The 72,089-nt window shown below is 44.7% G+C and overlaps 1 protein-coding gene across 1 annotated transcript; it reads right to left on the bottom strand.

Annotated features, from left to right (window-relative positions):
* Positions 1-16,189: 16,189 nt before the first annotated feature.
* Positions 16,190-51,304, bottom strand: LOC124798868 (trypsin alpha-like). The gene is made up of 3 exons (XM_047262401.1): positions 50,943-51,304; positions 25,057-25,360; positions 16,190-16,606 (listed from the first exon to the last, which is right to left on the bottom strand). Exons 1-3 carry the CDS (start codon positions 51,302-51,304, stop codon positions 16,190-16,192), a joined length of 1,083 nt encoding a protein of 360 aa, XP_047118357.1.
* Between the last annotated feature and the right edge of the window lie 20,785 nt (positions 51,305-72,089).

Genomic DNA, 72,089 nt, shown 5'->3' on the forward strand with positions numbered 1-72,089 from the left:
TGGGGCCGACGACGACCGAAAGGAATCGTTCAATGTAACAGAAGTGCAACCCTTCCGCAAACTGATGCAGATTTCAATGCTGGGCCATCAACACATATCAGCGTGCGAACCATTCAACGAAAGATCATCGATATAGGTTTTGGCAGCCGAAGACCCACTCGTGTATCTTTGCACGACACAAAGCTTTACGCCTCTCTGGACCGTCAAAACCGACATTGGACTGTTGACGACTGGAAACATGTCGCCTGGTCGGACGAGTCTCGTTTTAGATTGTATCGAGAGGAAGGACGTGTATGGGTATGGAGACAACCTCATGAATCCATTGAGCCTGCATGTCAGCAGGGGAAAGTTCGGGCTGGCGAAGGTACTGTAATGGTGTGGGTCATGTGCAGTTAGAGTGGTATGTGATCCTAGATATGTCTAGATACGCCTCTGACAGATGACATGTACGTAAGCATCCCGTCCATCACCTGTATCCATTCATGTCCATTCCGAGTTTAAGCACTTCCGCTGGCCACCAAACTTCCCATACATGAACATTATTGAGCATATCTGGGTTGCCTTGCAACGTGCTGTTCAGAATAGATCTCCACCCAATCATACTCTTACTGATTTATGGACAGCCCTGCAAAAATCATGGTGTCAGTTCCCTCCAGCACTTTTTCACACATTAGTCGAGTCCATGCCATGTCGTATAGCGGCACTTCTGCGTGCCCGCGGGTTCCTACACGATTTTAGGCAGGTGGACCAGTTTGTTTGGCTCTTCAGTGTATAATGGGTCTCGCCATATCACACGGCTCTGTCCTTGTTGATTTCAGCGACGACACACGGTCATATACTTCGGTTTCACTCTGAAGACCTCAGCATAGTGTTTTATCTAACATTCTCAGCGAATGCCTGGGTATCCTTTTCTCTGCTCCCCTACATCTCTACTTCATGGTGGTGATTTTCCTGACGTGTATCTCCATAGTACGATCCATTGCATGAAGGCCTCCTCTCTTACATTTAGAACTGTAATCTCTCAGGTGACCGGGTTTGCCAAACTTCTCCTCAATAGAGGGGCCTGAGGCCTCTTCTGCCATTGCAAGATACACTGCTTGCGCTAACGTTAAACCCTGTCCTCTTGCCCTCTTTATTGTTTTAGTCCTCTCATCTTCGATTCCGCGTGAGAATTCTACTTACGCCAGTTTCCCAGTTAGAGCTTGGCTCTCCAGATTATTTGATTTTCTTATTACTTCCTGGATGGCTTCCCTGCGTTGGTGCTGTGATCTGTCAATATGAGTTGCTCATTCGGTCGTACTTTCGGCACTCTTTTGTCTACTAGAGAATAATACATACAGTTGGTAATACAAAGTCCTTTATGAGTCATAGTCATCGAATCGAACATATATGCCAAAGCCGTGGTAGGATCGAGTACGACTACCCCTACTTCATACTGCTCCCATAATACAAGTTTCTGTAGCACACTATGTCTTTGGCTTGGCGATAGTAACAATGCTAAGTTATAATAGTCAATTATCTCTTTAATTTCATCTTTATTTGCACCAAAAGTTGAAGGAAGCCAGATTCATTTCCCCATTTTCCAGAGCTTTGGACTGAGTTTCCATGCTATGTTGTCGAGATGGGAAGAAACCAGAGATCGGATCCGAACTGCCCACTCGCTGGAACGATGTGATTTGGTCCTGATTTCAAATGTCATAGAAAGGGAAGTAGTAAGTTTACGTTCAGTCCCTAGTAGTTTTGAGATTGAAATCATTCACATTTCCTCTACCGTAAAAATTTAAAATATTACAACAAAATCCTAAACATTTTTCATCAAGTAGAAAAATTTTTATACTAAGAGCAATTTTTCTTGTGTTTTCATACCTTATTGGAGAGTAAATGCAGTATAAGAAACACATAGTAACTGTAATTAATTTAAGTATCTACAGTCTTCATTTGCTATCACTATGACAATATATGTACCCAAAAAGGAAATATTCATCAGTGCTATGATTTATAAATTAAGTTTAATCTATTTCACTTGAAGTGAGTCGGTTTCATTTCTCAGAGCACAACTGTCCTGCTTTTGGAGAGATACACTCACAGGGCACTGATGTAGCTGGGATATATAATATTTTCGGATTAAATTGGTATAGCGTTGGGTGCAGCGATTTTTTGGTTTTCGATCGGTTTGAGGGATCGCTGTTCCCAGGCATATGTCTCAGATATATATTTGTCTCGTTCAAGTCATAGCTTTCAAGTGCTGGAAGTCAATTTCCAGAAAAATAGTAATGATCAGAAAATAGGAAGCATAAATTCTTTCAATCTCTTAATAAATGTTATCTCATTCGCAACAGAAATGGACATAAAAAGAAACACGACAGATTTAATTACGTTGACAGAAAATGTGTAGAATATTCTAAAATAAAGTGGGAGGGAAACTCTACCTAAGCTTTACAAAAGGATGTCAAACGAACTATGACATTTGAAAATGAATTGTTGACTGTAAGAAGAAGAAGAAGAAAAAGGGAATGGATAAGGAATATAGGCGTATAGGAATACAAGCGTATATGAATACAAGCGAATATACTCGCTGTACTCGCTGACAGGAGAATGAATACTGATATCATAGAAGACCACGTAGCCGCTCATTGGTCCCCTCCCCAAATAAACCAACCAACCAACCTAGGGAAAAATACGAAAGTGACATTCAAACGCATCACCATACTCATCTCCCACTAGTCCGGGGGTAGAACAGAGACGAGGCTTAAAGCCTTACACTGTTGTTAGATGCTCCAATCCATTACTGAAAACAACAGCTACCCTAGCCAAACGCTCTACTAAGACCACGGTGCCCTCAATGACGTAAGATATTTCAGACCACGAATGATGAAATGAACCAGGTAATAGTGCCCCCTTGCGTTTAGATATACACTGCAGTCGGTTTGGCGGCCAGGTATAGGTACATATAGGCAGATCTACTAAGGAAAGCATTTACTACAGCCTAAAGGTAGAGGTAGACAAATGTTACAAGGCATTGTTAGTGTACAAGTTCAACCAAGTATAATTCTTCTCACTCACATATTTCCTGCTGTCGGCTGGTAATCATCTGAGGTGCTGGTTTCGATGTCTTCCTGGGTACTTTTCCGCTGGGTGGAATTCTGCAAAATATTTCTCCTGGTGTCATCTAAGTACTGTATTTGGGACTGTTTGTTTAAGGATGGTGCGTGACTGCGTTGCCTTTTGTTTACATTCGCTACCAGCAACCGTGACATCAGCGGTTTCTTAATGTTTATGACCACATACCCAACCGGTGAAAGTGACTGGTGTTGCATGTATCCATCTATGTTACGCAACTTAGACAATTTTTTTATTTTTCTGGAAACCCTTCTTGACTTGGTATTTATAGAGCGATTACAGAGCGTATAAGTTTGAGCAAGAACTTTCTCCCAGATATTTAAAATTACTGTTACTATCACGTACAAGGTAACTGACACATGGTATACCATGACATACTTGGTATCGTACAGTGACAGAGTAAACTTTGGAATCGAGCTTCAGTGTATAGGCATGTGGATCAGCTAGGGCAAAACTCAACAGATTATCAAAGTTATCGTAAATTAGAGGATTGGACTGGGCATAACAGCCCAAGTGCCCATCTCTATATTCATGTAATGCTTCGAGACTGGCAGCCACAGACAAGCTATCTCTCGCCAGTCGCATAAGTAGTGATAGGCTGACTCGTTCTTGTCTGTTCTGGCCGTCTCCTCAGTCTCACATACAACAAATCAATTAGAATAATTTACCTGAATAACAACACATTACTTGAATGAGTTCGCTATCATCGCCAAATTTTATGAATGATGTCTTGCAGACTATAAAGGTACACTATGTGGTCGAAAGTATCTCGAAACTCTCAAAAAACATACGTTTTCCACATTAGGTCCATTATGTTGCCACCTACTACTAGGTACTCCGTATCAGCGACCTCAGTAGTCATTAGACTTCGTGAGAGAGCAGAATGGGGAGCTCTGCGGAACTCACGGACTTCACGTGGTCAGGTGATTTAGTGTCACTTGTATCATACGTCTGTACGCGAGATTTCCACACCCCTTAACATCCCTAGGTCCACTGTTTCCGATGTTATAGTGAAGTGGAAACGCGAAGGGACACGTACAGCACAAAAGCATACAAGCCGATCTTGTCTGTTGACTGACAGCGACCGCCGACAGCTGAAGGGGTCCGTAATGTGTAAAAGGCAAACATTTATCCAGACCATCAAGCAGGAATTCCAGACTCTATAAGAATCCACTGCAAATACTACGACAGTTAGGTGGGAGGTGAGAAAACTTGGATTTCATTGTCAAGCGGCTGCCCATGAGCCACACCTCCCACCGGTAAATGTCAAACGACACCTCGTTTGGTGTAAGGAGCGGAAACAATTGGACAATTGAACAGTGCAAAAACGTTGTGTGGAGTGACGAATCACGGTACACAATGTGGCGATGCGATGGCAGGATGCGGGTATGGCAAACACCCTGTGAACGTCATCTGCCAGCGTGTGTAGTGCCAACAGTAAAATTAGGAGGTGTTGGTCTTATGGTGTGGTCGTGTTCTTCATGGAGGGTGCTTGCACCCCCTGTTGTTTTGCGTGCAACTATCAGAGCACATGCATACATTGATGTTTTAAGCACTTTCTTGCTTTTCACTGTTGAAAAGTATTTCGGGGATGGCGACTGCATCTTTAAACACGATCGAGCACCTCTTCACAATGCACGGTCTGTGGCGGAGTGGTTACCCGACAGTCCATTCCTGTAACGGACTGGCCCTCACAGAGTCCTGTCCTGAATCCTTTAAGAATCATTTGGGATGTTTTGGAACGCCAACTTCGTGCTAGGCCTCACCTACCGACATAGATACCTCTCCTCAGTGAAGAATGGGCTACCATTCCCCAAGAAATCTTCCAGCGTATGATTGAACGTATGCCTGCGAGAATGGTAGCTGTCATCAGGGCAAAGGGTGGGCCACCACCATATTGAATTCCAGCATTACCGATGGAGGGAGCCACGAACTTTTGAGTCATTTTCAGCCAGGTGTTGAAATGGTTCAGAGCACTATGGGACTTAACTTTTGAGGTCATCAGTCCCCTAGAACTTAGAACTACTGAAACCTAAGTAACCTAAGGACATCACACACATCCATGCCCGAGGCAGGATTCGAATTTGCGACCTTAGCGGTCGTGCGGTTCTAGACTGTAGCGCCTAGAACGGCTCGGCCACCCCGGCCGGCGTCAGCCAGCTGTCCGGATACCTTTGATCACATAGTGTACTAACATTCGTTTCGAATGCTGCCAGTACCAGACCAATAATTAGCATGGTGTGAAAGACTACAAAACGAATGTGACCTTTTTCTATGAAACTTGGACCACACATAAACAAATTCTATAGTATCAAACAGAAAGTAACTCAAGGAAATACTCAATGATACGAATAGAAATGACACTTCTATTCATAGACCATACTTAGACAGCAGTACCACGATTCGTGTTGGCACCCTGGACACTACAAAATGCGTGACTTGCTTCTGAGTCAAGTGTACCATAGACGGCAATGCATGCCGTGTAACGTGCTCCCATTCCGCCCTAAGGTTGGTAGCTGCACCACCATACTGGAGCACCGCCATATGGCGAGACGATTGGACAGATCCAGCAGCAGCGTACGGTAGGAGACCAGGCTGCGTCTGCTGTCACACTGGGTCCTTCACGAAACTTAGTACCACAGTCCCGCTGGCCTGCAGTCCGTGCCTGCTGCCACTGACGCTGAGATCCAAGGAAGGACTCGGCATCACAACGCCAACCACAGTTGGCCGCCTGTCCGAGCGGTGCGGATTGAGACCCACGCACAGCCGCCTACGAAACCATGGCGCGAGGAGCAGCAGGGCCACCGTCTGGTGTGTCGCTCCGCTGGGAAGCGTTGTGTGACAACTCACCATGGCCTTGTCTTTACCGCAAGACCAGAGTCCTGATGCTGTATTCCCCAACACTGCCTTAGTAGCGGACGCTAGCGGCCCCGTCCAGAGCTCATGAGAAGAGGGTTCCTGTCTCACGTAGAACTGAAGATATAATAAAGTTATAGTCTTGAAAGGAGGATATAGGATGAACATCAACAAAAGCAAAACGAGGATAATGGAATGTAGTCGAACTGAATCGGGTGATGCTGCCGGAATTAGATTAGGAAATGAGACACTTTAAGTAGTTAACCAGTTTTGCCATTTGAGGAGCAAAATAAGTGATGATGGTCGAAGTACAGAGGATATAAAATGTAGACTGGCAATGGCAAGGAAAGCGTTTCTGAATAAGAGAAATTTGTTAACATAGATTTAAGTGTCAGGGAGTCGTTTCTGAAAGTATTTGTATGGAGTGTGGCCATGTATGGAAGTGAGACGTGGACAATAAACAGTTTAGACAAGAAGAGAATAGAAGCTTTCGAAATGTGGTGCTACAGAAGAATGCTGAAGATTAGATGGGTAGATAACATATCTAATGAGGAGGTATTGAATAGAATTGGAGAGAAGAGAAATTTGTGGCACAACTTGACTAGAAGAAGGGATCGGCTGTTAGAGCATATTCTGAGGCATCAAGGGATCACCAATTTAGTACTGGAGGGCAGCGTGGAGGGTATAAATCGTAGTCGTAGACCAAGAGATGAATACTCTAAACATATACAGAAGGATGCTGGTTGCAGTAGGCACTGGGAGATGAAGATGCTTGCACAGGATAGAGTAGTATGGAGAGCTGCATCAAACCAGTCTCTGGACTGAATACCACAACAACAACAACAATATAGTTATATAGTTAAATTGTACACAGCATTTACGCTGGCTCCTCACCACCTATGGGATCACCACACACTCCAGAGTGATCCATACAGAATGGTGTCAGGAGGGCCGACATTGTAGGAGTCGGCAGTGGAGGGTGTGTGTGCCACCCTCACAGCACATCGTCCGCCCGAAAGCCAGCAGTGTCGTCATTGGGGTGAGAGAGACTATTTTGTTATAATGTGGTGGTAATAATGGGGTCGAACTTTATAGGGCATGATTTTACGAAAGTTACATTTACGAAACCCGGAGAACCTGTCGATTTCTCTCTATTTTGGAGTAATGGTACAGATTAATGGTTAGTTCCTCTACATTGCGCTCAGTGTAATTTACTCGCGCATTCTGTGTATTGTGCTGCATCATTCGAGGAACTACTTCACTTGCAACCACTTTTTGCCACACGGCTAGGCAATGTAGACAGTCCCGGTTGCCTCTGATTAAAGAGAAGAAGTAACTTGATGGAACACTTCGGGACTAACTGTTTCGTTAGCATTCTTTTGCTGTAGAGTAATTTTTATCGTGGATAATGGACAGAGAGGTAAAATCACAAATGCGAGGTGCCACTAGTGAAGAAGCAGTGCCATTATTAGTGGATCATGTGGCTCAGCTGAGAGCGGATAATATGGTAATGTTTAATGAACTAGCAGGAAAGAATCACGAGGTAGAAATTTGACATAAAAAACTCCGGTTATGGCGAATCGTGGTAGATTATCTGTGGGCGTGTCGGCATTTATAGAGGATCTTAAGTCATCAGCTGAATGGGGGGTTCATCAGATAAGCAGTTGTTGCAGATCGCTAGGTTACGTTGGTAGTAGTAGCAAAACTATTCGTAAGGCGCACAAAAGCATTACGAAATGCAGAAACTTTTGACCATTTGAGACAGGGTTGGAAAAACGATACGTGACGCATGATGGTGCACAGATTTTTCGGGAACAATTACGGATGGTATCCAAGAGACATAATGAGGCAGTAGAATACTTCACGGTTAGACTTAGGGGCTGTCATTAAACGAGGAGGTAAATAAAGTGGCACTGCAAGAGGCACAGTAAACTAGCGCTCGATGCTTCCTTTTTAAAAGCTTGGACATGGGAAGTTTCTAGGGGAGTGCAGGCGAGGAAGCCTAAGGATCTTCATGAAGTCGGCCACTGTGGCCGAGCGGTTCTAGGCGCTTCAGTCCAGAACCGGGTTGCTGCTACGGTCGCAGGTTCGAATCCTGCCTCGGGCATGGATGTGTATGATGTCCTTAGGTTAGTTAGTTTTAAGTAGTTCTATGTCTAGCGGACAGATGACCTCAAATGTTAAGTCCCTTAGTGCTTAGAGCCGTTTGAACCATTTTTTTATCTTCATGAAGGGGTTAGGTTAGCTTTGGAATACGAAGAAATCGATATGTCGACAGGGACAAGAAAGCGGAGACAGGTATTTATATGAAATATTAAGTGCTTTAATTTCAGTCGAACGGGATATGTACAAAGACAATGTTATCAATCACGGAACCCACGGCACAACTACAGTAACAAGGCAGTAGTGAAAGTTTTGATCAATGGTCAATGGCGATTCTATAGTGATAATGGTAGCGGTAGTCCAGGGAATAGGAAGGGTCTCTCAAACTTAGAAGAGCCGCCGACTGGAGTTCCGGGTAGGAATAAGTTCATTCAGAACGATTGCAAAGGCGTAATTTGCAATTGTGTGTATTGTGGATGGCCACACACATCACGTGACATGAATCCCATCGAACACCTATGGGACTTAATTGAGATGTCAGTTCGTGGACAAAATCCTGCAGCAGCCGGCTGGTGTGACCGAGCGGTTCCAGACGCTTCAGTCTGAAACCGCGCGACCACTACGGTCGCAGGTTCGTATCCTGCCTCGGGCATGTATGTGTGTGATGTCCTTAAGTTAATTAGGTTTAAGTAGTTCTCAGATCTAGGGGACTGATTACCTTAGCTGTTAAGTCCCCTAGTGCTCAAAGCCATTGTAACAATTGGAAATCCTGCACCAGCAACACTTTCACAATAATGGATGGCTATAGAGGCAAATAGGCTCAATATTTCTGCAAAGGACTTCCAACGATTTGTCGAGTCCATGCCATGTCGAGTTTCTGCACTACGTCGGGCAAAAGGAGGTCCGGCACAGTGTCATGGGGCATCCCACGACTTCGTCACCTCTGTGTATTTGGCATATTCAACGTTTACAGTTATTATACTCTTAATGTACACACAAATTCCACACCGATGTAAGGAACTTACAGTACCGTAAGACAAGTTATACCATTAAAGACGATTTAACGAAGAGTGCTGAAAGTATTTTAACATTCGTGACGACGACTAATTTCAAAAATGTAACATGCTTTCTGTTTTCCATTTACTTCGATTATTTGTTAATATTTTGCCTACGTTATTGATGGGTAGGTGGGATAATAGTCAGGTGAAGGAGAACAACTTAAATGTAATCACCATTGACGGTGGCTGTCATGACTGCAGTCATAAACACGGAAAGTATGCCATGATTTTTCGGGAATGAGAGTGGCCTGGTTTTCTGCCATGGACGAATTTTCATTGAGATACCTAGCAGATATCTTCAGGCGAGCTGTAGAAGACTGATGTCGGTTGCTCACGTCAAACAATGTTGTAGAGGTGAGAACGAAATGGGCACTTGTTTTAGAACTTAATTGTGATCCTTGAATATACCAGTATACAAGTTTAATTAATTTAATGGGAGTATTTAAATTCTCTGTATTTATCTATGAGAAAATGTGCATCTACATCACCATACGCGTTTTGTTATACTGATAAAAAATATCTCAAGCTGCTTGAATGAGACATATTTAAGAATATGGTTTGCTTTCTAGATCTAAAAGGAACTGGTTATAAATGATGATTAGTTGTGATTTATGTTATGGGATTTTACGTCGCATTAATATTTTGCTTACGTCAGTAAATGTCGTCTGCTTGTTCATTTTCCACGTATTCTGCAGTCTGCCAAATATCACGGTTGTTTGCAGCGTTACCCGGTTCATGATGTTGAGTGCGACAGAACCAAACCCAGAAATTGAGTTGACAACGCTACATAAACAAAAACAAAAAGAGACACAGAGGTAATTTTAGCCTCGATTATGTAAAATAACTGTGGCGGTGTTCTGTGTGAGACGGACATACTCGTATCTTGGCCTTCCTCTTGGTATTCTGGTGACAGTGTTTCACCGTAACAGGCCTGGCAGTCAGTGAACTCCTGACGACGATGGCGGAGATGGCCATCGAAAGCTCGAGGATTATATTCGAATTGACGCGGCTGGAGTACCGAGAACGTTTTATTCATGTATGCTGTCGCGAAAGACTCCGAGGACACTACACAAGCGAATATTCCAACAATGCCAAACAGCCACAGACTGCACACAACACAGTCAGTGATTTTCATAAAGAGCGCTACGTGGCGTTATCAACATAAAAACCTAAACAGCCTACTTACACTTTAATTGCCTTCAGTTATGATTAATGCGTCCTAACATGGAAATTGATGATAGTATTTTGTGTTGCAATATTGCTCACAAAGTATCTGTGTGTGTTGTTTATGCATTTGTGGAAGCGCATCCCCCGTAGAAAAGTTTTTCGAACGAAGAGGAGAGAACCGAAAAGCAGGTTGGTTCAGGCATGGGAAGCAGGTGTGTAAGACGGGAAGTCGCGATTGTGGAGTTAATCTGAGACAAGTTTGTTGCCTTGTGAAACGTAGACTTGTTTCAGTAGTGTGGAAGTCAGGAACAATTTGTACAATACTATTTCATCATCACTTATACTGAGCACCTAGTCAAATTTTTCGTGATGTTTATGACGAGCTAGGGACTGTGAATTTTGTCGCTCGCATTACTGACGCGTGGAAATTTAGTTGCACTTATTCTGTACACTGAACTGTCGTCGTTTACTTAGTACAATACCACGCCTAGAATTGCGTGGGCCAAGCTTCCACCCTTTCACTTGAGTGGAATAATAAATTGACGGCTATATGTCTGAGTACGCAAATAGGCTGCCGTCACTATTTTAGTGCAATATCTGTGAGTCAATTGCAACCTGATACAATCCAGTCACTTATATAGCCTGAAAACATTTAAAGTTTAATTACTGTTGTGCTTTCTGCCGCTATTCGAAGCGACGGGGCAGCCGTAAATTATATTTCAAGCATGGTAATTATTTAATAATTATCAAGATGGCACTGCCACCTTGCAGCAGATCAGCGGTTTTCGAGAACAGCAGGGAGTCTGGTTCAGAGTACATCCTTCACAACAGAGGCGACACAGGTTAGACAAGTGACAACAACTGTGACTTCAAACCCGATTCCCTCTTTGTTTATATCACGTGGAAACAGAGTCAATATGCTAATAACCGATCGATTAAGACGAACTGCATAGACAATGATAACGGCTATTTTAAGAAATAAATAATAGCGTCAATATTAATGTCAGTAGTATTAGTGACATATAATTTTCCCTCTCAGTGGAAACTTCACAGTCAGCTCACACAACAGGAATTGTGTAACGACTTTCGTTTTAGACAATCCTTACGACAATTATTTATTTAAATACGTTTTGGGAGTGCTACAGATGAGTTAAAACGTTATATTCACTTACTCGGGTACAACAAGATGAAATCTAGAGCTTGTAGTAAAGTACAACAGAAGATTTTCATTTCGTTATTTGCTACTTTAAGTTGAGACTACATACAGAGCTGCCATAAAATTTCCCTACTGCCAAATACTAATAAACATCACGATTGATTACAGTTACGATATAGACCGTCGTGCGCTGCTACTCCACACAATAGTTGATAATTTGTTGTTACGACTGCTCTGAACTGTAGTTTCATTGATTTTCCAACACAAATCAGCAAATGTATTCTGTTCACTTATTCTGTGTACTATCACCCCGAAAACATACCCTAGAAGCCAAACCACACATTCGGCTTCGCACCAACTGGTAACTGACAGCTGACAACGCTTCAGCAGCAACTATAATACTTAGTGTATTTTATCTGTTGTATGTGTCATTATATTCTTTTTCCTGTAAATGTGGCTGAATCTGTATGTCGCGTTAATCACATCAGTCATTTGTAAGGCTTTAAGCTAACTGCCCGATATTTGAATTAATATATCCGCTCATTTTCCGTATTGAGTGGAACGCTCATGTTACGTATTGAGTGGAAGTAGACACAAGAGACGTGCCATCTCGAGTAGTAGTCAGTCAGTGCGGTGTTATAGTGTCAACGTGTTATAGAGAATCATAAGGTGTCTACGACAGCATAGTGTACTCCTGCTAACGGAGTTAAAATACACAGCATGAGGAGAGCATATTGATTTAGATCGTACTTCTTTCGTTCGGAACTAGCGTAGATCAAGCTAGGTGGTGACAAGTTTCACAAACTTTTGTGAAACTGTACGAACTAATCCGGAAGCAGACGTGGTGATTAATCAGTTTTACAATCAGAGAGAGAAGAGAGTTTAGACTGTAGTCGTATTTCACATCAAGAAATCTTTAGTGCGCCAAATCAACTGAGATTAGGCAGAAAGCATCAGTGCTACAGGAACCAATACCTCAAAAATTTTATAAGCATACGACATTTCTCGATGTAAGTAAAAGCAGTGATTAATTTTCGGTAGGTAAGAACTTACACTGCTTTTAAAAGTGACGATGTAAGTTAAGCTTGCAATCGTAACGGTGCGGGATAATTATTCGTATTTTCTGCTACCAGTCACATTCGTTTACTTTACGCTTATTGTAACTTATTGTAACATACATACAAGGTTAATATGTCTTTAAATTAACATAGAATACTGTTTACAGGTGTAGTGTCTGTTCTGTCGAACGTGTCCGAAGAAACAGACACCACACATATAAATATATGCGCCTTGACGACAAATGATAATAACTTCAGTGTGGATGTCACCGTCGTTCGACCTCTTGCGGGAGGCTGTAAGGCATGAGAATAATGTTAAAAAAAAATTTCTAATGTGTGTGAAATCTTATGGGACTTAACTGCTAAGGTCATCAGTCCCTATGCTTACACTATACTTAACCTAAATGATCCTAAGGACAAACACACACAGGCATGCCCGAGGGAGGACTCGAACCTCCGCCGGGATCAGCCGCACAGTCTATGGCTGCAGCGCCCCAGACCGTTCGGCTAATCCCGCGCGAGCCGGCCGCGGTGGTCTCGCGGTTCTAGGCGCGCAGTCCGGAACCGCGCGACTGCTACGGTCGCAGGTTAGAATCCTGCCTCGGGCATGGATGTGGGTGATGTCCTTAGGTTAGTTAGGTTTAAGTAGTTCTAAGTTCTAGGGGACTGATGACCACAGCAGTTGAGTCCCATAGTGCTCAGAGCTATTTGAACCATAATTCCGCGCGGCTGAGAATAATGGACGTTGGTCACTATGTACGTAGTGTGCGACATGTGGGACTTTGGGTTGGACGGGAAAATTGCTAGGATAGCCGAAGTGGATTAGGAGACCGCTCGCGATAAGCGGGAAATCCGTGTTCGAGTCCTAAAAAATGGCTCTGAGCACTATGGGACTTAAAATCGGAGGTCATTAGTCCCCTAGAACTTAGAACTACTTAAACCTAACTAACCTAAGGACATCACACACACATCCATTCCCGAGGCAGGATTCGAACCTGCGACCGGAGCGATGGCGTGGTTCCAGACTGAAAGCGCCTAGAACCGCTCGGCCACACCGGCCGGCCTGTTCGAGTCCTGATCTGGCACACATTTCCACTTGACCCTCTAGAATTTATTTCAATTCCGTATGGGAGTTGATAGAAATTTCTCTTTCCTCATAGAGAAATGTAGTTAGTGTTCTGCTGCTTCGTGGCTCTTGGCGTATTTGGGGGAGGGGAACTTTGGCCAGATATCGATGTCCATTGGTGTGGAGCTGCGCCTCTTGGCTGTTTGTTGTAATAAACACCACAGAGATTTAAGCATGCTAAAGCTTCATTTGCGTCGCTAGTACACTGGTGTAACTGTTGGCTAACCTTGAACTATTTGATGAATTAATATGACGTCCGCCACTGTGTCAGTGTAGATAGCTGCAATGCAGAGAACACAGTTTCGACGCCCAGTACAGCCAACAGTTTTTACTTGGTGGGAGGACTGGGCAGGCATGCCCCCAGCCCCTTGATATCAACTGAGGAGCTACCGGATTAAGAGGTAGCGGCTCCAAGGTCTAAACGTTGCCGACAGCCGGGAGAGCGGTGTACTGACCCAAGAACCCTCCATGCTGCTTCGGCATTAAGAACGCATGGCAGAGTATGAAACTGCAGCCGGTAGACATTACGTCATGTTCAGGTCCTGCTTGGGGAGATTCATACTTTCGTTTCCATTAACACTGAACCGGAGATGTTTCACTGCACAAAACGTCTCTACATACGCAGAGCTGCGCTCATAAATGGCCTGGTAATAGGTAGGCTTAGCAATAGTTCAGAAATGGTTCAAATGACTCTGAGTAATGTGGGACTTAACATCGGAGGCCATCAGGCCCCTACAACTTAGAACTACTTAAACCTAAGCTATCTAAGGACATCACACACATCCATACCCGAGACAGGATTAGAACCTGCGACCGTAGCGTTTGTGCGGTTCCAGACTGAAGCGCCTAGAACCGCTCGGCCACAACGGCCGGCCTTAACAGTAGTTATGGCAGCTTTGGTAGTGAAAGAAACGTAATTGAACGTGTGAGATAAACTGGAAGCCGAGGCCCCTTTTTTTTATTTATCTGTTCGTTCATTGTGCATTTTATGTCCTTAGAAAATAAAGATTGCATATTATGAGTAATAAAAATTAGTTGATCGCTTAACTTCCTAGTCTATATGCATTTAAAGGAATTACTTTTGATGCAAGTGCAGTTTACATGCACAAATATAAAAAATATCTGTAATTATAGTTGCTGTGTTGTACTCAGTAGGTCGTTCTTCATCATTATCAGAGGCAAGTACTTTCTATTGTTATTGGTGAATGTGAATGTTGCTTATGAAAACAGTAGCATGCTTTATATAAGATCAAAGAAAAATTCAAGCAGTGATTGATATGTTTCTGCTTTGAGGTATTTTTTGCTTTACTTTTTTTTAAGAAATTGTGTTTTCTAGCGCTACGTCATAAATCTGCATTGTTATTTTATTTTTACTACAACATTCGTCTGCTTCACGTTGAAAATCTACGATTTTCGCACAAATTCCGGAATTAAACGTTGAAAATTACAGTTTGGCTATCAATACTGTTTATTTGGAATATACAGCAGGATAACTATGTAGAACTAAAATGTTCCGATAGCTACACGACCCTTTATATACCTTCGTCAGTTTCTATATGGTTCAACACTTGCAGTTCTTAGGGGAATTTACTAACTCACTGATCGAGTATGTAAACAAGTCTGTCGTAATGAAGTGACGGCCGATAGATACGCAACACACTTAACGCACATGTAATGCGGTTACGATCTCACGTGATCAGTTCTGCGAGGAACACTTCCGTAGTCTACGCTTGCTTAGGTCAGTGTACGGTAGCTTATGGCAGTTTTGCCACTCTATACACGGACACAAACAGTATACACGTAACACAGTTACTGAAAAAGTGCTAACTACTGCCCATATGCTAATTTGAATAAATAAATGCGACATGTAACAGAAAATACAAATAATCAAACGGATATTAGATCGTCAAAGCAAACCGAAAATGGAAATCTATTCAATTTCAGACAATTGAGGGTTTTTTATGTCAATAAAACGAAACACTTACAGTGATATAAATTTGTTTGGTAGTTGGACAGATGTTTCCAGAATGAGATTTTCACTATGCAGCGGAGTGTGCGCTGATATGAAACTTCCTGGCAGAAGTACGGCTGTGAGGACGGGGCGTGAGTCGTGCTTGGGTAGCTCAGTTGGTAGAGCACTTGCCCACGAAAGGCAAAGATCCCGAGTTCGAGTCTCGGTCCGGCACACAGTTTTAATCTGCCAGGAAGTTTCATAGACAGATGTTATTTAAGTACCTACAATAGTAACTGAAAAGTACCTACGGACACTATGAGCACATAAAAGAAGAAATTAATGAAGCTCACTATCATATATACTTTTTTAATAGATTCGTTGTGTTTTGTGGTTTGTATTGGCAAGTGTTTCTTTCAGAATCAACAGACGCTTCCATTTTTGTTTTCTGATTTCTTTAAGCTGTAGCATGTTCTCTCTCGATCGTTCAAGGCACCACTTAGCAGCATCAGTAGAACGAATCTTATGATTTCGAAAACAGAGTGAGTAACACAGCCGAGTTGTAAATGTGTTTCAGTATTTGATATTAGACAGCTAAACGTTGGCCTTGCTAGTAATCCAGGTCCGCAGATTGCCGACGTTGGCGAATACTGTGCCGGAGCTCTCGCAGGCGGCGTACATGCCGAACGAGACGACGCCGATCTGCGTCCCGGCGCTGACAAGTGGTCCCCCAGAGTCGCCCTGGCACGCAGCCCGCCCCGCCTCGCCGGCGCACACCATGCGCTGCGTCACCTCGAGCGGCGGCAACGGCGTCGAGTCCATGTAGCTCTGGCACGCCTGCCGGTCCATGACGCTGAGGTCCACCTTCTGGAGGGTGTCCACCACGCCGCCGTTGAACTCCACCGAGCCCCAGCCGGTCAGCGTGGCAGCGAGGCCGCCAGGTGGGTCGTAATTCGCGGCGGCGAGACTCACAACCTGCACGTTAGCTCCCAGGGGGAAGGAGTCAGAGATCTGAAACCGGATACGAAATATTCATCTCACTATCGAATTCATTCTCTCAATCATGCAAATTCCTGGGTGTAGCACGTTGTAAGGATATTAAATGGAACCATGACATTGACATAATTATCGGTAAAATAGATCGGCAAAGTACAGTTTCTTGGTAACGAACTAGGAGAATACATCCATCTAATATGGAGACAAAACAAGCGTACCACCCATCCTAGAATTACACTACTGGCCATTAAAATTGCTACACTACGAAGATTATGTGCTACAGACGCGCAATTTAACCGACAGGAAGAAGATGGTGTGATATGCAAATGATTAGCTTTTCAGAGCATTCACACGAGGTTGGCTCCGGTGGCGACAACTACAACGTGCTGACATGAGGAAAGTTTCCAACCGATTTCTCATACACAAACAGCAGTTGACCGGCGTTGCCTTGTGAAACGTTGTTGTGATGCCTTTTGTAAGGAGGAGAAATGCGTACCATCACGTTTCCGACTTTGATAAAGGTCGGATTGTAGCCTATCGCAATTGCGGTTTATCGTATCGTGGAATTGCTGCTCGCGTTCGTCGAGTTCCAATGACTGTTAGCAGAATATGAAATAGGTGGGATCAGGATGGTAATACGGAACGCCTTGCTGGATCCCGACGGCCTCGTATCACTAGCAGTCGAGATAACAGGCATCTTATTCGCATGGCTGTAACGGATCGTGCAGCCACGTCTCTATCCCTGAGTCAACAGATGGGGACGTTTGCAAGACAACAACCGTCTGCACGAACAGTTCGACGACGTTTGCAGCAGCATGGACTATCAGCTCGGAGAACATGGCTGTGGTTACCCTCGACGATGCATCACAGACAGGAGCGCCTACGATGGTGTACTCAACGACGAACCTCGGTGCACGAATGGCAAAACGTCATTTTTTTCGGGTGAATCCAGGTTCTGTTTATAGCATCTCGATGTTCGCATCCGTGTTTGGCGCAATCGCGGTGAACGCACATTGGAAGCGTGTATTCGTTATCGCCATACTGGAGCATCACCCGGCGTGATGGTATGGGGTGCCATTGCTTACACACCTCGGTCACCTCTTGTTCGCATTGACGGCACTTTGAACAGTGGACGTTACATTTCAGATGTGTTACGACCCGTGGCTCTACCCTTCGTTCGATCCCTGCAAAACCCTACATTTCAGCAGGATAATGCACGACCGTATGTTGCAGGTCCTGTACGGGCCTTTCTGGATACAGAAAATGTTCGACTGCTGCCCTGGCCAGCACATTCTCCACATTTCTCACCAATTGAAAACGTCTGGTCAATGGTGGCCGAGCAACTGGTCGTCACAATACGCCAGTCACTACTCTTGATGAACTGTGGTATCGTGTTGAAGCTGCATGGGCAGCTATACCAGTACACTCCATCCAAGCTCTGTTTGACTCAATGCCCAGGCGTATCAAGACCGTTATTTCGGCCAGAGCTGATTGTTCTGGGTATTGATTTCTCAGGATCTATGCACCCAAATTGCGAAAATGTAATCACATGTCAGTTCTAGTATAATATATTTGTCCAATGAATACCCGTTTATCATATGCATTTCTTCTTGGTGTAGCAATTTTAATGGCCAGTAGTGTATATGAGTGACTTCCCCAAAAGAACATACATCACTCATTTGTCTAATTGTTACACCTCGATGGGCTATGAATCCAAAACCGTCAGAGCGGCCGCACATTTACGTTCGACCTCCAGTGGGATTCTAAAATTATCGAGCATGGGCGACATGGACAGGGACTGCGGGTAAGTCGTGGTGGTAGGTGGGAAGAAGGTAGCGCCAAGGAGTGTGATTAACAGCCGTCCGCTGTGGCCGAGCGGTTCTAGGCGCTTCAGTCCGGAACCCCGTGACTACTACGGTTGCAGGTTCGAATCCTGCCTCTGGCGTGGATGGGTGTGAGGTTCTTAAGTTTGTAAGGTTCAAGTATTTCTAAGCTCTAGGGGACTGACGACCTCAGATGTTAAGTCCCTTAGTGCTCAGAGCCATTTGAACCATTTTGTATTTAACAGTGTTCTGGCACGTGATGACGACCACCTACTTCTTGTATGGTAACAAATTTTATGAAATGATGGACGGTATGGCGATGGGCTCTCCGTTGTCTCCTTCACTGGCTAACTTTTTTAATGGACAATTTTGAGGAACGTGCATTAAATTCGGCTCCCCTCCATCCATCCTTATTTTATCGTTACGTTGACGATGATTTGTCCACACGGCGCAGAAGCTCTGGAACAATTCATAGAACACATGAACAGCATACATTCGAACATCCAGTTCAGTGTCGAGATGGAGAAGGAAGGGAGACTGCCTCTCTTAGACGTTTTAGTACAATGACAGGCGGACGGGCGTCTTGGCCACTCTGTATACCGTAAGCCGACGCACACCGATTTATACCTGAGTGCACAGAGTTTCCATCATCCTGCTCAGAAGAGAGCCGTTTTGAACACGTTGGTATATAGAGCAAGAACTGTTTCTGACGACGACCACTTTAGGGTTGAGATTAACCATCTGAAGTACGTGTTCCGAAATACTGGCTATGGTGCACGCGATATAAAGACAGCATTCTCCAAAAAAAGGAAACTTGTAAATGCTGCACAATGTCAGACGATTCGTACCGTTTCCGACCGCTGTGCAGAAAACCAACGCCATATTAAAAATAGAGAACTGGAGAAATCGGCTATTGCGGAGCACAGCCTCACGAATAAACACAAAATATTGTTTGAGGAAACAAAAATTCTGTCCCATGCCTCCACGTACTAGGATTCTGTCATTAAGGAGGCTGTTGAAATAAGAATGAGCCAAAAGAACTTTAACCGCGATAGCGAATACCATCTGAGCTGTGCATGGAAACGAGCGCTTGATGAAGAGAGAAGAAGAGACCTTCCTTCCAAGGTTTGCGTTCCAACGGAAGCGGTGGCACCACCGGCGCACACAGTGACATCGTCTGCGACAGCAGTATGTAATCGCCGACCAATCACAAGCCGACCAATCAGAAGCTGTCCACGGGCTATAAAAAAGGCTACCACAGCAGCAGTGAAGGCAGTCAGCTCCTGACGATGACGATGGAGGTAATCGTCGAAAGTTCGAGATTTTATCCAGAACTGACGCGGCAAGAATACCGAGAATGTTTTACATATAACAGTGTATCCGGTGGCGCAGTGTTTAACAGAGTTGCCTAGTAAACAATAAGTCCTAGGTTCAAGTCTAGGTCTGGCACACATTTTCAATCGTCACTGCTTATTTCGCATAATGTCACCTTCAGTACACATGCTATCTTAAAATCTTGGTCAAGGCTGTAGAACAAGTACAAAACAGAACTAACATGCAATAATAAATGTATACAAAGAAAAGCAGCTCGAGTGGTCACTGGTAAGTTCGATCCATGGGTGAGCGTTGCGGTGATGCTGAAAAAATGAACTGGAAGATACTTGAAGTTAGTGTCCAACTATCCCTTACAAAGATCTATGTGAGGAATCTAGTACTATACTACTGCCTCCCATTAAGGATCACGAAGGCAAGATAAGGCCAGATAGCCTCTTATTTTAAGCAATCAGTCTTCCCACTCTCCATACGTGAACGAAATTTCCAGAAGCCCCAATGCGCTAGTAACTGACACTCTGGAAAGTACTGTGATGCACTTCACAGTGGTTTGCTGAGTATAAATGTAAACGTGGATGTAGGTACGATCGATTCCGTGGTCAGTGTCAGTTCCCCTTAAATTTTTCTACTTTAGGAACATCTCTCGTAAATATCAGGGCCGGTAATGAAAGTGGCGTTCATCAATGTGCTTAAATTTTGCTGCCACACGCACTGAGTAAGTTAATAGTACTCCGTATGAAACGTTTCTTGCTGGTACATAGCATCAGCATCTAAAACTTCGCAATGTGGAACTTCTTTACTTGAACAACAGTTCGTCTAAGATCCCGCGTAGGAATTTTCTTTAGGGGTGTACTGGAGCCACGGTATTCCTGCTCTGAGTAGCATCGAGAGTAATGTCTGCTACATGCTGTCGACTGTGAGTCATATAGTAGTAGAAATTCTAGCATTCCCAAGTGAGTCACTACTTATCTCTCGTAATACTTTAGTGAATAAATTGAGTAAAGTAACGAAATGAAAGAATTTCATTTAGAACAGATTTTACCGTCCACACAGATTCGCTGCATTTTTGGAAACGACCGATTTCGGTTTACCATCATCATATATTGTTGTACCAGTGAAAAGAGACCCGCTAATCAGCACGATTTATGTGCTACGTAAGAAGATAATACCTTGTCATCCATACGATCAGATCTGAGGATGGTTTATGGGCAACAGAAATTGGTAATTCTATGAAATGAAAAATCCGTAACGAGAGAAATGTGTGGAAAAACGTGTATGTTAACAGGACACATCTAGAAGGATTCAGTGTACGAATGGAGACAGATGTGGGGAGGGGGCACGCAGTAGAATTTATAAAGAGACTTTAACATTTGATAATAGTAAGCAGGATGTAATACATTTAGGTTTGAGCATTTATACAGATTTGAAAAAACTTGCATAGGATAGACTAACTTGGAGAGTAGCTTCACCCAATCTTCGGCATGGGTTCAATAACATCTGATGCGATTCCGGAGATAAGTGCTATCAGATGACCATGCACAGTCACATAAAACCCTCTGGAGATTTGTGGGCGTAGGGATAGTGCTCAGTAGTGTATCAGATGTGTTCCTTCGGGTTCAGCTGAAGAGCACTTGGTCACTAAGTCATGAATGTGAGTTTAGTGTCACGCTCCTCAAACCCCTGGAGCATTGTGACATTGACTGTCCGCCTACTTAGCTGGGTGCTAACGTGCCCACCTCCCATGCAAGCGTGCCCGGGTTCTGTTCCCGGCCGGGGACTGAGTGTTGCGTAGTCCTCATCTTCACTTCCTCCTCATCACCGGCGCACAGTTCGCCCAATGTGGCGTCTAATGAAATCAGATTTGCACTTGGCAGCCGAACGTCACCGAATAGGGGCCTTCTGGCCAAAGATGCCATACGCTCATTTCCTTGTTTTGTGACATGGACTGATATTTTGCTGAGTGATTCCTTCGCTGTTCGGGATGACAACAAACATGAAGGGATGCCGGAAGTCTGCAGTAACACTTATATAGTCAACAGCTGTCAGGTTATTTTCGACTGTTGTCACAGGAGAATACCCACAAGCATATATTGACCCCACCAACCCACAGCCGCAGACACTGTGCGATGCAGGTTTCAAGCATCTGTTCCATACATGACAAGAAACGTGATTCGTCCGACCAGAAGATACATTTACATTCATCCATGGTCCAGTTTCGATAATCCTCGTCCCTCTGCAATCGTAACTCATCTTGTCATTGAATCAATACAAGAACACATAGGCGTCGTCAGCTGCAGGCTCTCATATTGAATGTGTGCTTAACGGTGTGCCGTGAAACATTGTACCTGCACCATCATTAAATTCTGTCGTCAGATATGCTACAGATCGCGGCTTATACTGCACTGGAGCTACAAGCCTCCAACGTCCATGTACCGTGATGAGGCACGGATGCCCCGTGCATTTCTCCTACTCGTGGGTTCATCGTCCTTGAATCATTTTTCATAGATACTCAAGACAGTAGCACAAACAGTCAATAACTTTCACTGCTAGCCGGATACGCTTTTCCAAGCAGCTGGCCACAACAATCTGCCCTTGCCAAAGTAGTTTCTATGAAGGGATTTCCCTACTTGCGGCCTATATTGTTGCTATAATGATTCCCCAATCATGTCTGTTCCACTTTTATACTCTCCGTAACGTGTGACGTACCCGTAAGGCCACCATGCTGCAGTCAATCTCTTGCCGAGCGGTCGTCATAATATCTTTGCTCGTCAGTGTAGTTAACACACTCTCACACAACGAAAGCTGCACACGATGGAGTTATCCGAATGTGCCCGAAATCTATAGATGTGATCAACATGTACAGACAAAAAAATGCGTACAATTTCAGAAAAATTGCATGATTTATTCAAGAGAAAGAGTTTCACAATAATGCATTGGTTTCCTATGGCCCTTACGCGAGCGGTTATTCAGTTTGTGATTGATTTATATTTGTTTGATGTCCTTAGGGTTGTCGTGCCCAAGTCTATCCAATTGGTGCGCTAGATCGTGAAAATCGCGAGCTGTTTGGAGGGCCTGCTCACAGAGTTCCAAAAATTCTCAACTGGGAAGAGATTCGCCGACCTTTCTGGCCAAAGCAGGGTTTGGCAACCGCGAAGACAGGCAGTAGAAACTCTCGCCGCGTACGAGCGGGCATTATTTTGAAGAAAGCAAGCATAGTGTGGCTTACCAGGTAGAGCAGCAAAACGGGGTCCAGAATATCGTCGACGTACCGTTGTGCTGAAGGGGGTTGCAGATGAAACCCAAAGGGCTTCAACAGTGAAAAGAAGTGACACCGCAGACCGTCACTCCTGGTTGTCGGACCGCATGCTAGATGACAGACAGGAGCTCAAGACATTTCCACTCCAGGCAACGACATTCCAGGCCGCAGACTTATGGAGATATCGAAGGTGGCAACGGGATACCAACCTGGCTGTCGCCACTATATACCCGACCATCAGGAGTCATGGTCTCGGATGACCTTTCCATAGGAGAACTCCTTTGGTTGTCATCTGTAGCTCCCTTGTAGTGCAGCGGTATGTCGACAATATTATACGCCCCACCTTTCTACCCTTCATGGTAACATACTCTGCGCTTGGATTTCAGTAAAATTATGCCCACCTACATAAGACGAGAGTTTCTACTGCTTACCTTCGTGCTTGCTGAACCCCATATTGACCAGCAAGGTAGCCGAATCTCTCCCCAAATTAGAACGTTTGCAACGTTATCGTCAAGGATTTTCAAACATCTCGGGATGTTTGACGATCTCTAAAATCAGTATGACAGATTGTGGCACGATATCTCTCAGGAGGGCACCCAAGCCGAATAACTGTCTGCATAAGGCTCAGAGATGGACCAACATGTTATTGATTTGCTCAACTGGTGCAGCTCTTTCCCTCGAATTTTTCTGAAATTGTAATCATTTGTTTTCCTGCGCAGGTGCATCACATTTACCAATTTCCACCGCATTCAGATAATTCCCTCATGGTGCGTCGTTTTTTTGTGTCATGGCCAGGATGTACACTACTGACCATTAAAATTGCTACACCAAGAAGAAATCCAGATGATACACGGGTATTCATTGGACAAATATATTATACTAGAACTGACATGTGATTACACTTTCATGCAGTTTGGGTGCATAGATCCTGAGAAATCAGTATCCAGAACAACCACCTGTGGCCGTAATAACGGCTTTGATACGCCTGGGCAATGATTCAAACAGAGCTTGAATGGCGTGTACAGGTACAGCTGCCCATGCAGCTTCAACACGATACCACAGTTCATCAAGAGTAATAACTGGCGAATTGTGACGAGCCAGTTCCTCGGCCACCATTGACCAGACGTTTTCAATTGGTGAGATATCTGGAGAATGTGCTGGCCAGGGCAGCAGTCGAACGTTTTCTGTATCCAGAAAGGACCTGCAACATGCGGTCTGCATTATCCTGCTGAAATGTAGGGTTTCGCAGGGATCGAATGAAGGGTAGAGCCACGGATCGTAACACATCTGAAATGTAACGTCCACTGTTCAAAGTGCCGCCAATGCGAACAAGAGGTGACCGGAACGTGTGCTGTCTGTGATGCAGCGTCAAGGGTAACCGCAGCCATGGTCTCTGAGCTGATAGTCCATGCTGCTGCAAACGACGTCGAACTGTTCATGCAGACCGTTGTTGTCTTGCAAACGTCCCCATCTGTTGACTCAGGGATCGAGATGTAGCTGCACGATCCGTTACAGCCATGCGGATAAGATGCCTGTCATTTCGACTGCTAGTGATACAAGGCCGTTGGGATCCAGCACGGCGTTCCGTATTACCCTCCTGAACCCACCGATTCCATATTCTGCTAACAGTCATTGGATCTCGACCAACGGGAGCAGCAATGTCGCGATAGGATAAACCGCAATCGCGATACGCTACAATCCGACCCTTATCAAAGTCGGAAACTTGATGGCACCTCCTCACACGAGGCATCGCAACAACGTTTCACCAGGCAACGCCGTTCAGCTGATGTCTGAGTATGATAAATCGGTTGCAAACTTACCTCAAGTCAGCACGTTGTAGGTGTCGCCACCGGCGCCAACCTTGTGTGAATGCTCTGAATAGCTAATCATTTGCATATTACAGCATCTTCTTCCTGTCGGTTAAATTTCGCGTCTGTAGCACGTCCTCTTCGTAGTGTAGCAATTTCAATGGCCGGTAGTGTATAAACCCTTTCCACCAAAATATTCGCGTCGTTAGCAACAGCAAGAGAATAAACGCAACAGAAGAGACTCACCTGCACTACTGCGATGTCGTAGTCATTCGTGTAGAAATTGTAACTCTCGTGCCATGCAACAGAGGACGCGCTGTGAACACTGCCGCCGCTGTCACGCGTCGTCGTGCCTACGCGCATGCCCAGCCTGCTCGCGGACGTACCCAAGACGCAGTGGGCGGCAGTGAGAGTCCAGGTCCCGCTAATGATGGAAGCGCCGCAGAAATGGGAGCCATCTTGCAGCAGCGACGCCTGGTAAGGGTAGTCAGAGATGCTGGCATCACTGCCTCCGATGACCCGACCCCGGCCAAAGAACACGGGCCGCGCCCTGGTGGGCAACGCCAGGCCCTGAGCTAACAGGCACACAGTTACAACGAGCGTACAGAGCATGGTGGACCACAAGCGTGCTACGTACACTCCTGTATTGCTCTTCTTATATTTCACGGCGGGACGGACTCATTAACGCTGATAAAAATCTCTTCCATAAATAGGTGTTCTACATTAAGAGTAGTCACGCGCCTTCCCTTAGATAATTCTGTATGATCACTGCACGACAATACTTCATGATGTTATCGTACTCGATATGAAAACTCCTCAGATGTCAGTCGTCACAACTTAGATAGACAGAAAAATCATTATCAGATGGTAATGACCGCGTGTCAGTAATAGACCTTTGATATTAACTTAATTAAATGAAATTAAAAACAAGGTAATCAACATTAATAGTAAATCGACAATTCTTCTCTTAAGTGCAGAGGAGATATAGGTCGAAGACCTCATTGAAGGCCTCTATGATGGCGAGGAGTTTCTGACGACATGATTGATGGAGAAATGGCAATCGAATTGGAAGACATAGTTTAATAGGCCATTGGAAGAATTGCAATGAAACCAGGCAGAAGAAATGGATAACACTCATTCGGAATTTCCGAAATGGAGGACGAGATCAATGTCCCGTCAACAATGAGTTCCTTAGAGACGGAGCACATGCTCGGACTTAGGAAGTACGGAGAAAGAAAGTGGCGGTGTTCTTCCCAAGGACATTCGGGAGGACGACGGTTCAATCCCGCATCCGGCCGTCCTGATTTAGGTTTTCCGTGATTTCCCTAAATCGCTCCAGGCAAATGCCGAGATGGTTCTTTCGAAAGGGCACGGCTGACTTCCTTCCCAGTCCTTTCCTAAACCGATGAGACCGATGACCTCGCAGTTTGGTCTCTTCCCCCAAACAACCCAAACCTCTTCCCAAGTAACCATCCCGACATTTGCCTTAACAGACTATGGGAAATCACGGAAAACCTAAACATGGATGGCCGAACGCGGGTTTGGACCGTCGTCTTCCGAATGCGAGTGCAGTGTGCTAACTATTGCGCTATCCGGCTCGGTAATTTCTGAAATCATTTGTGGGAAGGGGGAGGAGGGGGAAGGGGCAACCAAACGACTATTCAAGTTCGTTTGTGGCATGTAAAACCCCGGAGAGATACCTTCAGGCTTTTGGACAAATGGCGACCACGTAATGTAGAATACAGAAAGGTAAGTGCGACAATTACTGCATAAAAATTTCTTACAAGAATATTAAAAAGAAGAATGGAACAGAAAATTGAGTTTTCGTTAGGTAACAGTCAGTTTCGCACCAGGGAGGCAGTTCTAAAGTTGTGTTTATTATGGAAGGAAATCTTAAGAAAAATGTAGAAACATTGATAGAGTTTCTCTACCTAAAATAGCGTTCCATAATGTAAAATGATGCAAGATGGTCTAAATTCTGAGGAAAATATAAGTAGACCATGGGCAAAGATGAATACTATACAATATGTACAAGAACCAAGAGATACGAATTAGAATATAACGCCAAAAGCGTAGTGCTCGGATTAAAAAGGGCTTAAAAAGGGATACAGCCCTTCGCCCATACCGTTCAACCAAAACAGGATGTGAAACAGGAAGTGGTCTCCATAGTATCCTTTTTCTAGGAGTAGATCGATTAAACGCATTAACCTTTAATTATCGGCGTCATTGTTATCGAGAACTAGCAAACGTGATGAACTGTGATAATTCCACCATGGTGTTACATTTACAAGCAATGGAGAGGTTCAAAAATCAGGTGTGTGGCTACAGCATGCTTTAAGCTAAACTCACAAAAAATCTGCAGGTGGTCACATGTGTATCTCACCTTGCTCGTCATCTGTTGGCTAGTGCAACACTGACGATTCCTTTACTACGTAGTTACTGGTGATGAGGAATTTGTCTTTATGGGTAATATAACGGAACGAAAGGAATGATTGAGTGCAAACAAATCAGCAACTCCTCGTACAAAGGCATGAGCTTATCCTCAAAAGATAGAGGTATGAAAATGTTAGAACAGAGACTATGTGATTACTATGAATTCCTTCCGTGCGATGCAACCATCACTACTGACATTTACTGACAACAATTGAGACATCTTGCAAACGAAATCCAAGAACAACGACCAGGAGATTTCATGAAGTGATGGCAAAATCACCTGGCAAGGACTGCTAGTCAGACACAGGCGCTGTGCATACAGTATCTGTGAATGTGCTGTCCATGTGTAGAATGGCGATGGAGTGCAATCCGTCTGAGTTTGAGTGAGGGCAGATAGTGATGACCTGGAGAATCGTCACCAACATTTCGGAAACTGAACGACTTGTCGGGCGTCGGTGGAGTGCTGTCGTGAGTATCTTCAATACCCGGCGAAACCAGGATGAAACCACGTCCGGATGTCGTGGGACTGGGCGGCTATCCCTCATTACAGATGTCGGACGGCGTAGGCTCGGCAGACTGGTAAAACAGGGCAGGCGGCGAACTGTGGCGGAACTAACATCAGACTTCAAAGTTGATCGCAGTACAAGTGTGTCTGAACACTCAGTGCCTCGAAACCCCCCTAACGATGGGTCTTTGCATGTGGCGATTTTAACACCACGAAATCGGCAACTACAGCTGAAATGGGCACTTGACCGTCGCCACTGGACGCTGGCGCAGTGACGGAGCATCGCATGGTCTGATGAATCCCGATACCTTCTTCATCATGCTGATAGGAGGACGCGAATCCATCTTCTTCCAGGGAAAAAGCTCCTTGATACTTTTACTGCTAGACGGAGACAAGCTGGCGACGGCTCCATTATGCTCTGGGGAACATTCACTTGGACGTCAGTGAGTCCAGTGGAGCTCGTGCAAGGCACCATGGCGGCCACGGTGTATCGTACACTGGTTTATGACGATAGTTTACAAAAAGATTGAGCAGTGCGTGGCCCGTGATCCTGCCATCATGTATTTTACACCCTGTTTTCAACGTACTTCCACCTCCCTACGTTGGTTTATATTACTACTGTCTCTGAGTTGCTGCTTTGCCTGACCGTGACCGGCGCTAGCAGCGTGTATCGATATATCTCCTCTCGTAGTATCTATGCTCTCCTCTCGTAGTATCTATGCTCGACTGCTATTACTTTCCGGTCATTGTCTGTCGTAAGGGAGTTCGGTTCGCGAGTCAGCTGGAAGGTATCTGGAGCGCAGTCCGGACCTGCCAGTCGGTGAGTTGCATGCGGCACTAGGGCAGTCGGGTTGGAGCAGTGAGGTCTGCGCCGACATGGCTCGCCCGCCCAGTGCCGCCACGCATCACTTGAGCCGGGCCACGGTCTTGGTGAATCATCGGTCGGTCGTCCTACCGCACGACGCGTTTTGGCTCGCCGATCGTTCATGAGTCGGCTGTGCGCGTGTGCATCTACTCCCTATTTGTCTTCGTGCGTGCTTAGTTGCTGTTGTATCGTTCAGGTCTTCGTGCAAGTGTTCGTCAGGTTGTCGTTAGTGCCAATAACGAATATTTTAAATTTTGTCGGCCTACTGGCTCTGAGAGGTCGGTCGTCTCATCGGGCGACGTGTAACTGGTTATCTGAGGGCTTCTGGGCCCCTTCAGTTACCATCTTGTGGAACTTGGGCCAGTCCTTTCCTGGTGCAGGGATGTCGTTTAGCCAGTGGGGGTGTTTCCTCTGCATGGTTGGGTCAGAGCTAGTATTTCGGCCGTGGTGTGTATGGAAGTGAGTGGAAATCGCACCAACAGCGCAGTCGCAACGAAGCAGCAGTCGCAGACGGACCAGCGGGCAGTCGGTCTGTTGGTGCGGACCAGGGAGGATACCTCCGCACGGTGCAGTCGGCTGGGTCCACTGCCGGTCGCTGTGCAGTGTCGGAGCGCGTGTGGAGCTGTTCGATTGCTACGAGCTTCGTGGCTCACCGACCCAGGGCGACGGAGTCGAGTGGTGTTTTAAGTACCCAAGCCACGTCCATTCATGTTGTGTGGTTCGTTTCGGTGGTTCGCTGTTGAGGAGCTTTTCCTGTGAGCAACAGTGAGTGTTTGTATTGCTGAAATTTAGCCAACATGCGGTTCAATTAACTATATTGGTTGACTCAAATTCAAGTGTACCAGCGGAATTTTCTGCCTTGTGCCCGTTAGTGTTCCGGTTACCTGCCGTAGCCACTAACCGTATTTTAGGCTTCGTCCTTTCCTCACCTGTTGTCGCTGTCAACATGGTGTGTAGTTTTGACAGCTAATACATATTTCATTGTGGATAATCACGTTCGTAACCTTTGATGTTTGAGTTCTCATGTACTGATTGGTGTCACGCAAGTCGTAATGTCGGTCAGTCCGTGGCTGTCACCGTGTTGGGTTCCGACGGATCAAGTATAGTTGAGCTCACCAACTGTCTCACGTAAGTGAACGATGGCAGACCGACCTCCCTGTAAGCTTCTGAGTGTCGTTTTCTTTATTGCCCCTCTCACCGGTGTTTAATTGGCTGTTTATAATGTATCATAGCCAATGATTTAAATATTCATGCTTTTAATAGACTTTATGTATTTTGAGTTTTGAAAATCAATTGTGGCCCCTAAGCCATTTAAAACCTTACTCTTGAAATTACGCTTTAAGGAAAAACATTGCGGCCTTCTTCTATGGTAACATATTCTATGGTAATATATTTTCAAACTTTCAAATTTAGTTGTGGCTCTCAACAAAAAAAAAAAGTGTTCAAATGTGTGTGAAATCTTATGGAACTTAAATGCTAAGGTCATCAGTCCTTGCCGAGCGGTGTGGCCGAGCGGTTCTGGGCGCTTCAGTCTGCAACCGCGTTATCGCTACGGTCGCAGGTTCGAATCCTACCTCGTGCATGGGTGTGTGTGATGTCCTTAGGTTAGTTAGGTTTAAGTAGTTCTAAGTTGTAGGGGACTGATGACCACAGATGTTAAGTCCCATAGTGCTCAGAGCCATTTGAACCATTTGAATCATCAGTCCTTAAGCTTACACACTACTTAACCTAAATTATCCTAAGGACCAACACACACACCCATGCCCGAGGGAGGACTCGAACCACCGCCGGGACCAGCCGCACAGTCCGTGACTGCAACGCGCTAGACCGCTCGGCTAAACCCGCGTGGCAGTTGTGGCTCTCAGCCGCTTGTATTGCACCTTGAATATGTTTGTTCTGTCTAATTTTGCCTTCAGGCTTTCCAGCCTAGCTGTGATACCGTACGTATTTTAATTATTTTATTTCCTACTTTAACTGCATCTTTTTTTTTGTTGTTGTTGACTTTTAAGATTTCTTGATTGGAGGCCTTCAGCCGAGGAATAATTGCCTTTTTGAAACTCGTAGTTCTAAAGGTTCTGCTATGTGACGTTTTGGTTTAAAGGTATATTAAATTACAATAAATTACAATTTTGAATGAATCTGACCGACACCTTATTTGGCCCTTTCCACATTCCTAATCACCTGTTCTGCCCTTCGGGTTTAGCGAACGTTTCAGATAATGCACCACGTCACAAAGGCACTAGTGAGATGGAGTGCTTTGAGAAACACAGTGTCGAATTCCAGTTGATTTGCTGGCCCCGCAACTCATCATATCTGAACCGGATGCAACACATCCGCAAAGTGATTGAACGGGATACGCCACAGGTCATCACTCCGTCCCTGGAATTCACGGTAATTAGATGACTTGTGTGTGCAGATGTGGTGCCAGCTCCCTCTAGCATTCTACCAAGGACTCATTGCTTTCAGGCCACCACGTGCCGCCCCTGTTATTTGTGCTTGAGGTGGACATACCGACTATTAGGTACGTGGTCATAATGTTCTGGCTGAAGTCTGTGTTACGTGTATCTATTTTGTCTATTGTTAACCTTATCAAATAACTCAAAGAACTTGATCTATGTTTCAAGCTGTGTATCTCACTGCTCCAACCTGTATGGTTCTCAAATATTTGTCAATTTTCCACTACTGTGTGTATGTGGGAAGAGGCATACATAGGAAAACGTATGCACTTGCTGTTTTTTATTTGATTAAACATTGCCACCCAGATCAGTGACACGCAGAACACACGCCAATCCGGACAGTGTCCCGCACTATTTCGTCCCAAGAGGCCGTGGTTAATCGCCAATAGGCACCACCACATTTCCATCCCATGTCACGTGACTGTCTCTCGCGAGAGTGTACTGGCCAAGCACTGTCTCCTGGCTTCAGTCTCCTACCTCCGCCCAGGCTGTCTCCCTCCCTCCTATGGGTATCCTCTATGGCTTATCGAAAATTATTTCCATGTATTGTTGATACAGCGTAATGAGTAGCGTTACTGTCCTATTATTTGCTGTGGTGGCTGGGATGTGTCAAACCAGCACTCCGAAAGACCTTGATGGCCTAGGGGCGTGACAGATCGAACTGGCATAGGGCAACATCGGAATTTTACTATACAGCGTTGCGTGAGCTGGCGACGCAACCGCCGTCTCCCGAACGTCAGCTGTCCGTACAACGCATCAAAGCTCGTCTACTTCGCATCAGGACAGAGCAGCTAGAAGGTGTCCGCATCCGTGCGCGAGTGCAAGACTATATCCCCAACGAAACGGCGTCAGTGTATCACATTGTGCGCGAGAGGCGCCACCGCAAACGTCAGCTCATTACGGCGGTGAACACGGAGGAGGGCGGCCGCGCACTGACGCAAACGGACATCGCGCACACGTTCGCCAGACACTATGGGACCTTGTACATGGAAGATCCGCGAAACGCACGTGATTATGACGAGCTGTTGCACGATTTTCCCGCCCCTCGGGACGTGGCACCCGATGATAGTCTGCTGTTGCCCATTACACCCGACGAGCTGACATCGGCCTTGGCACGTGGAGCACCGAACAAGTCACCTGGACCGGACGGTTTACCCCTGGAATACTACAGCACTTTTTACGACCTTATGGGCGACAAGTGGCTCCAGATGTTTGAAGACCTGATCCCCCCTGATTTCACTGTCCCCACAGAATTCACAGAAGGCATCTTGATCCCAGTACCGAAACCGAATGGTGGTTGTAGGTGGCAAGACTTTCGCCCACTCACACTCCTCAACAACGACCACAAGATCTTCGCCCGTATTCCCCGCGCACGCCTCTACACCGCTATCGGGAAAGCCATCCACACCGATCAGACATGTTTAGGTGGTGTCAGCAACATTCATACGGCGTTAGGAGCATACCGCGACGTAATTGCTTTGACGGCGGCCTGCAAAATACGAGGCGCCTTTGTCGCTGTGGATTTTGACCACGCATTCGACCGCGTCGACCACGGCTTCTTACGCATAGTTTTGTAACACATTGGCCTCTCTCCGCACATGTGGTCCTTCGACTGGTCCACGGAGCGCGCTCCCGCATGATGGTCAACGGTTATCAGTCTGGTCACATTGTTGTTGGACGGTCAGTGCGACAAGGGTGCCCCCTGTCGGGTCTATTATTTGCTGCAGCGCTTGAACCAGCTTTACATGGTCTACGGCAGCGGTTAACTGGTATATCCTTGAGGGACGTGACCTTTCGTTGTGGTGCATTCGCCGATGACGTGGAGTTCCTCGCCAGATCAGAGTATGAAATGCATATGGCGCTTCAGTGGCTACGCCAGTACGGGGCGGTCGCTGGGAGCGTCATCAACGTGAAGAAAACGAAATACATGGATGTCGGAGGGGGGCTTTCCCACACAACGGCGGTGCCATTTGACAAAGTGCCCGTACTCAAGTGTTTAAGAGTGCAATTCTATAGCAATGTCCGCCGCACGGCGGCGGCTACGTACCGCCAGCTCCTACACCAGACACGTTCTGTGCTGCAGGACAAGAAACTGCGTCGCTTGGATATGCTCCTCAGAACGCGTTATGTCAACACCTATCTTGTCTCAAAACTGAACTATTTTGCGCATATCCTTCCCTTGACAGCTAGGATGGCCGACAGATTTCAAGCAGCATATGGACATTTCGTAAGCAGCGGTCTGGTTTTTAAAGTCCGATACGCCACCCTGACACTGCCGCAGCGGGCGGGCGGTATCGGTTTAATTCACGTATATAACCATGCGCGATCGCTTTATCTCAACACTATGCGTCGCACGTGGACCTCTGCCCACGCCACTGTGACGGGCACCCTGATAGCGGAAGTGGCACCACACTCTCTGCATCCCCCGGTTTCTGTAGGACACATTTCACCGGCACTCAACCACATCAGAGACTTCTTTATTGACTTCAGCTACTTACGTTCAGAACTTCCGACGACACGGAAGCCCAGCACAAAAGACTATTATCGCCTCTATCAGCAGCGGCAACCTGTAAATACGGTCACCAACAGACACCCTGAAGTTGCCTGGAACACGGTGTGGCGAGCGGTACACACGCCTTTTCTACCTACGACGGTGCGTTCATTGTGGTACGTAGTTGTGAATGGGAAGTTCGCTACGCGTCAGAGGTTACATTCCATACATCTGACGGACGACCCCTTGTGTCCGACATGCTCAGTCGCTGACTCGGATGCACACCGTCTGACGTGTGCCGCGACCAGCGAGTGCTGGCTACTGACGCAGCGCATGCTGGCATTACTCTTGCGGCGATTGCCGGAGTCTATCTCCCCTGATGACGTATTGCGCCCCGACGGCGTATACTTTCCATCAACCAGAACGAACGCCGTTAACTGGCTAAAAGGCATGGCCGTTTACTACATATTTTGCGATGCTCCCAAAGGCACACTCGACTTTTGGTCCCTATTGATGACGACACATGCAGCTCTCAGCCGCCACCCGAAGTACAGATCTCGTATCGCAAATTATTTAGGCTCATTATTTGCAGATCCTCCTGCTCACTGGGGCGTTCCGGGTATGAGACGCTCAAAATGAAGAAGAATCCTGGAGCATATTGATCCCCTACGGACGGAATAGGGGGGAACCCCTCCCAACAGACGAGAAGACGACTCGGACGCACGGCTACGGCAGTTGTAGGATCTTTCTTTGTAATGAAACAAAAATAAATCTATCAATACAATACAAAAAAATTAAAAATGTTCAGAAATATTAAAGAAATAAATAAATAAAACAACATCAACAAACCCAGTACATCCTCTTCCTGATCCCTCGATCCTCGAACGTGTTGCTTGGGCGTGGCGGTGGGATGGCCAGGCTTCGGGTGTCGACCCCTGCCCTACCCGCCGTCCTGCTCCTGCAGCGGTTCATTTAAAAAAAAAAAAGTCTTTGATTAATAATCAAAACGTCTTCGGTCCCGAGTTCGATCCCCGCCACTGCCTAAATTTTGATAACTAATCAGCATTGGCGGCCGAAGACTTTCGGCATAAGAAGTCAGCCTCATTCTGCCAACGGCCTTGTCAAAGAGGGCGGAGGAGCGGATAGAGGTTCAGGGCACTCTCTTGTCCTAGGGGTGGGAAACTGCCCCTAAAGGCGAAAGAATCAGCAATGATCTACGACATGAGGATGCAGAAGGTAATGGAAACCACTGCATTAAAGACACGTAACGTGTATCCACAGGACATGTGGCCTGTAATTGAAGAGTGTCATGATGATCTCTCCATTGGCAAAAGATTCCGGAATAGTCCCCCATTCGGATCTCCGGGAGGGGACTGCCAAGGGGGAGGTTACCATGAGAAAATGATTGAATAATCTACGTGGTAGGGAAACTAGAAAATCTGAAAAGGGAAATGCAAAGGCTCAATCTAGATATAGTAGGGGTCAGTGAAGTGAAGTGGAAGGAAGATTAGGATTAGGATTTCTAGTCAGATGAGTATCGGGTAATATCAACAGCAGCAGAAAATGGTATAACAGGTGTAGGATTCGTTATGAATAGGAAGGTAGGGCAGAGGGTGTGTTACTGTGAACAGTTCAGTGACCGGGTTGTTCTAATCAGAATCGACAGCAGACCAACACCGACAACGATAGTTCATGGGCGACTGGAATGATGTTGTAGGGGAAGGAGTAGAAGAAAAGGTTACAGGAGAATATGGGTTTTGGACGAGGAATGAAAGAGGAGAAAGACTAATTGAGTTCTGTAACAAGTTTCAGCTAGTAATAGCGAATACCCTGTTCAAGAATCACAAGAGGAGGAGGTATACTTGGAAAAGGCCGGGAGATACGGGAAGATTTCAGATTACATCATGGTCAGACAGAGATTCCGAAATCAGATACTGGATTGTACGGCGTACCCGGGAGCTGATATAGACTCAGATCACAATATAGTAGTGATGAAGAGTAGGCTGAAGTTCAAGACACTAGTCAGGAACAATCAATACGCAAAAAAGTGGGATACGGAAGTGCTAAGGAATGACGAGATACGTTTTAAGTTCTCTAACGCTATAGATACAGCAGTAAGGAATAGCGCAGTAGGCAGTACAGTTGAAGAGGAATGGACATCTCTAAAAAGGGCCATCACAGAAGTGGGGAAGGAAAACATAGGTACAAAGAAGGTAGCTGCGAAGAAACCACGAGTAACAGAAGAAATACTTCAGCTGATTGATGAAAGGAGGAAGTACAAACATGTTCCGGGAAAATCAGGAATACAGAAATACAAGTCGCTGAGGAATGAAATAAATAGGAAGTGCAGGGAAGCTAAGACGAAATGGCAGCAGAAAAATGTGAAAACATCGAAAAAGATATGATTGTCGGAAGGACAGACTCAACATACAGGAAAGTCAAAACAACCTTTGGTGACGTTAAAAGTAACGGTGGTAACATTAAGAGTGCAACGGGAATTCCACTGTTAAATGCAAAGGAGAGAGCAGATAGGCGGAAAGAATACATTGAAAGCCTCTATGAGGGTGAAGATTTGTCTGATGTGATAGAAGAAGAAACAGGAGTCCATTTAGAAGAGATAGGGGATCCAGTATTAGAATCGGAATTTAAAAGAGCTTTGAAGGACTTACGGTCAAATATGGCAGAAGGGATAGATAACATTCCATCAGAATTTCTAAAACCATTGGGGGAAGTGGCAACAAAACGACTATTCACGTTGGTGTGTAGATTATATGAGTCTGGCGACATACCATCTGACTTTCTGAAGAGCACCATCCACACAATTCCGAAGACGGCAAGAGCTGACAAGTGCGAGAATTACCGCACAATCAGCTTAACAGCTCATGCATCGAAGCTACTTACAAGAATAATATACAGAAGAATGGAAAAGAAAATTGAGAATGCGCTAGGTGACGATCAGTTTGGCTTTAGGAAAAGTAAAGGGACGAGAGAGGCAATTCTGACGTTACGGCTAATAATGGAAGCAAGGCTAAAGAAAAATCAAGACACTTTCATAGGATTTGCCGACCTGGAAAAAGCGTTCGACAATATAAAATGGTGGAAGCTGTTCGAGATTCTGAAAAAAGTAGGAGTACGCTATAGGGAGAGACGGGTCATATACAATATGTACAACAACCAAGAGGGAATAATAAGAGTGGACGATCAAGAACGAAGTGCTCGTATTAAGACGGGTGTAAGACAAGGCTGTAGCCTTTCACCCCTACTCTTCAATCTGTACATCAAGGAAGCAATGATGGAAATAAAGGAAAGGTTCAGGAGTGTAATTAAAATACAAGGTGAAAGGATATCAATGATACGATTCGCTGATGACATTGCTATCCTGAGTGAAAGTGAAGAAGAATTAAATGATCTGCTGAACGAAATGAACAGTCTAATGAGTACACAGTATGGTTTGAGAGTAAATCGGAGAAAGACGAAGGTATTGAGAAGTAGTAAAAATGAGAACAGCGAGAAACTTAACATCAGGATTGATGGTCAATGAAGTTCAGGTCAATGAAGTTAAGGGATTCTGCTACCTAGGCAGTAAAATAACCAATGACGGACGGAGCAAGGAGGACATCAAAAGCAGACTCGCTATGGCAAAAAAGGCATTTCTGGCCAAGAGAAGTCTACTAATATCAAATACCGTCCTTAATTTGGGGAAGAAATTTCTGAGGATGTACGTCTGGAGTACAGCATTGTATGGTAGTGAAACATGGACTGTGGGAAAACCGGAACAGAAGAGAATCGAAGCATTTGAGATGTGGTGCTATAGACGAATGTTGAAAATTAGGTGGACTGGTAAGGTAAGGAATGAGGAGGTTCTACGCAGAATCGGAGAGGAAAGGACTATGTGGAAAACACTGATAAGGAGAAGGGACAGGATGCTAGGACATCTGCTAAGACATGAGGAAATGACTTCCATGGTACTAGAGGGAGCTGTAGAGGGCAAAAACTGTAGAGGAAGACAGAGATTGGAATACGTCAAGCAAATAATTGAGGACGTAGGTTGCAAGTGCTACTCTGATGAAGAGGTTAGCACAGGAAAGGAATTCGTGACGGGCCGCATCTAACCAGTCAGTAGCCTGATGACCTAAGAAAAAAATAAATAAATAAATAAAAAAAATTAAGCATATAACCTTATTTAAGGTAGCTAAATTCAACCCAGCTGCCTACCATGCGCTCATTAATACTGCCGTGAACTCAAAATTTGGCTTTGACAGCTAGCATTGTGTTGATGGAAGTTTTTCTCGAAGGACATTTCGATAAAGAGGAGGAAGTTATCTTGCGAACACTCTGTGATACTCTGGTTGGGATGGATGGGGGAATCTGAATCGCTGTTAGATGCTGAAGAAACCCACACTTACTTGGAAAAGGAAATGAATAAGAAAACGAACACTCTTGGCGAAAAAATATTAAATTTTGAATGCACATTTACATTCAGAATATAAAAACACCAAATAAAATGAGGAATACCGTATATTTTCATTTACTGTAAATGCTAAGAGAAAGTGGTCGTACATCGGTATGAAAAAGATGGGATTGGCGATGTTTACTGCAGTAGGGAATATCTGAAAGATCTGTTTTTAGATCTCCATTCCTATCTGGATCTGTTCCAAAATGGCTGATATATTGTGCCACCATGGGTTGGACAGCGAATGCGTTTTGTTCTCTTGCGTCGGAGCGAATGTCCGTAAAACTGACATAATTTCAACACATACCTCGTGAATGCAGAGTAAATAATTTCTTTTACTGATAGATCAGCACAGCTCCAAAATCGTCTGAGCAAAAGAAAATGTGGTCCCATAGCTCACAACAAATTAAGTCGACAATCTGAGATATTTTCCTGTCTCTCTGTTTCAAATGGTTCAAATGGCTCTGACCACTACGGGACTTAACATCGAAGGTCATCAGTCCCCTAGAACGTAGAACTACTTAAACCTAACTAACCTGAGGAAATCACACACATCCATGCCCGATGCAGGATTCGAACCTGCGACCGTACCAGTCACGTGGTTCCGGACTGAAGCGCCTTGAACCGCTCGGCCACCGCGGCCGGCCTCTCTTTTTCCATCTCACTCTTTGTGTGTGTGTGTGTGTGTGTGTGTGTGTGTGTGTGCGGGCGTTTTATGCATCTAAAACGCTCAGCAGTGAGATTATCAGCACCCTCGGTAAAACAGTCCGAGACGGCTGTAATTAAAGCAGTTAATACAATAACGGCCTAAAATATTACATCATTAAAAATTGCAATCACACTCTCCATTTTTCACTCGAATTCGTCAAGTCATACATAGACTTGGCTAATGTAAATTTGTCTTCTTTTCAGTGTTAAAGGATGCTATTAAAAATCTAACGGAACTGTAGCGTATGGGTTTAAAGAAAGCTCAGGAAAGTGTCGCTGGCTGATGATTTCGCCCTCATGAAAAACGAGTACCTCTTGACAATACACGTTTGTGGAAATATATGAAGAGACAGGCCAAAGAGAAATAAAGAATAGACCATTGAAAGAAACACATATTGATGTCCATGTGATAAGGTAACATTTGTTAATTGCGTACCCTGTTTACATTACACGTTACGAACACTGCTCAATGTTTCCAGAATAAAATTTTCACTCTACAGACGAGTGTGCTCTGATATGAAACTTCCCACCAGATTAAAATCGTGTGCCGGACCGAGATTCGGACTCGGGACCTTTGCCTTTCGTGGACAAGTGCTCTTCCATCTCTTTTTTTTCTTTTCGTGAAGAGTAGAGTGATCAGTTATGAGCTGGTGGAGACAGGGCAGGCAGGGGTCGAAACCCGAGGCTTGACCACTGTGTCCCCGGCACCACTACCGACAAGAAGCGCCCGAAAGAAGGGTAGAAGTCAAAGAGGAGGGAACAATAGAGTTGGGGGAATAACCAGTGTCCTCTGGTATAGTGCATAAAGGAAAGAAGGCCCTTATAAATGCACCTGCTCCACTGTGAGTTACGATATAGACAGTAGAGTGGAGAGTCTGAGATGTCAGCGGGGGGCGGGGGGGGGGTGTCGTCCGCGTGGGGCACCATCCAGCTGAGCGGGGGGGGGGGGGGGATATAAAAAAGATCGCGTGTAGGTAATTGCCAAAGAAGGCGCGGTAGACCAGTCGGTGCTCGACTTCACTGTGGGCAGTTTGTAAATACTGCCAGAAGTCAATAAGTCAATGCGTGATATGTCGCTATCATTGTACATGTAGGTGTTCGTCCACCTCTTGACCCATACAATCGCATGATTTTGGTGGCGGAGGAATAAGTATCCTCAGGATGGATGAAAGTCCGTGGATCAATCGAATTCGGCGGAACGCAGAGGTAACAGGCAACGAACTGTCGTCCAAGTTTGCAGACGTCAATGATGGCAGAACAAGTCATTTGGTGGACATCGTCATCCATGAGGTGGCAAATTGAACAAAGCTGAGAGTCCGTTAGTCCGATGGCGTGAAGACGATGATTTGTTGCGTATTTTCGACATGCGACGTGCTACCATATTGCCCGGACATTGGAGGGAAGAAAAAGCTGGTGGATATGACGCCAAACCGTGGGCCACCGCGTGATGGTTGTCCGATGTCGTTGCTGGATATGCAACGAAGCAGTGGGGTATAAAAATCTTTAGGTCGAGGAGAACGCTTGTTCCCTAAGTGTGTGTGAGCATATCTGAAGTCGACGATGAAATCAGAAATGTGCGTCAATTGGCGCTTGACACGTCCGACTGGTACAGGTGGAGTTATGGTCGCGGGCATAAGAATTTGCAGCAAGCTGCACATGAGGGAGGGGCCCCCGTTCCACTGTTTGTGCATGGTGGATATGTACATGCACGCCGCCAGGTGTCGCATATTGACAAGGCCGATGCCTCACGCTCGCGAGGAGAGCGTGAACGTTTCGTAACGGACATTAAAGAGCATACCGGTCGTAAGAAAGTATCCGATAGCAGCCTAGAGGCTGCGTCCTATAGTTGATGGCAGCGGCAGGATCTGTGCGTTGGTGGACCATTCTGGACGCCACATGTTGATTGAGGTATTGGACACTTTGTAAAGAATCTAGTCGGCGGAGGAGATTTTGTTGCACAGCCTTGCGGAAAAGTTGGAGTGCACACCGAATACTGATGGCAGCGGAGCGGCGCACGGTGGAGGTGAAAATTATACCAAGGATCGTAGTTTCTGTACACACGGAAGGGATGCTTAGTCGTCGCATGAGAAACCGTCTCCAATGGACATCGCCTTGGATTTATCCACATTCACGTTATTGACCGCTGTAGCTCCGTACGTTGAAATCAAATCAAGCACCGTTTGTGTTTCATTCCGTGAGTGGATCAAGAGGAGGAGGTCGTCCGCATACGCACTACACCGAAAACTGTGCTGTCGTGAAGTGAGACCAGAAAGGTGGCTCGTTGGGCTCCGGATGAGTGGCTCCAGGTTTATGGCAAGGAGTAGGGTCGCCTTATGGAACGTAGGATCGTCACTGGTCCCGTCACACGGCTATTTACCTGAATCAACGATTCGGCGGCGCCGTACAGGCGCCGTATGACATCGATAAAGGCGGGTGTATAACCGGTTTGGCTCATTATTGAGAACAGAAAAAGATCCTGCACCTTGTAGAATGCGCTGTCAAAATCAATGGGAATTACCGCGGCGCGGAGTCTGCACGCCACTGCCAGTGCAGTTAAATCACGACATTCTCCTCTGCCCGTCTGTATATTAACTGAACCACCCGGAGTTGTGTGTTCCGGGGATAGAATGCTAGGCAGGATCTTGCAGCATCGCGTCGCCAGGAGTCATGTAAATTTTTTATAGTCTGCGTTAAGCTGTCAGCGGACGGTAACGTGCGGTCGTCACTGCCGGTGACAGTTTATGGATCTACATCTACATCTATATTTATACTTCGCAAGCCACCCAACGGTGTGTGGCGGAGGGCACTTTACGTGCCACTGTCATTACCTACCTTTTCTGTTCCAGTCGCGTATGGTTCGCGGGAAGAACGACTGTCTGAAAGCCTCCGTGCGCGCTCGAATCTCTCTAATTTTACATTCGTGATCTCCTCGGGAGGTATAAGTAGGGGGAAGCAATATATTCGATACCTCATCCAGAAACGCAGCCTCTCGAAACCTGGCGAGCAAGCTACACCGCGATGTAGAGCGCCTCTCTTGCAGAGTCTGCCACTTGAGTTTGCTAAACATCTCCGTAACGCTATCACGGATACCAAATATCCCTCTGACGAAACGCGCCGCTCTTCTATGGATCTTCTCTATCTCCTCCGTCAACCCGATCTGGTACGGATCCCACACTGATGAGCAATACTCAAGTTTAGGTCGAACGAGTGTTTTGTAAGCCACTTCCTTTGTTGATGGACTACATTTTCTAAGGACTCTCTCAATGAATCTCAACCTGGTACCTGCCTTACCAACAATTAATGTTATATGATCATTCCACTTCAAATCGTTCCGCACGCATACTCCCAGATATTTTACAGAAGTAACTGCTACCAGTGTTTGTTCCGCTATCATATAATCATACAATAAAGGATCCTTCTTTCTATGTATTCGCAATACATTACATTTGTCTATGTTAAGGGCAGTTGCCACTCCCTGCACCAAGTGCCCATCCGCTGCAGATCTTCCTGCATTTCGCTACAATTTTCTAATGCTTCAACTTCTCTGTATACTACAGCATTATCCGCGAAAAGCCGCATGTAACTTATTGTGAAAATCAGTGGTCCCATAACACTCCCCTGTGGCACGCCAGAGGTTACTTTAACGTCTGTAGACGTCTCTCCATTGATAACAGCATGCTGTGTTCTGTCTGCTAAAAACTCTTCAATCCAGTCACACAGCTGGTCTGATATTCCGTAGGCTCTTACTTTGTTTATCAGGCGACAGTGCGGAACTTTATCGAACGCCTTCCGAAAGTCAAGGAAAATAGCATCTACTTGGGAGCCTTTATCTAATGTTTTCTGGGTCTCATGAACAAATAAAGCGAGTTGGGTCTCACACGATCGCTGTTTCCGGAATTCATGTTGATTCCTACAGAGTAGATTCTGGGTTTCCCAAAACGACATGATACACGAGCGTAAAACATGTTCTAAAATTCTACAATAGATCGACGTCAGAGATATAGGTCTATAATTTTGCGCATCTGCTCAACGACCCTTCTTGAAGACTGGGACTACCTGTGCTCTTTTCCAATCATTTGGAACCTTCCGTTCCTCTAGAGACTTGCGGTACACGGCTGTTAGAAGGGGGGCAAGTTCTTTCGCGTACTCTGTGTAGAATCGAATTGGTATCCCGTCAGGTCCAGTGGACTTTCCTCTGTTGAGTGATTCCAGTTGCTTTTCTATTCCTTGGGCACTTATTTCGATGTCAGCGATGTCAGCGATTGTGCGAGGAGTTAGAGAAGGAACTGCTGTGCGGTCTTCCTCTGTGAAACAGCTTTGGAAAAAGGTGTTTAGTATTTCAGCTTTACGCGTGTCAACTTCTGTCTCAATGCCATCATCATCCCGGAGTGTCTGGATATGTTGTTTCGAGCCACTTACTGATTTAACATAAGACCAGAACTTCCTAGGATTTTCTGTCAAGTCGGTACATAGAATTTTAGTTTCGAATTCACTGAACGCTTCACGCATAGCCCTCCTTACGCCTACTTTGACATCGTTTAGCTTCTGTTTGTCTGAGGGGTTTTGGCTGCGTTTACACTTGGAGTGAAGCTCCCTGTGCTTTCGCAGTAGTTTCCTAACTTTGTTGTTGAACCACGGTAGGTTTTTCCCGTCCCTCACAGTTTTACTCGGCACGTGCCTGTCTAAAACGCATTTTACGACTGCCTTGGACCTTTTGCATAAACACTCAACATTGTCAGTGTCGGAACAGAAATTTTCGTTTTGATCTGTTAGGTAGTCTGAAATCTGCCTTCTATTACTCTTGCTATACAGATAAACCTTCCTCCCTTTTTTATATTCCTATTAACTTCCATATTCAGGGATGCTGCAACGGCCTTATGATCACTGATTCCCTGTTCTGCACTTGTTGTTGTTGTTGTTGTGGTCTTCAGTCTTGAGACTGGTTTGATGCAGCTCTCCATGCTACTCTATCCCGTGCAAGCTTCTTCATCTCCCAGTACCAACTGCAACCTACATCCTTCTAAATCTGCTTAGTGTATTCATCTCTTGGTCTCCCACTACGATTTTTACCCTCCACGCTGCCCTCTAATACGAAATTGGTGATCCCTTGATGCCTCAGAACATGTCCTACCAACCGGTCCCGTCTTCTGGTCTAGTTGTGCCACAATCTTCTCTTCTCCCCATTCCTATTCAATACTTCCTCATTAGTTATGTGCTCTACCCATCTAATCTTCAGCATTCTTCTGTAGCACCACATTTCGAAAGCTTCTATTCTCTTCTTGTCCAAACTATTTATCGTCCATGTTTCACTTCCATACATGGCTACACTCCATACAAATACTTTAAGAAATGACTTCCTGACACTTAAATCTATACTCGATGTTAACAAATTTCTCTTCTTCAGAAACGCTTTCCTTGCCATTGCCAGCCTACATTTTATATCCTCTCTACTTCGACCATCATCAGTTATTTTGCTCCCCAAATAGCAAAACTCCTTTACTACTTTAAGTGCCTCATTTCCTAATCTAATTCCCTCAGCATCACCCGACTTAATTAGACTACATTCCATTATCCTTGTTTTGCTTTTGTTGATGTTCATCTTATATCCTCCTTTCAAGACACTGTCCATTCCATTCAACTGCTCTTCCAAGTCCTTTGCTGTCTCTGACAGAATTATAATGTCATCGGCAAACCTCAAAGTTTTTATTTCTTCTCCATGGATTTTAATACCTACTAAAAATTTTTCTTTTGTTTCCTTTACTGCTTGCTCAATATACAGATTGAATAACATCGGGGAGAGGCTACAACCCTGTATTACTCCCTTCCTAACAACTGCTTCCCTTTCATGTCCCTCGACTCTTATAACTGCTATCTGGTTTCTGTACAAATTGTAAATTCCCTTTCGCTCCCTGTATTTTACCCCTGCCACCTTTAGAATTTGAAAGAGAGTATTCCAGTCAACATTGTCAAAAGCTATCTCTAAGTTTACATATGCTAGAAATGTAGGTTTGCCTTTCCTTAATCTTTCTTCTAAGATAAGTCGTAAGGTCAGTATTGCCTCACGTGTTCCAGTATTTCTACGGAATCCAAACTGATCTTCCCCGAGGTCGGCTTCTACTAGTTTTTTCATTCGTGTTAGTATTTTGCAGCTGTGGCTTATTAAACTGATTGTTCGGTAATTTTCACATCTGTCAACATCTGCTTTCTTTGGGATTGGAATTATTATATTCTTCTTAAAGTCTGAGAGTATTTCGCCTGTCTCATACATCTTGCTCACCAGATGATAGAGTTTTGTCAGGACTGGCTCTCCCATGGCCGTCAGTAGTTCCAATGGAATGTTGTCTACTCCGGGGGCCTTGTTTCGACTCAGGTCTCTCAGTGCTCTGTCAAACTGTTCACGCAGTATCGTATCTCCCATTTCATCTTCATCTACATCCTGTTCCATTTCCATAATATTGTCCTCAAGTACATCGCCCTTGTATAGACTTTCTATATACTCCTTCCACCTTTCTGCTTTCGCTTCTTTGCTTAGAACTGGGTTTCCATCTGAGCTCTTGGTGTTCATGCAAGTGGTTCTCTTATCTCCAAAGGTTTCTTTAAATTTCCTGTAGGCAGCATCTATCTTACCCCTAGTGAGATTAGCCTCTACATCCTTACATTTGTCCTCTAGTCATCCCTGCTTAGCCATTTTGCACTTCCTGTCGATCTCATTTTTGAGACGTTTCTATTCCTTTTTGCCTGTTTCATTTACAGCATTTTTATATTTTCTCCTTTCATCAATTAAATTCAATATTTCTTCTGTTACCCAAGGATTTCTACTAGCCCTCGTCTCTTTACCTTCTTGATCCTCTGCTGCCTTCACTATTTCATCCCTCAAAGCTACCCATTCTTCTTCTACTGTATTTCTTTCCCCCATTACTGTCAATTGTGCCCTTATGCTCTCCCTCAAACTCTGTACAACCTCTGGTCCCATCTCCGTAAGTTCCCACATTTTTGCAGTTTCTTCAGTTTTAATCTACATGTCATAACCAATAGATCGTGGTCAGAGTCCAGATCTGCCCCTGGAAATGTCTTACAATTTAAAATCTGGTTCCTAAATCTCTGTCTTACCATTATATGAACAATCTGATACCTTTTAGTATCTCCAGGGTTCTTCCATGTATACAACCTTCATTCATGATTCTTAAACCAAGTGTTAGCTATGATTAAGTTATGCACTGTGCAAAATTCTACAAGGCGGCTTCCTCTTTCATTTCTTAGCCCCAATCCATATTCACCTACTACGTTTCCTTCTCTCCCTTTTCCTACTACCGAATTCCAGTCAGCCATGACTATTAAATTTTCCTCACCCTTCACAATCTGAATAATTTCTTTTATTTCATCATACATTTCTTCAATTTCTTCGTCATCTGCAGAGCTCGTTGGCATATAAACTTGTACTACTGTAGTAGGTGTGGGCTTCGTATCTATCTTGGCCACAATATGCGTTCACTATGCTGTTTGTAGTAGCTTACCCGCATTCCTATTTTCCTATTCATTATTAAACCTACTCCTGCATTACCCTTATTTGATTTTGTGTTTATAACCCTGTAGTCACCTGCCCAGAAGTCTTGTTCCTCCTGCCACCGCCGGCCGCGGTGGCCGTGCGGTTCTAGGCGCTCCAGTCCGGAGCCGCGCTGTTGCTACGGTCGCAGGTTCGAATCCTGTCTCGGGCATGGGTGTATGTGATGTCCTTAGGTTGGTTAGGATTAAGTAGTTCTAAGTTCTAGGGGAGTGATGACCACAGCAGTTGAGTCCCATAGTGCTCAGAGCCATTTGAACCATTTTTGAACCTCCTGCCACCGAACTTCACTAATTCCCACTATATCTGACTTCAACCTATCCATTTCCCTTTTTAAATTTTCTAACATACCTGTACGATTAAGGGATCTGACATTCCACGCTCCGATCCGTAGAACGCCAGTTTTGTTTCTCCTGATTACGACACCCTCTTGAGTAGTCCCCGCCCGGAGATCCGAATGGGGGACTATTTTACCTCCGGAATATTTTACCCAAGAGGACGCCATCATCATTTAATCGTAAATTAAAGCTGCATGCCCTCGGGAAAAATTACGGCCGTAGTTTCCCCTTGCTTTCAGCCGTTCTGCACTTACAGAGTCGAAAAGTTCGGGTCTGTTTGTTATCAGTAGGTCCAAGATGTTATCTCCACGAGTCGGTTCTCTGTTTAATTGCTCGAGGTAATTTTCGGATAGTGCACTCAGTATAATGTCACTCGATGGTCTGTCCCTACCACCCGTCCTAAACATCTGAGTGTCCCAGTCTATATCTGGTAAATTGAAATCTCCACCTAAGACTATAATATGCTGAGAAAATTTATGTGAAATGTATTCGAAATTTTCTCTCAGTTGTTCTGCCACTGATGCTGCTGAGTCGGGAGGTCGGTGAAAGGAGATAACTATTAACCCAGCTCGGTTGTTGAGTGTAACCTCCACCCATAATAATTCACAGGAACTATCCACTTCTACTTCGCTACAGGATAAACTACTACTAACAGCGACAAACACGCCACCACCGGTTGCCTGCAATCTAACCTTTCTAAACACTGTCTGTGCCTTTGTAAAAATTTCGGCAGAATTTATTTCTGGTTTCAACCAGCTTTCTGTACCTATAACGATTTCAGCTTCGGTGCTTTCTATCAGCGCTTGAAGTTCCGGTACTTTACCAATGCAGCTTCGACAGTTTACAATTACAATACCGATTGCTGCTTGGCCCCCGCATGTCCTGACTTTGCCCCGCACCCTTTGAGGCTGTTGCCCTTTCTGTACTTGCCCGAGGCCATCTAACCTAAAAAACCGCCCAGTCCACGCCACACAACGCCTGCTACCCGTGTTGCCGCTTGTTGCGTGTAGTGGACTCCTGACCCATCCAGCGGAACCCGAAATCCCACTACCCTATGGTGCAAGTCGAGGAATCTGCCTCTGATTCAGACCCTCCACTCGGCTCTGTACTAAAGGTCCGCAGTTAGTCCTGTCGACGATGCTGCAGATGGTGAGCTCTGCTTTCATCCCGCTAGCGAGACTGGCAGTCTTCACCAAATCAGATAGCCGCCGGAAGCCAGAGAGGATTTCCTCCGATCCATAGCGACACACATCATTGGTGCCGACATGAGCGACCACCTGCAGATGGGTGCACCCTGTACCCTTCATGGCATCCGGAAGGACCCTTTCCACGTCTGTAATGACTCCCCCCAGTATGCACACGGAGTGCACATTGGTTTTCTTCCCCTCTCTTGCTGTCATGTCCCTAAGAGGCCCCACTACGCGCCAGACGTTGGAGCTCCCAACTACCAGTAAGCCCATCCTCTGCGACCGCCCGGATCTTGCAGATTGAGGGGCAACCTCTGGATCAGGACAAGCAGCCATGTCCGGCCGAAGATCAGTATCAGCCTGAGACAGAGCCTGAAACCGGTTCGTCAGACAAACTGGAGAGGCCTTCCGTTCAGCCATCCGGAATGTCTTTCGCCCCCAGCCACACCTCGAGACGACCTCCCACTCTACCACAGGTGAGGGATCAGCCTCAATGTGGGCAGTATCCCGGACATCCACAGTCGTAGTCCGACCGGGGAATGCGTGGGACGAGCTGGCCGTCCCCGACAAACCCCCATCCGGACCGCCACAGTGATACCCATTGGCAACAGCCTCAAGCTGTGTGACCGAAGCCAACACTGCCTGAAGCTGGTAGCGAAGGGATGCCAACTCAGCCTGCATCCGAACACAGCAGTTGCAGTCCCTATCCATTGTGAAAACTGTTATGCAAGGAACGTCTGAACTAATCTACAGCCGGCCGAAGTGGCCGTGCGGTTAAAGGCGCTGCAGTCTGGAACCGCAAGACCGCTACGGTCGCAGGTTCGAATCCTGCCTCGGGCATGGATGTTTGTGATGTCCTTAGGTTAGTTAGGTTTAACTAGTTCTAAGTTCTAGGGGACTAATGACCTCAGCAGTTGAGTCCCATAGTGCTCAGAGCCATTTTTTTTTTTTTAACTAATCTACAGAGAGCACAAACAATTCGACACAAAATTGAAACGGTTATGAAAATACAAGATTGCCTTGTAAATGCAGTAATGTTGCTACTTGCGCACTGCTGACACACTGCTCGGCGGCGGAAGGAGACTACGCGATTTTACACTATTCAGGTACTAAAACGCGATGCTACAACTCTCAAATACTATAATACGCCCGAAATTTATGAATTAAACAATGCAAATATCAAAAACACGCAAAGAAATTAAGAATTAAACTATGTAACAAATAAGTGAGCTAAGAGTATACGACTTGCTGCTGCAGCTGCTTATCCAACGGCGGCAGGGGTATAATAATTCCTCTGACAAAGGACGGCGGTACGGTGTTCCCCATCGTCATCACCGGTCGTTATGGCCGAGCGGTTTTAGGCGCTTTAGTCCGGAACCGCGCTGCTGCTACGGTCGCAGTTTCGAATCCTGCCTCGGGCATGGATGTGTAATGTCCTTAGGTTAGTTAGGTTTAAGTAGTTCTAAGTCTAGGGCACTGATGACGTCAGATGTTAAGTCCCATAGTCCTCAAGGCCATTTGAACCATTTGAACCCCTCGTCATCAGTTCATGAAACATCGCTGTCCACTGTCATGCCATTAGCGCAAGGAAAGTGCGATACAATTCTATCGGCAATCCGTCGACGTGGACACTGTCTCGCATAACTGTCTCCATCAGCTCGTCCGCTTCGTCGCTGGCGAAGGCGAGAGTTACTTGTGGTAACAGAAACTCCCCACCACGGTGTTTGATAGTCTCCTCCTGGTACATTGTGAGGTAGTGGTCTACAAAGGCATTGACGATTTCGGCCTGGCAGGGACTTGCTGGGCGCAACAGATGTAGATCTCGGTGATAGGTCGTTTTCGTCGGTGTTTCCTATCGGAGACGAAATGATGCATGATAGGATGTTCTTGTTCCACTGAATCTCGATGTCGGGTCCGCACCATCGCCCCCAGCAGTCTACAGAGTGTCAACGTTACCATTTGTCCCTTAATCTTTCTGCGTTCCCTCTGGGTTTAAGGGGTGGGCGGTTGGGCGTCCAGGCCGCGGAGAACGGCGTAGAAATAGTCGGTAGTGTACCGGCGCCACCCAGCTACTTCCTTGCCATACTGAATCAAGGTACGTCGAATGGCAGGTTTGGCACATTCCAGCCACCAAGTCAGGGTTGTGCAGTACTTAGGTAGACGACGTTCACAGGTGGCTCATGTGTCGGTAACACGTTGAAGACATTCGGGATCATCAAGATGAGAGGTTTTTAGCTTCCACGGTGAACGTCTGCACCAGTCCTCTTGTTGCGGAAGGAAAATGTTCTAGATGTAGGCACAGTGGTCCGGAAAGGCCAAGGGCCAAAGTTCTGCACCTTGGACTGCAGGTATGAGATCCCGAGAGACGTAAATCCTATCAAGGTGGCTCGCGGGGAGACTCGTCTTGTAAGTATGTCCAGATGCTTCGCCGTGCCGAACTTCTGAAGTGTCGCGGAGCAACAGATCACGGATGACGAGGCGCACTGCTTGGCAGGTGCTGTAGTGGGGCATTTGATCTTTGGGGTGCAGGACACAAAATCACCCCCAAGTAAGTAATGGTCACAGCGTCCAAGAAGCAAGGGGCGATTCCTTCCTAATGGAAGTGTGCCCCGTCGCGTCTGCGGGTGGAGCCGGACGGAGCGTAAATATTGACAATACGCGTCCTCATGACGGTGACGGGCGTGTGTATGGGGGATGGAAGGTATGTGATATCAGCCACCGGAATGCCTTCTTGGACGTAGATGGCTACGCCACGTCCCAGTTGGTCAACAGGAGAATGACAAGTGTTATATACCACGACGTCTGGAAGTGTGTCCTAGTGTACTTCCTGTACTAGTGCGATGTCGACGCCCGATGCCCACATCATCTCTCGCAGCAGTTGAATTTTTACGGGGCAGCTAATGGTATTAGTGTTGAACGTCGCTACTCTGGAGTTGTGCCGCGCCGTGGAGGGGATCTTCATAAGTGGAGGGTGAAGAGATGCGAGGCAACGGCAAGTCATACCGTACGCCACCTAACGGTGTTATCAGCGGCTTAACTAGGCTTTCGTCTAACTCCGTTCCCTGCATGTGGTCCCGGCCTTCGTCCCGTCGTGACTCTACGGCATTGAAGGCGCTGTCGTTGTGATGTTCTTACGTTCCACTTCGTTCGTAGGAGCGCAGGACGCCTTGGCGGTAGTAGCAACGGAGTAGTCCAGTTGGTTCAGGTTCCACTGGGCGAGCCAGTAGTGTAGGGGCCAGCACAGCCATAGCCACAGCCGGCGTCATGTTGTCGTCATTCGTGTCGTCGTGCAGGTCCTTCAAGGCCTCGTCGAGCCGGACGGCCTCTGAAGCCTCAGGGGGATGTGTTGTGTCTCGTTCCGAGACGGTATGGCGCCTACTGTTGCACCCTTTAGGTGAACGTTGTTTGCGTGTTCGTCCCTTTGTGTCGGAAGACGAGAGGGAGTCGCGACGGTCTGGGAGGAAGGCCGTCGCGGGAACGATAAGGGGCGTCCACATCATCAGTCGGGCAGGGATCAGAAGTGGTCGCTGCTGGTAGAGGCACCGGAGTAGCGCCAGGTTGTGAGCGAGACGCGTCCACCCCGGTGGTATCCGTAGCCGCAGGAAGGGTCACCGGTACATGGTCCGACGGACGGCGACCTGTGGGAGGAGAAGAGAGCGCCTATGCGTAGGTGATCGGCAAAACCGTTGTCGGAGTGGAAGGCGCCACGGTAGGGGCTGGCATTGGGTGATTCTTCGATGGCTTTCTTTTCCACATCCGGAACAAGTCTTGGATTGGCTGTCGGATATGATTACCGCACGGCACCCGCTGATTTGCAGATAAGATGGCACGTGGCGATGGGGGTCGATAGTGATCTGTCGTACACCATTAAGAACGGGATAAGTTTGGCAGTGTGGCCATATACAGTGCAATAAGGGCGGAAAGCCGCGATGTCTTCGGCAGGAAACTCCAAAGGAAATTCGAAAACTCGTATGGTGCGCAATCCCAAGCCTGCGTGGTCGACAGTGACCGCACCGACATTTCCGTCGGCGTGGCAAAAGCGTACTCCGTGTTTGGGTCACGAAGTATTCTTTCGCACACCGCGTCATTGACGGCTTTGGAGTACACCGTACTGCCCAAGGTGTCGGAAGCTGGTATCTTAGCAACGTCGCGTAGGAAGCGTTCCGCCTCCAAGGCCTTTGGTCGTGTGTAGTCGTGGCAGAAGCTGAATCGGAGTGTTTTCTAAAACGGTTGGCCATGGTTCTACCACACGTAAGCGGCAGGTAACTGACGGCCGCATAAAAGTAAACAACAGCGAGCGCGCGGAAACAACAGCACATCCGCACTCCACGGCTGCGAAAGCCCGACTGACTATCTGAGCTACCCAAGCACGATTCACGGCCCGTCCCCACAGCTGGTGGAATTCAAGCTGCGAGGACGGGTCATAAGTCGTGCTTGTGTAGCTCAGGTCGTAGAGCAGTTGCCCACGAACGGCAAAGGTCCCGAGTTCCAGTCTCGATTCGGCACACAGTTTTAATCTGCCAGGATGTTTCACTGTTCAATGTGACAACCATCTGCATTCACAACAGCTTGAAACTGCACTAGGGACACTGTTTCACGATCCTGAGATGCGTATTTGTAATGGTGGAGCTTGGAATGTTCAGGTGTAGTGACACACCCGGTGCGCTGCTTGAAGATCGCACGTTGTGCCCAGAATTCTCAGACAAAGCGACAGTACCTTCCTCAACAATTTGTGGCGCTATTGGCCGTCGGCGGCTCCAAGGAGCAGTTCCAAAATTGACAGTAATTCGAAGTTCCGAATCATGTTCTTAAACCCCGGCGTGGGAAGAGGACTTTTCCGCATTCCTTTAATGCATCGAGACTCATGATAAGCAGCAGCACTATTGCTGTGGTTTTGATAAAACATCTATACGAGTAAGTGCTGCTCACCTTGCTAGATCCAAGCTGACTGTCAATAAGAGCAATGCACACTGATACTTGTTTTCCAATCCTGCGTCACCGTACCAATAGCGGCTCCTAAAGATAGGTCAACGCACTAACGCCACTAACAACGCAAATCCTGCAGCTCACAGTCTGAAAAGCAATCCTGTCAAATTTGCACCTATACGATGAGTCTACATGTGAGTCTACACCGGATGAAGTGCCGAAGTTTAATTACAACCGCCTACTATACTGCACAGGTAATGTAGGGTGACCGTTACTAGAATGTTCAAAGGCATGGGAAGGTAAGAGTACTTCAGAAAAGAGTGAGGCAGAGTTGTAGACTATTCCTCCCGCTATCCATCTGTACTACAAACTGCAAACTAAACCAAGCAGCAACTGGGGAAAGGAACTGAAGTTCAAGGTGCATAAATAAAATACACATGTAATGGTGCTCCATCTTTCGAACGCCGTTTGTTTCATTTAATAGCCTTATGTGAACACGAATCGAAGGAAAGGGAGACAACTTTCCACACTGATTTATTTCAGTGCCCACTACAAGTCGTTGTCTCTCTCCTTCGATTCATCGTAATTCCATCAGAGACTGAAAAGGCTTTAATGATTAACTGAGCGGAATAGATAGTGTCTCCAAATGAGAGTGAAAGATAAACAGCAAAAAAAGGGGGGGGGGGGTTACTGGAGGTAGTAAATTTAATTCAGGCACTGCTGAGGGAATTAGATCAGGCTTTGACACACGAATTGTTTGGCAAAGAAAATCACTTTATATGGTCAATGTAGAGAGTACGTAAAATGCTTTTGTGAAAAAGAAAACTTTTGGTTTGATGGTTGGTTGATTTGGTGCAGGGAACCAAACACCGAGGTCATCGGTCCCACCGGATTAGGAAAGAATGTCGTAGGAAATCGGCCGTGCACTTTCAAAGCAACCGTCTCGGAATTTTCCTGAAGTGATTTAAGGAAATTATGGAAAACCTAAATTTGGATGGCCGGACGCGTGTTGGAACCCTAGTCCTCACGATTGCAAGTGCAGTGTGCCAACCACTGCGCCACCTCGCTCCGTAGATAATTTTAAGAACCTTGGTTTTAAGACGTCTTTTTTGAAGATATTTGTCTGGAGTGTAACTTATACAGAAGTGAAACATTAACGGTGAACATTTCAAAGAAAAGAAGATATGCATTTCAAATATGGTGCTAGAGAAGAAATCTAAAGACTTGTTGAGCACATCGGGTTACTAATGAGGGAGGTACTTAATCGAATTACAGGAAAAGAACTAAATGTAGGGATCGGTTTCTAGAGCACACTTTGTGGCTTCTAGATATCCTCAGTGTAGCATGGACGGAAGTATGTGGTTGAAAAATGCTGAAGGAAACTGAGCCCTGACTACAGTAACCAGATCCAAATATATACAGGTCATTGTAGTTAAATAGAGATTAAAAGCCCTGTACAGGGTAGAATGGCATGGAGAGCTGATTCAGAACAGTCTTCGGACTGAAGATCACAACAATATATTTGTACATATGTTAATATATAATTTGGAGCAGTATGATGTATAAGGTTCTCATATGTTTCCTGCTACTGTAAATCATTCACATTTACTGTACTGGAACAAACGCGAATAAGCGCATACATGAGAAGTGAGTAATATCCTTGACTCATGTCTGTGGTCGACTTGCTAATGTGCGCCGCTGGGTCATTCGTATTTGAAACATTGTAGCGAGCAGCTGAGTTTTTCAAAGAATGAGATCTGTTTTCTGCGAATCTGGGAGGAGCCGTCTAGAATACTTTATTATGGAGATGAAAATTCATTTAGAATACTTTTTGGGTCTTTACACTGACGAAGAAGATTTTTGAAGAATTTCTAGGTAACTGAACCGTCACGGCTGATATTCTGCGTTTCCTCCTTGTCTGTAGCGCGTTCCTTTTGAAATTCCCGCTTCGGGCTGTGCTGTTTCCTTACCCTAGTCAGAGGGCGCTGTGGCGTTGCTGCGGCTGGCTGCCTGTTGTGTTTGCGAGAGAGCGTCGGTCTGTAGGAGGAACTAATTGCGGACGTCTGGGAGCGTACTGGAGGCCACGCCATTTTGTTGATGTTTGGCGTGACTTGTGAGATGTGAAGCAACATTGAACCAATGTTACTGTCTTGGTCGGAGACGGATCAAAGGGGATGAGACCTGGTTGTCCATAGAAACTCCTATCCTACGGATGTCGGACTTAAAGTAGGACGTTTTGACCATTATTTTGCGTTATTTGGAAGCAACTGTGCGTTCGTGCGTCTACAGTAATTCGGCAAAGATTATTTGCTTCGTCGGTGTGTAAATGACTGAACAAAGCGCAGTTTATTTAATGTTCACCTTATACTCGTGTTCTGCGTGTGCTGTTTGCGTGTGTAAACTTGACTTTAACCTTGTCTGTTGATTTAGAGTGCATCGTCAAATACTGGATCCAAGTAGTGATTTCCAGTTAATTAGCTGCATTCTTCCTTTTCCTCGTCACGACGCATGTTAAATAGCAAAGTAGAATTGTAGACCTTAACTTGCTACATCATTGGCGTGGCTTCAATAACAGAGCCTAAGCTGTTAATTAATTAAAGCTTGAGGTAAACAAAGGTATTTAAGTATGTTGTTTTAAAATATCATTTGGAATGTGCCAATGATTTATGTTGCGCTAGTTGATTCTCGGGTGTGAACGGATGTGTTGGTACGTCTGCAATGTAAGGCAATCCTGCTGGTTTTGATTACCTTCTGACCATGGTCCTTGCTCGACGCTTGTCTTTAAATACGCCCCTGACCTGGTTAGCGTATGTTGTGGCTATTTTAATCACTGCTCAATAGCCCAACATAGTTTGTCGGCTGTCAGATGCCACGTATGTGTTACTTATTCCTTAATTCTAGTCAATCTATAAGCATGCTATTCTTAATCTGAAACTCTAGGTAGCCATTAAATTGCCATTTTTGGGGTGTTTAGATGGAATATATATATATGACGTTAAGTACAGCTCAATAGTACTAAAAAAATAGATTCCACCCATATATATGGTAGCCATTAAGTTGCCATTTTTGGGGTATTTAGATGGAGTGCGGCTGCTTTGAGTATAGATTTTTCAGTTTCCAATTTATTGTTTTTCCGCGTTTATATATATATATATATAAATTGGAAACTGAAAAATCTATACTCAAAACAGCCGCACTCCATCTAAACACCCCAAAAATGGCAACTTAATGGCTACCATATATATATGGGTGGAATCTATTTTTTTAGTACTATTGAGCTGTACTTAACGTCATATTGTAAAGAAAGGAACTTATTGGACGTTAACTGTTGCTGTAAGTTGTTGCTGACGGTGCACTTTCCTGTTATTGATTTGAATGTTCTAGTCAATGTGTAAACTTGCTATAATTTCCTCTTTACATGGAGCGTGCTTGTCTCGATGTTATAGGCGACTGTTTCATAACCAGTTCTTTAAAGTACCTACGCACATATTTATATTTTTGGGAGAACTTAAAGTGTGTTCCCCTGTTGAACTTTCTCGAAAGTGCAGAAAACTGAATCAGGTGTTTATTGTTGTTCTAGTGCTATTATCTGTCAAGTGTAAGACGCGACATTTTCTTGGTCTGATATCAAGTGTTACAATAAATGCAAATTGCAGTGAAGCGATGCGCTACTTTAATTGTTCTCGTTATTTCCTATCTCCGCATTGGTTAACCTAAACTCGTAATATTTAATTGTTTAAATATTGGAGGGAGGTGCGTGTGTCCTAGGTAACGTAGGAATGTGTAAGGAAGTTTATTTGTCAGAACTACTAATTAAAGGACATCTTTGTCTTCCAGATAAATATTGTGTCCCACAAGCAGAAAATTGCTTACATTATTTATCTCTAGCTACTGTATCTGCTGATTTGCAGTTGCTTTCGAGAACTCAATACTCCAGACACAAAAACTGCATGCAAGAGGTAAGTCATATTTCAGAGCGGAACTCACCATGCATTCTTGAGCAACGCTCAAGGACGTAGCCAAAGGGTTCGTGGAGAAAGGGGGGGGGGAGGTGATCAGGGCGTCAGGACGCCCCCTACGACTTTAATAAAACTACACACGACCAAGTTGCCATGTAATGAAATTGAAAGGTATTTGTAACGATCAAAAAGTTTCCGTTTGAGGGCTTTGCTGCAGTGTATACGCAACGTAGCGAGACTCCGATGACGGTAGACAGACATGTAAGGGAGGCATCAGTCTGGCATTCGTGTCTTTCCGACGTGCGTGCGGTAAATGTGGAACCGTGAACTGTGGCGACGTCATTACCAAATGCATTCAAGCGTGGCCAACGTGCTGCCGTTTCTTGTCTGCCAAAGACACGAACTGATAGACAACCATCTGAGAATGGAGAATGTGTGTGGGGCAGTGTGTCTGTCGAAAAGAACCGTTGTGGAATGTTGCGACAAGGAGTGCTGCTGCTTCACGTTAACGCGCGTCACCATATGGCAGATATAACGAAGAAGCTGCACCAATTCAAATGGGAGGCATTCGAGCACCCGCCCCAGAGTCCTGACCCAACTTCATGCTTTTATTACACCTTCGGTGCCTCACAAAAGGCCTTGAAAGGCCGACGATGATGAGCAGTGTTTTACGAAATGAATATGTTCAACCTGGTGTGTCGATGGGATGATTGTCTCAACGCCCACTGCGATTTTACATTAGTGGCGTACCGATTCTCGTCTATACGGCCACGGAACGGAAACTTCTTGTTGGCCCCTTATGTTCTGTTTTTCACCCATACGACGAAAAACGAATGCACACTATCGACAAGCCATAGGCCTAATGAAAGATTTAAACTATCGATATTTCGACTGCATTAACGGCTTCTGCCTGTCCCTACTGTAGGCAGAACCAACTAGTGTACATTATTGGCTTTGCTTGAGTTCAGTTTTTGTTCTGTCAGTCAGCTCAGTTCTTACTTAGAGTTTAATGTAATATAAGTGCTGCCGTTTGATATTTTTGTGCTGCAGGATGTTCTCATAGTTTCTAATTACGTATAAGTTTGAACAAGAAAGAAGGAAACCGATTTTTATTCGTCCTCTAGCGTTATGATAAGTTAAAAGTACAGGATGTTACAAACTTCTGGGACTTTTAGAGAGAAGTGAGTACACAATATTTTGAATAGAAACCCATGCGCGGAAACGTAGCGTTTCCGTTTTATGACGGTTTCTATTCAGATGTGTAGCGTATCCATCTCTGCTGCACTAGGAATTGAAGAGTCTCCGGATAGAATGGAGAGTGTGTACTGGTACAGAGTCTGTTACAACTTTGGTGGTCGCCACATGGAACCGCTGTTGTAACGCGCCAGTAGGGTTCTGTTCTTACAGTGTGCTGGGTTCTTTTTTGTTTTACAATAATGTAAACACGTAATGTTTAAGTGTTAATACAAACAACTGTGCTTAAGTAATAAATAGATGTTTCGTTACGTTTCCTTTCGACTTGTTGCCTAATAATTGTAATGCATCGCGCCTAATTCAATTCCTCAACCATAAATGGATGTGTTAAACATCTGAACTGAAACCGTGGTAGAACGACAACGGTAAGTCACCGGACATGGGTTCCTGTTCAACATATTATGTACTCACTCCCCTATGCAAGTCCTAGAAGCCTGTGACGGTAATTTCCGAACTCATTGTATGTACGCACTACTACAATAGCCGAGTTACACACAGCTTTAGCAGTTTAATGTTAGCAGTGGAGTTGTCATTTGGAGACTGAGAGAACTTAGCGGTTGAAGTACTTCAGTATTCACAAAGCAGCAGAGCGGTAAAAATCATCGCAGATAACGGTAAACTGAAATCCAAGCATAACACTACACGTGGATTTGACTGTGTTGTCCACAAATCCAGATGATCAACAGAAATATTACCCAAACGGCGATGGTTGCCTTTCTTTAAAAAACTTGCTCAAAATTCTGTCATTATTAGACCAAACACGGTCATAGGACGGTACTCAATTATGAAAACCTGTTCCAATACCAGGCAATGTCGAGGGATTTGTGGAGAGCTGTGAGCAGGAAGATGTGACAACAACACAATGTATAGTTCGTTCGTTTCCAAAAGCGGGCTGCTTGAATTCGTCCATGCCGACACTGCGGCCTGCTTACTCCTCCTACCAGAGTCTATTTATGCTACTGTATGATTTTAATAACTAAAGACACAAATTACTTGCACAATTAAATCTTAAATTATTTGTATTCAAGCTCTATCAAATGACGAGAACTGTACAGTCAAAGAAAAAATGTGCAATTATCAGAATTCCAACTTTTTTTGTGAAGGAGTGTACTTTTTTTTAAAACAGTGTACAACAACCAGTTTTCTTCACACACTCCACCGACACGGGTAGCTCTGCGACTTTAAGAGCTGAGCTAGCAATCATTGGAATCAGGAGGCAAGGTTGTTCGAATCCATCAGCCAGAAACCATGGATGTGGTTTTCCGTGGTTTCCCATTTTTAATTTAAGCACATAACGGGGTTGGTCCTTTACTGTAGGCCACAGCCAACTCCTTCCGAATTGGCTTCTCCCAGACAGATCTTAACTCCGTGAAATATACAACCTTTCTGCTTAAATGAAAAGAGCTGCATCAAAGACGAGCTAAACATCTCTTCGGAGACTCCTGGTACTAAAAGCCATATTTATATTCGAAGGCGGCTAGTGATCGTCATTTTATTCTATGTTTATTTACATAATGATGGGTCACTTCAGGAAGGGCGATGTATCATGCTTTTAAGTTTTACTACAAAAACATTTTCTATTGTGAAATTTTTTATTCGTAATATCCTAGGAACAGTGAGTCCCACGGTAACAACACTAACGTAATTGTAAATAAGCATGATATGATTAACAACATATGTTGTACGTCGTAAAGCAGCTTATTTGCATTGAAGATTATATAACGGTATTACAATAGATAATTATAAACACATTCTTGAGGTAGCATACATTAGAAATCGAGTTGAAATTAATGTGCGTATCAATGTTAAGTTCTCAAATTGTACCTCACAGTACCTATTCATTCTGTTTTGTGTAATAAATAAATTTGGTTGTTATAGTTTCAAGTTGACTGCTGAAATAATAATTTTAAAAAAGTTCTTGATGATTTAAGGAAATTGAAGAATTTTAATGGAATGATAGATACTTTAATAAAATTTGAGAATGAATTGAGTAACGTGGGATGCTTGGATGTGCTGAAGAAATTCTTACTTGGTTTCAGGCAAGTCGTAAAATTTACTAGTTTGTTGGAGAAAAACGACTACTGAAAAAGAAATATGTTTCTGCTCTTTGATAGTGAAGATATTACAAGATTGAGCTGTATTTTGTTAGCTGTGAGGCAATACATTGTATTCGAATTTCAGTTCTTTTGGCAAAAGAGTGAAGTTGCCATATTGCCAAATAACTGGTTTTCATATGAAGTTCTGAGGTTTTACCCATGAGTGTATTACTTTTACGAAATAAAAACATCAACCGTCATTGACAATCGTGATTTTTTATTTCAGTGCACGACGCATTTGGAGCTTCGGTGTCGCAATTTCAGGTGCTTTAAGAGTCTGCATCAGTTTACTTTCTAGTCTCAGATACAGATTAATTCTGGTCCAGTTAAGATTACAAAGGTAGATTACAACACGGTGCACTGTGAACGTAAGTTTAAAAAACTAAGTCAAATAGACAGCGTATTACTCCTTCCAATAGCTGTTTTGAAGCACAGCGTGAGAAAACATTTTAACACCCACCCGTCACTTATCTGGTTCTGGTGTGTGTTAACCCCAGGTAATTGACTTACAGATCAACAGAGAGTGCAAAACTGCCGCAATGTTGTATAACGCAAAGAAAGTAATAAGGCCCTGTGACTCCTGATTGAACTGCGGTGGCAGTGTTGGCATTAATTGATTCAGAATTGGTCCCTTTTAATTAAAAGGGGTGCACATTGATGTTATATTCAGCTATTGAACACCAGATGCAAATGTTGAACATAAAATTAATTAAGAAAGTGACTTGGGATTTCTACTACTTGATTGAAAACCGGTGCAGTCGATTAGTACAGATTTATTTTAACTCACGCCCTTCAATCATCACATTACATGACTCTCCTATCAGGTAGTGGTAATAAATTGCATTTATGTGGAGTAAAGCGCGAAAAATCAAAATTAATTCCTATCGACTGACCTAGGCTTAATGCGAAGTGTGAGAAGAATTCCCCAATACATGGCCCATGAAACCCTTGTGGAAAGTTTGCCGACATGATCCAACAAATTAATGTGGCCCAATTCAAGCTGGAGCGAGTGCAATATCACCGAATTCAGTGTGCCAGGGAGGTGTCATTGTGAGGACATCGGCCAGCCTTGTGGTGCTGCAAGGCTGCACTCGTCTATTCACTCCTAGCTATCATGCTCAGTACGTAGCTGAACCAAACCTTTCTACCTCCAAGCTCAATCGTTCCATTTGCTAAGTTAAACTGCACAGATGCTCACTCTCTCTCAGGCAATCTGAGTAAAGAACGCCACGTTCGCACTCTAGGCAAGCTGGGAACGAAAGACCACCATGGGGACTTCTCCCAGTCCGCTCTTCGCCTCGGTTTCCCCTCCAGCAAAATCACTTACGCCAATTGCAGCGCAAGTCGCGTTAATTATGCGTCGCTTCCCAGCGCTAACCAATACCTGCTCTGGGAAGTGAACAAATTCCCACAAAATTTCCCTTCCTCTCAACTTCTGCTATTTAGCTCCTCCCAGGCCACCCATCAAGGTTAGGGTCTGCACAAAACACCAATTTTTCCGGAATTCTGACTCCCAGGAGAGTACCTCAAATTCCTTGGTCCTATGTTCCCATCAGAGGCTGGTGTATTTCATTCTGTCGCTCTTCACGTGATTCACTTCAGACTCTGCGGACCGTGAATTTAGCGTGAAGTTGCTATAGTCATGAACACGCGTATTTTGGCCTCTGTTGACCACTCCACCGTAGCTTTGCGCGGCTTACTCGCGTGTTACGCTGAAAACCGGGCGCCGGACATTTATCAACAGGAGTACAAGTTCTCCGTCTACTTCACGGTACACCAACATGGGGTCAACCACCCACTCACTGTCATTCATCTTAAGGCAGCTGGAGGCCATGCCCCGTTACCACTTTCTGAGAGCTTGAGCCGCCCTAAGCTGCCTATTGCCACTTCCCTTCGCCGCTCCCCAGCCGGCCACAGTCGTCAACTCGAATACTTCCCTGGGATAAACTAGCCACCAGTAAATCGACGCGTTTCCTCCAAGTTTTCATGTTGAGTAAATAACTTTAAAACCATCACCCAACATTAATTATTCCAATATGTCCATACTAACCCTGTACAAGATGCATTGTGCCTTGTCAGTCATATTTGTTCAGCCCTACTGGTCGCTCAACGTGAGTTAGGTGATCTTTAATGACTTCATGTAAGGGGCATACTTCTTGCCATCTTACAACATATTTATGTTCATATATGCACATTTGCACTACTGGAAACAGTAAGTTAACTTTTAATTTTTCTTAATTTCTTAAACTTATATTAAAAATGTGCTATTTTGTAATATGCTATTATTTTACCAGGATCTGAATTAACCCAAACGTGAGAAAAAAGATGCAGACAGTTAAAGCACCTGAAGGTGAGTCTCCAGGACATGAAAGGTATTGTGCATTGAAATAGAATCTCGACTATGGTTGTAGGCAGTAGTTTATTTTACGAAAGAGATACTCATATTTAACAATGCAGTTGAGTATTTCTTAATATATGCAATTTGTGTTTAAGTAAAGCTTTTCTTGCTTAAATTTATAGACCAAGTGCTATAGGTATTATGTTTTCCCAAAAGCAAATGACATCCATTTATTAATTAACAAATAAATGAGTTTTCAGAATAGAATTAAAAACATTTTTAAGGCCCTCATTAGCACTCGGACTCCTTCTCCTCCCCCTTCTCTTATAGAGAATTCTGGCTGCATCCTTGAAAGAGAGTGTAGCTGGGTTGTGAGGTGTCGTGCTAGCAAGCAGATTTATTTTCATTAAACAGAACTAGTAATTCCATACACTTATCTTCTACAGAGTAGAGTAGTAATTTATTTTTGTCGACATTCCAATTCAAACATTGTACTTCATATCACACGTTCATAATGTACTTCGGTACTGAGCTCTAGTTACACAGCTTTAATTGAGCACACAATTAATTTCCTTTGACATTTAGTTAAATTAATTTTCTTTATTTCAATTTGTTCATTACATCAGTTTTAAGCCGTATTTCATGACACTATTCCAGCGTGCAATAGAGGGCCAACAAGCCTCGTATGGAGCGTAAAGATCCAAGGTGTATGTAACAAGGCGAGATAAATAGAGCGTTTATTTTGGCACATGTGTAAATCAGACCATCAGCAACGCATGGCCGTTTACCTGGTAGAGGGAACCATGCGATGAGCATGAAGTTCGGCATCCTGGTTGCGGTGATGTTCTGAGTTAGTAGTGTGTACAATGTTAAATGGTGCAAAGTGTTCAAAACCTTGAGAAAAATGCGGGTAATATACAGTATGTACAAGAACCAAGACGGAGTAATAAGAGCGGAAAGCGAAGAACGAAATATTGGGAATAAAAAGGGTAAAACGCAGGGAAGTAGTCGTTTGCCCCCACTGTACAATCTGCACATAGAAAAATGTATTACGGATATAAATGAAAAATTGAAAGACTGGAATTAAAGTTCAAGGTGAAAGGTTATTGTTGATTAGAGCCGCTGATGGCATTGCTGCCCTCAGTGAAATTGAAGTACGATCTGCTGCATGAAATGAATAGTCTAATGAGAACGGATTACGGATTGTGAGTAAACAGAAGAAAGAGGAAAGAAATGAGGAACAGCAGAGGTGAGAACATCGAGAAACATAACATCAGAATTAGTGGTTACGGAGTAGATGAAGTTAACAACAGGATGGCAGGATATGTGATAAGACATCACGGAATAACTTTCATAGTACTAGAGGGAGCTGTAAAGGGTAAAACCTGTAGAGGACGACAGGATTTGCGTCATCCAATTATTATTATTTTGGGGCTGAATTTCACGGCAAAATTAGAAGCTTCGGACTTGCGCTTGCAGATAAGCGAGCTTACTTTCAAAATAGATACCAGTTATAGACTGTTAAAACTGCTGTATAGTTTATGTAGAAATTGTATATATCATTTCTCTCAGTATATACTATGTGATCAAAAGTATCAGGGAACCGCAAAAACATACTTTTTCTTATAAGGTGCGTTGTGCTGTCACATACTGCCAGGTACTCCATATCGGCAACCTCACTAGTCATTAGACATTGTGAGAGAGCAGAAAGGGGCGCTCCACGTAACTCACTGACTTCGAACGTGGTCAGGTGATTGGGTATCACTTGTGTCATACGTCTGTACGCGTGATTTCCGCCCTCCTAAATCTCCCTAGGTCCACTGTTTTCGATGTGATAGTGGACACATGAAGCGACACTTATAGCACAAAAGCGTACAAGCTGACCTCGTCTGTTCACTGACAGTTCAATAGTATCGTAATGTGTAATAGGCAGACATCTATGCAAACCATCACGTAGGAATTCCAGACAGCATCAAGATCCACTACAAGTACTACGAAGTCAGGCGGGAGGCGAGAAAACTTCGATTTAATGACTGGGCGGCTACTCATAAGACACATATCATGCCGGTAAATGCCAAACGACGCCTCGCTTGGAGTAAGTAGCGTAAACATTGGACGATTGAACAGTGGAAAAACGTTTTAGGGAGCGACGAACCACGGTACATAATGTGGCGATCAGATGGCAGTGTGTTGGTATAGCGAATGCCCGGTGAACGTCTTCTACCAGTGTGTGTAGTGCCAACAGTGAAATTCGGAGACGGCGGTGTTATGGTGTGGTCGTGTTTTTCATTGAGGGAGCTTGCAACCCTAGTTTTGCGAGGTATTAACATAGCACAGGCCTAAATTGATGTTTTAAGCACCTTCTTGAAGAGCAATTCGGGTATGACGATTGCATCTTTCAACACGCGCAAGCACTGGTTCATAACGCGCGGCCTTTGGCGGCGTGGTTACATGAAAATAACATCCCTGTAATGGATTGGACGGCACAGAGTCCTGTCCTGAATCCTGTAAAACATCTTTGTGGTGTTCTGGAACGCCGACGTCGCGCCAGGCCGCACAGATACCTCTCCTCAGTGCAGCAATCCGTGAAGAATGGGTTGCCATTCCCCAAGAAACGTTCCAGCACCTGTTTGAACGTATGCCTGCGAGAGTGGAAGCTGTTATCAAGGATAAGGGTGGGCCAACGCTGTATTGAATTCCAGCATTACCGATAGATGGCGCCACGTACTTGTAAGTCATTTTGAGCCAGGTGTCCGGATACTTTTGATCACATAGTGTACTTTATCCATGGTACGTTTTGAACAGTTACTGACAAAGAAAGCGAAATACCTAGAAAAAGAGGAGGAAATAAATTGAAACTTGATGGTTTGAGAGGGTATGTCATCTGTCATTGTTTAATTGATTACAAACTCTAGTCAAATTTACTAAGAGGTGTGAGTCCAGTTATCACTAAGACACTGCACGACCTTTGGCCAGCATTTGTGCACTGATTCAGTTGGGGAGGATGTGTCTAAAGCTATTGTCTCCTCTCTTGACGCTAGCTGGCCCACAACTGCTGAAACTGGTTCTTGACATTCATGATACTGCCAGTGGGACAGAGTTGACATCCAGTCTGGTCACAGGATGCTGGCTGTCTATGACGTATCTTCGAGTCATCAGAGATCCCCCGGCCTGAAATCATACCCAATTGCTACGAAAACCACAAATCGATAAATAACATATCTGTGCGCCTCCAAAACATTGCTAAATGGGATCTCTCCTCCTCTGCCAATGTTCAAAAAGGGATCTGAGTCTTTCCAGTCTTTTTCCATTTTTCCCCTTCGGTCATTAGGCATTTGACTGCTTTGATGCGGCTATCCACGAATTCTTCTCGTTTGAAAATCTTTTCACCGTCGAGTAGCACTTGCAACCACCGCCCTCTATTATCTGCTGGAGTTATTTTGGTCTCTGTCTTCCTCTACTATGTTTACCCTCTGCAGCTCACTCTAGTACCATGGACGTTATTCTATGATGCCTTAACAGATGTCCTACCATCCTGTCCCTTCTTTCGTCAGTGTTTCTCATTTATTCTCTTCCTCGCCGATCATGCGGAGAACCTCCTCATTTCTTACTTTAACAGTTCATCTAATTCTCAATATTATTCCATAGCACCGCATCCCAAATGCTTCGCCGGCCGCGGTGGCCGAGCGGTTCTAGACGCTACAGTCTTGATCCGCGGGACCACTACGGTCGCAGGTTCGAATCCTGCCTCAGGTATGGATGTGTGTGATGTCTTTAGGTTGGTTAGGTTTAAGTAGTTCCAAGTTCTATGGGACTGATGACCTCAGAATTTGAGTCCCATGGTGCTCAGAGCCATTTTGAACCCAAATGCCTCGATTCTCTTCTGTTCCGATTTGGCCACAGTCCGTATTTCAGTACCTTACAATGCACATTCTCAGCATTTTCTATCTGAAATTACGGCCTGTGTTGTATATTAGTAGACTTCCGTTGGCCAGGACTGCTCTATTTGTCCACTGCTAATCTACTCCACCCGTCATGGGTTATTTTGCTGCCTAGGTAGTAGAATTCATATACTTAATAATCACCAGTCATGGTGCTAAGTTTCCCGGTGTTTTCATTTCTGCTACTTCTCACTATTTTCGTCTTTCTTCTGTTTCGTCTCAATCCATATTCTATACTAAATGGACTGTTCATTCCATTCACCACATCCTGTCATTCTTCTTCACTTTCATTGAGAAAATGTTGTCAGTGATATTCTTGTACCTTGAATTTAATTCCACTCTTGACTCTTCTTTTTATTTCGGTCATTGCTTCTTCGAAGTATGGGTTGAACAGTTGGGGTGAAGGAATACTTCCCTGTCTTACACCCTTTTCAATGCGATCACTTTGTTCTTAGTCTTCCACTCTTATTGTTCCCTCTGGACTCTTTTACATATTGTGTATTACCTTTCTTACCCTATAGCTTACCCTACTTTTCTCAGAATTTCCAATATCTTGCAACATTTGACACTATCAAAAGCTTTTTCCAGGTCTACAACTCCTATAAAGTGTCTTGATTTTTCTTTACTCTTGTTCCCATTATAAACCGAAACGTCAGAACTGCCCCACTGGTGCCTTGACATTTCCTACAGCCAAACTCATCGGGAGCTAACACATCCTCAGTTTTCTTTTCCAACTGCTATGGTGATCGTGTGATGTCTCTCGCAATTTTCAATTCTATCTTCGGAATTGCATAGGTGATGTTTCTCCAAAGTCGACAGTGTCATACATTCTACACACCAGCGTGTATAGTCGTTTTGTTACCACTTTCCCCTATGATTTGAGAAATTCTATCCCTTCAACTTCATTCGAACTTAATTCTTCCAAAGCTCTTTAAATTCGGATTATAATAGTGGATTCCCTATGTCTTCCATAGCTACTCCTCTTTCATCTTCTCTCACGTCATCAGACAAGTCTTCACCATCACCGATGCCTTCAGTGTATTCTTTCTATCTGTCTCCCCTTTTCGTTGCATTTAACAGTTGAAATCCTACTGCACTCGCAATCTTATCACCCTTGCTTTTAATTTCATCTATGGTTGTTTTGACTTTCCTATATGCTAAGTCAGTACTTCCGACAATCATTTTTTTTCCATTTTTTCAGAGCTTTCATACAACAATTTCGTTTTAGTTTCCCTTCAACTCCGATGTATTTCACAACTAAATGATTGTATTCCTGAATTACCCTGAACATTTTTGTACTTCCTTCTTTGGTCAATCAATTGAAGTATTTCTCCTATTGTAAATAATTTCTTTGCATTTGCCTTTCTTGTACTTACGCTATACTCTTTTTAGAGATCTCAGTCATCTAAACTACTAAGTTGCGATCTGAGTACGCCTTACAATACAATATTGTCTACCTGAAAATGATGTAATGTAACTGGAATCAGCCTATATCATCCAGCCTTTTTTCAAGTATACCCAGTCCTCTTGTGACTTTTGAACAGAGTATTCGCTGTTATATTGTACTGTATGGAACTAGGAACCTAGAAAAGACGGAGAGGCTTCGTCCCCGCCATAGCTCTCAGTGGAAAACAACCTCACAACAGGCTACAAAAGTCCACCCACCCTACCGCTGGCCAACACCGAACCCAGGGTTATTGTGCGGTTCGGTCCCCAGTGGACCCCCCTGGGAACGTCTCACAGCAGACGAGTGTAACCCCAATGCTTGCGTGTTAGAGTAATTATGGTGTACGAGTTCGTGGAGAAAGTGTCTGTACAGCAATCGCCGACAGAGTGTAAATGAGGTGGAATAAGGGGAACCAGCCCGCATTCGCGCAGGCAGATGGAAAACCGCCTGAAAAACCATCCAAAACTGGCCTGCACACTGAACCTCGACAATAATACCATAGATATCTGACGTATCGCATTCGCTGTCGGTATTCTGTCGATACTGATAAAAACAGCCGTATCAGTGAACCGTTCACAGTGGCTCTCTCACAGTCCTACATCACTATTCATAACGAATCCTACTCCCGTTATTCCAATTTCCACTGCTATTGATATTACCCATTTCCCTTCACTGATGCCTACTACTTCTGGTTTGGGTCTTAGCATTTTCCTTTTCATAGTTTCTACCACGTTCAAACTTCTTCCACGCATTGTCTCATACAACTTTATCCTTTCATTGGTTTTTTGATCTTTTCTCTCGATCATAACCCCAATGGCAGTCTCCTCCCGGAGATGGGGGACTTGTCTGGAATTTTTTGTCAATGGTGAAATCATCATGACACTTTCGAGTTGCAGACCACCTGTCCTGTGGATACACGTGAAGTGCCTTTCATGGCGGTGGTTGCCATTGCCTTGTGCATCCTCACGCCGATGATCATTGCTGATTCTTCCACCTTTATTGGCGGTTTCACACACCCAGGGCAAGAAAATGCCTGAATCTCTGTCCGTACACGCACCCTATTTGACAAGGTAACTGGCAGAATGAGGGTGACTTCTTATGCTAGAAGCCTTCGGCCGCCGTTTCTGCTGAATTGTATTCAAAGTTTAGGCTGGAGAGCGTTTGGAACCCGGGACCAACTGCGTTTTGATTGTTAATCAAAGACTTTATCTCTGCTGTACGGGAGAATGGGTTATGACGTGCTTAGCCCACAATACAGAAATCCTCCTTTATGTGGTCAGACATGGTCGACCAGAAACTTCACGAGTATCGATGCCCTCACATTACCATGCAGTCCATCTCTGGGTCACTGTCACTAGCAATTGCCTTTGAAATCTGGATATTGCTCGATTTGGCCAGCCATCCGAATACAGACTCATTGTGAGGCTCCTTTCAAATTCTGACAGGTGCTGACAATGCGGTCTCTTACGAATATGTACCCCCCCTTTGTGTCCTTCACATCGACCACTCAACATATAACACTGTTCACGGCGCATAATATCCAACTAGAGGAACAGCGTGAATACGTACAAACCCATTGCGCTCTGATGGCTGCTATAGCTGTCACAATGACTGTAATTGTAAATATTTACAAATCCACCAATGTTGTGTACATGCACGAAGTTGCACTGACAACCGGCCATGTCTTCTCGTTGCTTCACCTTTTTTGTCAGGCAACATATATTTTATTGCGTCGTGTAAAGATATTGTGCGGAAACATAATCGATAATATGTAGAACCTATCTTACTAAATATCTCTTGCAACGATGTTATAGAAGTGTTCAGGAGCACTAAGTGAAAATATAGCGTAAAACTGAGATTATCCTCTGGTGTATCACCCACATTCAGAGAGCACTCAGCAGCTATGATATCGAGCCATGACAAAGAAAGCATTCTTAACTATACTAATAATAATACTTCCTATCACGGCTTCAGACACGAGGCAAAATTACTAACCCAACGACAGCATCATGGAGCATTTGCATGTTAATGTTTCCAAGAAGTTAATAGGATGATATATAGTAACATATGAATTCGTTAGTTTTCTGGGCTCTCTGATGAGCTACTTAGAAACAGGCCAATCGGAGTGTGGGGGTAAACTAATTATAATTTGCACCAAATGTATAGTTTAAGAAAGTAACAAGATGACACAAATCGTTACATAAGCGGTAGCGTTGAAATTGGAGAGGAAGATACGATATCGTGGAGGGAGATGGCATTTTCTTTCTTTCTTTCTTCACCCTCCTCGTGCCACCACAGACTGACCTTAATGACAGGGTGTCTTCTCACACGTCTCTCGCCAAAGAGCCCAGTGAATCGTCAGTGCCCTTTCCCCCCACCCCCTCCACCGCTAAGTTTCTTGTGGACGTTCTTGACGGCACCCATTCGGACTTACTTACGTAAAGATAATGTTAAATCTTTGTGAATACAGTAATTAATTCGATAGTCGCTGCTATCTAACACACACTGGCCCCCATTACCTTCGAGTCAGTAGTGTGCAGAATTGCCGTCAGGAAGCAGAGGACCTTCAGGTAAGTTAGTTTTTATCTATAAACAGACTACCGATAAAAGATATCACTGCTACTTTAGTCTTTCATTATCTTCGATATGACTGTGGCTGAAACACTGTAAACAAGTTAACACCTAAATTTCACGATTTCTTAAAATAACTAATTATAATTTTTTTAAGTTATAGTGAAACACATTCTTGAGGTGTCTAGGTGTCTATAACGTGAATAAATGATGTACGGATGAGATGTAACTTGTCATCTATCAAACACAGATGAAAGGAATGCCTTGGACCAGTGTAAGTTTGTGGCTTTAGAGCGCAAATATCTGAAAATCACAGTCTCTCAGTTTTACCAGTGTTTATCTATACAATCACCAACAATAATACTGAATGTAAAATTGTCAGATTTATATATCTTAAACATCCATTTCCCAGATACAGAATTTGTTGTAACTCTAAACAATCTGTTTCGCACATTCGTTCAATATCGTTTTTGGTTATCACTACTTCTTAATTTTTCCTTCATTATTGGTACGAATACATGTTGCGTTAAATGACATTGTCTAAATTCACATGGTGGTACAATTTTATTCAGGAAGACGAGCGGTGTGGACTCACACTTGTAACGAAGAAAATCCACCAACCGTTTCGAAAAGTGTTGTTCGAATTTCACTCGTCACGTTTAACACTTAAAAAAAATGGTTCAAATGGCTCTGAGTACTATGGGACTTAACTTCTGAGGTCATCAGTCCCCTAGAACTTAGAACTACTTAAACCTAACTAACCTAAGGACATCACACACATCCATGCCCACGGCAGGATTCGAACTTGCGACCGTAGCGGTCGCGCGGTTCCAGACTGTAGCGCCTAGAACCGCTCAGCCACTCAGGCCGGCTTTAACACTTAGTTTTCCGTCTCTTTGGAAGTCAATGACCAGAACCGGAAATCTTTGTATTGTCGTTCTAAGATTACTTCAGTTGACGTTTAAGCTAACCGACGACTGATGTCTCCGGAAATCGTTTTCACTTTCTTTTCTGCTTGCTGTAGCCGTTACTTTCCATTCCTCAAATCCAATTCTATTTCATTACTCCATTTTCCAGACTTCAACTTGTTAATTTCAGTTCCTTAAAATGATTCGTTATGTAGCTATTACCACAGAAAAACTGAAGAACCGTTAAAAACAATGTCTCATCTCCAGCCAGTACCATCGATTATACAATTTATGTTTTCACATTATTAGGGAATTTAACAGTTTCTCTTTTACTGCTATGCATGGTGTTTCAAAGAGAATATGCGTATTTCGAATGCATATACTTATTAAAATTTAAGACATAAGAATATGAAACTTTACACTCATATTTACGAAGCTCTCAAGTTCAGATTACAGATGTTCAATATCTCCTCCATCAGCGACAGGAACAATATCACATTTATACTCAAATTTCTCCCATACTAGGGCAAGCACGTCCTTTGTCACTGATGTTATGGCAGTACGGATCCGGTTCTTCAACTCTTCCGGGTTCTGTGGGAGTGGTGGTACATAAACGTTTTCTTTTACGAAACCCTACAGGAAGAAGTCAGCGGATGTCAAATCCGGTGACCGTGGAGCCCAACTGGGACATGCTAAGTCGCCAGCTCCTTGAAGACCAATCCAACCGTTCGGTAGAGTTTCATTCGGATTTACAAGCACTTGGCGACTCCATTGAGTTCGTGCCCCGTCTTGCTGAGTAATGAAGTTGTCGTCGTGCAGCCTCGAAAACAACCAGAAACAAC

Source organism: Schistocerca piceifrons, chromosome 5, assembly GCF_021461385.2.
Source record: "Schistocerca piceifrons isolate TAMUIC-IGC-003096 chromosome 5, iqSchPice1.1, whole genome shotgun sequence".
Lineage (NCBI taxonomy): Eukaryota > Metazoa > Arthropoda > Insecta > Orthoptera > Acrididae > Schistocerca > Schistocerca piceifrons.

What these genes read in the sequence shown, in the direction of transcription:
- LOC124798868 (XM_047262401.1), bottom strand. Translation starts at nt 51,304, where the DNA reads ATGTGGACGCCCCTTATCGTTCCCGCGACGGCCTTCCTCCCAGACCGT. An exon ending in TCCTACGAACGAAGTGGAAC is followed by an intron (nt 25,361 to 50,942) that starts GTAAGAACATCA and finishes GTTGCCCACCAG; the next exon opens with GGCGCGGCCCGTGTTCTTTG. An exon ending in ACGACATCGCAGTAGTGCAG is followed by an intron (nt 16,607 to 25,056) that starts GTGAGTCTCTTC and finishes ATCCGGTTTCAG; the next exon opens with ATCTCTGACTCCTTCCCCCT.